At 42.6% G+C, this 72,089-nt stretch overlaps 1 long non-coding RNA gene across 1 annotated transcript; it reads left to right on the top strand.

Moving 5' to 3' along the window:
• Positions 1-13,426: 13,426 nt before the first annotated feature.
• LOC123395957 lies at positions 13,427-15,120 on the top strand. Its single transcript, XR_006609866.1, has 2 exons — positions 13,427-13,780; positions 14,425-15,120. It is a non-coding gene; the product is annotated as an uncharacterized LOC123395957 (long non-coding RNA).
• The last annotated feature ends 56,969 nt before the right edge of the window (positions 15,121-72,089 follow it).

The raw sequence follows: 72,089 nt of genomic DNA on the forward strand, positions 1-72,089 counted from the left end.
CTTTTGGTTTCAATACCAAGCCGTTCCAAACCAGATGTACAACTGTCGCAGCAGTTGGAACTGGGTCATCAACCACTGTCTTCACTATGAAACAGGTTCTATTTCTTCAACTCTTTACATTCCTCAGATTGCGTGTTGATGATTTTCACTGTCACAGTTTGAAGAATTTGCTGAATACTTTCTGTGAAATTCCTCAACCCCAAATTCTTCACGCGAGTTAATCCTCATCTGTTTTCTTCGTGCGTGCATACTGTGCAAACTATTTTCCATATTCTTCACCCTGAAAAAGTGTTGTAGTGATACTTTGCACTCGTGATCCTTTTGTTGTTTCCGCTGCAAGTTAGTCATGACTGAGGAATTTCCTCAGTGATTAAATTCTAAAAATCTCCTATTCACCCCCCTCTAGTCGATATAACGCACTTTCAGAGGTATACTTATTAATTAAGCCTGTGCTGACTAGCTAATTGATGCATTAATTGTTTTGGTATGTACATATATTATCTCTTTTTTCTTCTTTTATATCCCTTCGGATCGAGCCAAACTTCGGTAACGAGACGAGGCCCGAAGAGAAGGTTGCGCAAGGATGAAATGTTCACAATCACAACACTCGCGGATGATGGCCTACCGATTCAACTCAAGCGGACCAAGAAACGATTTTCTGCTCAATGCGGAGCTATTGTTAGGGACAACATCCCGATCAACATCAAGCAATGGAATAAGCCTAATGCGACGACGTCCCTGAAGGTGATTATGTCACCGATAGATAGAAAGATGATCTTTGGACCGCGTTGAAGGCAAATTTCACCCTACCGCCAGAGGAGGATCCAAATAAGCCAGTTATAGAGCCACTGGTCAAGGCGTGTGCTCTTAATAAGATGGCAAATCTATTTAGGAGGTGGAAGAAGGAGTTGAAATCAAAGTTTATTGACAAAGGGAAGAATCCAAAATTCATCGGCCTATTTGAGAAGATAAGAGATCACTGGCCCGCATTTTTGGCCTACAAGACATCGGACAAGAGTAAGAAAATGTAAGATACAAACAGGAACAATGCTGCAAAGAAGCAGTATCACTATCACACGGGGTCAGGTGGCTACCTCAAAGCCCGATAGTTGTGGGACAAAGCTGAGAATGACGTGATTACAAAAGGGGTCGAACCATAGACATTGAACTGGCCAGACCGTTCAAGTACTTGGTTCTTCGGGGTTGGGGGAACTTTGGACCCTGAAACAGGGAAGTGCTGTTGGACGGACGAGCAACTTGCAATACCCATCAAGAAGGTTCAGAAGTATATCACCATAGCGCAGGAAGGGATGTTCATTCCCGACAATGAGAAGGACGAGCTCACTGAGGCCCTAGGGAATGCTGAGCACCTTGGACGAACACGAGGCACACCAGTCTCCGTTTCGTGGAAGGTTGGGTTTCCTGACGCAGGCGCTTACAGAAGCCGAGAGAGAAAGAGGAAAGCGGAGCAGAGCGACATGCAGAAGATCAATGCAAGACTACAAAAGCTAGAGGAACTTGAGAGCGAACGAGCTGTCGGCCAACCATCTCAGCGGCACGAAGCTACCCCAGAACGTAACCCACCATCTCAGCGGAGAAGCAGCGTGGCTTCCACAGAGCCCGTTCAGCCTGACTTCACGGCTCCTAGCTACCCTGCGGATACTATCATGGAGGCTCAGCATTGCGAGCTTATGACGAAATGTCGGAACCTCACTTTCAAGGTGGATGTCGGCTCTATTGCACCTCCTCAACCCAACGGAAATTTTCACTGTCTTCCGATTGCACATGGCTATGCTGTTGTGATGGTGGATCAAGTAATGGAGGGATTTGAGGAGCTCGAGCTTGACCACCCTACAGGTAAAGGGGAGAATCGGCAGGTTCGTGCTTTGAGGAGTACATGTCTATGGCAGAAGGAGTACATCAAGCTTACAAATTGGACGCCTCCGCCTCCTCCTCCTCCAACAACGAGTCAGGGCGCTCCGCCTCCGCCTCCTCCTCCTCCTCCGGCAAGTGATCAGGGCACTCCGCCTCCTTCTTCAGCTCCTCCTATGCGTGAGGGCACTCTGCCTCCTCCTTCGCCTACTCCGACGCGTCAGAGCAGTCCGCCTCCTCCTTCGCCTCATCGGCAACGGCAGAAGACAGACGTCGCCGCTCTGGCTCCTCCGGCGTGTCACAGCAATCCACCTCCTCCTCCGCCTCGTCAGCAACGACGGAAGAGAGACGCTGCTGCTCCGACGGCTAGCAGTACAAGCACATGCGGGAAATACGGTCCATCTCTCAAGCCTCTGGAAAACTTACCATATGAGAGGACCGCGCAGGAAAACAAGGACATATGTCGTGCCCAATTGAGGGTACACTTTGCAAAGAAAACTCCACCTCCGAAGGTGAAGCTAGATCCGGTGAAAGTGATGCACACTATCAATGTCGTGAACCGACCACCACCGCCTGAGCTGGATTCCAACTATGACCGCATTCTTAAAAAGACATATGCAGCAGCGTGGCGGTCGGAAGTACTTCCACTGAAGCAAGGTTAGTAGAACGAAGAAGTGGGAAAACAATTCCCTAGCTCGGCGAACAGGAGAAGCAATCGTGCCCCCTGCTCAAGGTATCTAGCGATATCATCGCCAATCCTCCGGGGATGGTGCCCGGTACCAATCCTGGTGTTTACTTAGGGGATGATGTAATTTTTGAAATGATTGAGGTAATAAAAGAACAATATAAATGCGTGCACGGGAAGCCTCTCATCAAACTTGATCATCCTCCTCTAAGAATGACGATGAACAAATTGCATGAGTGGTACATGAGAACATGCAGGGAGTCTGGGAAAGACACTATGTATGTGGTAGTGAAACCAGAGCACGAATTCATTGGACTTCCCGTGATGCCTATTAAATTTGTGGAGTTATTTCAGTTATACAATCAACTGGCCCTCGATAAACAACTCATGACTTCCTACCGTCTGTAAGTATTACTTCTATAGTTAAGTCTCTAGCTCAACTCGTTCATTGGATGTATATATAATTATCCTCACTATATTATGAAGATTGAAGATCGTCGAATGCAAAAAGAAGGAATCTTCGACATTGGGTTCATTAGCCCAGATGTCGTAAATGAATGGACGGTAAGAAACTCAATCAAAGAGACCAAGGAGAACTCGCTAAAGTCGTTACTTATACATTAAAACAAAAAGGAAATATTGTTTCCTTACAACTTCAAGTGAGTGTTGTTGTCTTCTTTGTATACTTGGTTTCGCTTACTCGAGGTTAAGTAATGTAATTGATGAGTTATATATGCGTGCGCAGTTTCCACTTTATTCTGCTATCCATTAAGCTTGACAGGGCATTAGTAACTGTCTTAGACTCGAGACGTAAAGATCATGAGGGTTATGCGGACATGACTGCAATGCTCAAGAAGAAGTTCAGTCAATACCGGGACCATATCGGCATGCAACTTTCGTTAATTTCCTTATATCAAGTAATCATTTTCTTTGCCTGGCACGGTTCAGAAGAAGTTCACCAAAAAGGTTCCCGGTCTAAACAAAGAGTTGTGATTTACGCACCCCAAAGTAAGTAGTACTAGCTAGTTCCGTGCATCTCTAATTGATTCAAATTTTCATCAATATATCATTACCATGCTTGCTTATCAGTTTGATTGAACTATATTCTCGTAAAGTGCATGTACCAGGAAGAAGGGACTCTTTTATGTGCATACTATGTATGTGAGTTCATTCCCCACTCGACCTCTGAGCGGGGCTTCTCTGACAAACAATTTCAAGTACGTAAATAATATTCACAATTTTATTTTATATATTACCATCAATTGTGTTGAGTTTATTCATATATATGCATGTATTGAACCCCTTCTTTAAATTAATCTGGCATATGCGGGATGAACTCCTACCATATGATCGCATACGAGCAATTCAAGAGGAATTGGCGGGATTCTTTCTTGACCACGTCATACCTAAAGACGGAGAATACCATGTGGATTTGTGATTGGATCTTAGGTAGATGATGTTAGAGATTATAAAAGATGTTATATTGTATATATGTAGTAGCGCCGGATAGATATACGACAACTTGTTGTTCTACCAAGCACGGAGAAAGACATGTCACTTCTCTCTATATATGTTTAGCATGACAATCTTGTGTAATTAATGGTTTCCTTCATTTTCTTATTAGCTAGCGTCGAGTTCTCTCTATATGTATAGTAGCTAGCATCGACCAAGCACGGAGAAATAGAGGACATTTCTCTCTATTAGCTAGCTAACACAATATGAAACCCCTAAATTAACCCTCCAAAACCCCCCACCCCCCTTAAAAAAAACCCCAGCTCCTGCTAGATGCTAACGCGTGGATGCCCTTTGGTCTTGGTTGGTGCGGCCAACCGGGACTAAAGGTCCTCCTGCCTGGGCTCCCCGCAGCCGCCACATGGAGACCCTTCTGTCCCGGTTGGTAAGCGAACCGGGACTAAAGGTTTTGGGCTTTAGTCCCAACCTTTAGTCCCGGCTCCAGAACCGGTGCTAATGTGCCTCTGGAACTGGAACAAATGGGCCATTTTCTACTAGTGCCCTAAGGGTACCTCAAAGAAGGATAGAAGGAACATAGGCATACTCGTGAGAACCGAGTTAATCAATATTAGCCTTCCTCCGTATGACAAAAGCTTGCCCTTCCAGTAGCTTAGTTTTTTATCAAATCAATCCTCAATACACTTCCACTCTTTGTTTGACAACTTACGGTGGTGAGTGGCGATTCCCAGATAACTGAATGATAGGCTTCCCAATTCACATCCAAACAGTTGTTTATATAAATCTTGTTCATCTTTGGCTCTCCCAAAATAGAACAATCAACTCTTATGAAAATTTATTTTCAATCCTGACAACTGTTCGAATAAGCAAAGAATAAGTTCCATGTTTATGGCCTTTGCAATATCAATTTCCATAAACAAGATAGTGTCATCAGTGTATTGTAGCATGGACACACCACCATCCACTAGATGTGGTACTATTCCACCTACATGGCCTTCCTCTTTTGCCCTTCCTATTAGAATTGCCAACATGTCTGCAACTACATTGAATAGGATGGGGGATAGTGGGTCTCCCTACCTAAGACCTTTGTGCGTTTGGAAGTAATGACCTATATCATTATTAAATTTAATTCTAATGCTACCTTTTTTTACAAAAGACTCAATGTGTTTCCTCCATACTTTGTCAAATCCTTTCATACATAAGGCTTGTTGTAGGAAAGGCCATTTAACCTTATCATATGCTTTCTCAAAATCCACCTTGAAGATAACCCCATCTAGTTTTTTGAGTGAATTTCATGCAGGGTTTTATGAAGGACAACCACACCCTCTAGTATGTTTCTGCCCGACATGAAAGCCGTCTGACTAGGCTGCACCATAGCATGTGCAATCTCCGTCAATCTATTCGTTCCGACCTTTGTAAATATTTTGAAGCTCACATTGAGCAAGCAAATAGGCCGGAATTGTTCAATATGCATCGCCCCATCCTTCTTTGGCAACAACGTGATTGTCCCAAAGTTTAGGTGGAAAAGCTGCAAGTGTCCATTAAAAAAATCCTAAAACATTGGAAGTAGATCACCTTTAATAATGTGTCAACATCTCTTATAAAACTCAGCCGGAAACCCATCCGGCCCTGGAGCCTTATTGTTCTTCATATGTGATATTGCCTCAAACACATCTTTCTCCTTTAGTGGTGCGGTTAATATCTCCTTCTCTTCTGTCCCGAGCTGAGGGATATCACCGACCATCCCCTCATCCATCGACACAAAGCTGTCATCAGCAGCCCCGAATAATTTCTTATAATATTCAGAGATATACAACTTCAGATTTTTTGTTCCCTACAATTGTCCCTTCTTCTTGCTCAAGCTGAACTATTTTTTTCTTTTTGTGTTTTCCATTCACATTCAAATGGAAAAACTATGTGTTATCATCACCTTGTACTACATGTCACACTTTCTCTCTAAGTGCCCATTTCAACTCCTCTTCTCTAAGGAGTTGTTTGAGGTTATGTTGTACCGCCTCTCTAGAAGCCCTCTCATTCTCATCCAACAATGCGAATTCGTCTTTTATGTCTAGCACATTTATAAGATTAGGGAGCCTTTCTTTCTCCATCTTATATTTGGCACTCTCATATTTTGCCCAGCCCTGTAAGAACTGCCTTAGGTGCCTAATTTTATTTTGCCATTTATCGAGATTAAATCTCCCCCGTGTGTCCCTAGCCCATTCTCTCAAACCATGGTAACTCGAAAGAGAAAGTGTTTTTGTTTCCTGCATGAGTTTCTCCCCCGAGTCAATAAGAAGTGGGGTATGATCATAAATCGCTCTTGGCATTCCTCTCACTGTCACTAGAGGGAATTTCCGCTCCCAATCCACACTACTAAGAAGACGATCCAACTTCTCAAAAGTTGGATTGGGCAGAGCGTTCGCCCAAGTAAATTTTGTGCTCGACAACTCAATCTCTTGGGGATCTAGGCTTTCTATTATTGTATTAAACATGAATGACCATCTCCCATCAAAATTGTTGTTATTTTTTATCTCTCTTCACCTAATGATATTAAAGTCGCCCCAACTAAAATCAGTAGCCTCTCGTCCCCACAAATCCGGACAAGGTCAGCCAAAAATCCATCTTTAGCTACGGCCGGGTTGCACTGTACACTCCTGCAAGCGCCAATTGGAAGCCATCCTCCTTCGTATGCACTCTAAAGTTGATGGTGAAGTCTCCGAACACTACATTTTATACTTCTAGCATCTCACATCCTACCCGAAGCAGGATCCCACCAAACCTTCCTCTTGGCAGTAGACAATGTCAATCAAAATCAATACCACCGGAGAGAGTACCAAGAAATTGTGATGTGAAATTATCTCTACGGGTTATCGTAAGTGCAATAAAATCAAGTTTGTGCTCAAGTGTTGCTTCTTCTAGAAATCTTATTTTAGCCAAGTTCGCAAGACCTCTGCTATTCCAAAAGATTCCTTCCATTTTTCAACAAAAAAAAGTTTTGCAGTCTTAAGTCTTGCGCTTCTGCGAACTGCAGATTTAGGATAAACCTTCATCTTCCAGGGTCATTTTGGCTTATCATGTTCAGTCATCCGGTCCATACAACCAGTCTCAGACTATGTGCATGCATTAGGTTGCAAAGGGGGCATATACCCCTTTGAACCGATCTCATTGTCCTCTTCAGGCATCAATGATGGCGGCGAAAAATCCTCACATAGACACTCTAACGCCTCCATCCCAAGTGCACTAATATCACAGTCATTCATAGGCGTTACCGCCGCAATATTTCTAACCATCCCCAAAGCCCTCTCAGCCTCTAAGTCTAAAAGATCATTCACAGGTTTTGATACTTCCTTACCATGATTTCTCAGAAACACCCCGAGTTTGTTTGCATTTAAAATAATATCATCATCACAGAAATGCAACATAGAACAACTCATGTTAATTGCCATACCTGTAGTGGCCTCAATGTCACGAAGCTTTGTCGCCCGCATGGCACGACCCATCTATAGATCCTCGACCTCCGGTTGGGCCTGGAGACGGACACTAGTTCGCCTATCCTCCATGGTCGGGTCAGGGATCCCTCCGAAGGCAATAATATCCTCGGTGGTAGGCCTCGTCAGAATGTGGCCTCCTGCCCCCTGTCCGATAGGACTCGCCTGCGCACTACTGGAAGACGCGCAGTCTCCCAACACGTGTCCGAGAAGGTAAGCCTGCCAACCTGTGCCGCTCCGAACAGTCACGTCCATTGTTGGGCTGTGGTCACGCGCCCCACACCCAGCCGCTTGCCTCATCGTCCAAACGGTTGGGGTATGGCCACCTGCCAGCATCCCAACCGCCTTTGTAGCCCAGAGCCAGCAAGCGGTGCAGTAGTAACACTACTCACCCCTTGGTGCCTGGATGACGCGGCCATAGGCGAGACCGACCCTTGTATCTGACTCTAGTCCATGGACCGTGAAGTAGTGCCCTCGAACATCCTGAGAGAAGTCTCCTCCATCGGGGACCTCCCGATAGGCGATGACTCCGTGAGAGCCATCGATGACCCCGACTATGAGAGCGGAGGCAGCTCCTGCTCCACCGAGTGGCCCAACTCTGCCCTGACACCCCATAGTCGGCCAGGTGCCGATGCAGACCCAAAGGACCCAAACCTCAACTGATTCGTCGAGGTGGATATATGTGGCTGCTCCTTAGGACCATTCATATTTTTTGGCTGAGGGTGCCGAACCTCTATCAGTAGCATCCCTCAGACCCAAACCCTTATCCTGGTTCCCATCTCTGTTGTGACCATCCTCGGTATGCATATCAATATTCTCAGCCATTTCCTGAAAGTGAGCACTCTCCTCAATATCAATATCCAGGTCAAAGCTCCTGCCATCAAATGTCCATATAACAAAGTCGAGAATATGTTGAATGCTAATCACGCTAACAAGTAGACGAGCCACTCCATACGTACGCGTGAAAGGCATATCCGCCTTCTCTATTTTACTAATCAGAGATCCAAGGCTCTAGGTCACCGTAAAATCATCTAACGCCGCACGTGGTGCTCCTAGGAACCTGGCCCAAAGCTGAGATAAAGGAGTTCCCTTGGGCTCCTTCTGAGTCCAAGCATCAAACTCAAGAACACAATTGCTGTTTGGAACCTTGCTCATCCCAAACTTCAACAGCCTCGCAAGATCCTCCTTGGCAGGAAAGTCCACCCTGAAAACGTGCTCGTCTAGCTTGACTGGATCCCGCTGGAAGGTAGCTCACACTAAGTCGCACAAGCACTGAACAACTTGGTCTGTAGTCATCATTCCACGAGTCATCCTAACAACACCTGTCCAGGAACTCTCTCTAGTCGGTGTAGTGGAAGCATGGCGAGACTCAAAGAACATGAGCTCCGGGCAGCACGCTCAACAAATTGTAACCACCGGCTTCAGCCTGAGGAGTAGCGTACACTCTCCCATATCATGCTTTGGCTTACAGTAAATTTCACATAACTCAACCGAGCACTCAGCCACAAAATGCCCCGGTCCTCCGCACCGGAAGCAAGTCATCTTTTCTTTCTTTCGAGCTCACTTAGAAGCTCTCTCACCAGTCGCTGGATTTCTCAAACACCACATCCCCAGCTGCAGCCTCCTTGATAGAAGACACATTCACCCCGGCAAGCACATGAAAACTGCCTCCATGGTCGTCCCCGTCAAAGAAGTAGATGCCACCTCAACAACGTGTTCCGCCGGTCTCTTCCCAACCTCCGTGACCTCCACTTGCTTCAACATAGGGTCGGTCCAAAGAGGATCCCGCCTGGGGGTGGCCTCCTTCCACACCCCCACCCCCACCCTCCCCCCGCCCATCATGAATAGGTCGGTACACCGGACAGGTGCGGACCGTGGACCCGACACTCCCTCACAAATGGACTAGGAAGTCCATTGAACCCCCAAACACTACCCTCACCACGGCCAGCACCAGTAGAGGAAGATCCTCGGTGCACCCCCTTGCCATATGCGTTATAACCATCATTCCCCCAGTGACCATGCATGGAGTTCCGACCATCTGCCTTCGATTGGAAGTTAATATCACCACCATAGTCCCCACACACACAAGCCAACTGCCTGCCGGTCCGAGTCCCACGTCCTGAACCTCCAATGGCTGCAATCCCCGACGGGGCTGTCTGCTTGGGCAGCGGCTGAGGCTGGTTCCCGCGCCCAGCCATGGCCGACTTCTAACCCTAGATACTTCGGACGTACGAGTAGTTCAACTCGTATTCTTGCATCGTATCGATGGAGGCAACACAGACTCAATCACGTCGCCAGCTTGGGCTTCAGGCTGGGCCAAATACACAGTCCCCATATAGCCCACCACTTGCGCGTCCAGTTCCGGCTCATCTTGGCCTAATAGAAAATTCAAACGATACGATCGGATCTCAGTGATCGAGCTCACCGACGCTACCGACTCCGTCGCCGGTCGCCGTCTATGCTTCTTATTCCGAACAACTTTCCACGAAGAAGAGTTCATGAAATCTGACAAAGTCAATTTTGGAAGCCGTACCTATGGAAGCGGACCTTACCATGGACGGATCGCCGTCGTCGTCGTCCTCTGATGCACCATCTGTCGTGCTACCTCGATCTTGTCCGATGCCCTCACCCCAAGTCGTGCCGAATCAGACTCCGGGATAACCGCATCCACCAATCCGGCAACATCCTCCTCAGAATATCCAACCTGAAAAGTTTCACAAGTGAAGTCAGATGGGGTCGCCGAGTTTACCTCCGGCCGCGCCGCGACGGAGCCGTCAGCTATGTCTCCCTCCTCGTCGCCGGACTCTGCAAGCATCCAGAAGCGCCCTCCAGGCCTCTCGTCGGCAACATGGACTCGGGAGGCAGTGCCGGTGAACGCTGGAGTCGCCTCCCCCATCGCCCCTGTTGGAGAAGCACCGCGATGCCAGCCCAACATCACATAACTAAGTTGTTCATCCGTGAATCTGTGTCCCTAATGGAGATGAGTATATAATTTTGTCACCCCAAAAAAAAAAGAGTACATAATTTTGTGTGCACTTGAGGCGAAATGAATAAATATTTCTTTACAGCTCGTTTGAAGCATAAACAAAATCACAAGGAGAAACAAATGTTGGTATTAAAAAATCGTGGTGTTTCTCATGTTTGAAGAAAGGACACCCACCCACACAACTGGAAAAATCGTGCATGCACGGCCGGTAGATGGACGGTACATGCAGCATTGAAAGGTCAAAAACCCAGCAAGACCCATACGGGGAGTTAACTCGCCTTGATGGCTTGGCATGGGGAGTCGGGATCTTCTGCGTTCCCCGAGGAATCAGCTTTCTCCAGTGGCTCTCCTCTACTCCCTCTCTTCTCTTCTCCCTCAATCACAGCGGCATCATGAACCCATAATTGCTGCCAACCTGGGGCACAGGCGACCACCGAGCGGGATCCCGCCACGTCGACGAGTTAACGCCTGGGCGTTTCAGTCGGTCGTCGGGCTCCATCCGCCAGCAGGACGCAAATTTACACCGGCCCACGGTATTGCTGGCTGGCTATGCATGGTTTAGACTTTAACATTTGTTGTCCTTGGTATCTTTTTCTTTTCTTTCGGGGTTGTCCTTGGTATCTTTGGTTCAGCTGCATTATGGAGTATTAGGAAAAAGCTGGCCAGTCAAAAAGATATTTGGAGCAAAATGATCATGCATGCATGAGATACCATGATGGGTAAGTCACTAAAGTTTTTTACTTTTGTTTTTGAGGGATATAAGGGAATTGCTACGGGTTGGACGGATGATGTTTAGAAAAGAGCACGACTCGCTAGCCGTTGCATGGCAAGTTCGACAGCCAACCGACCTTTGCAACAAGGCTCGTATTGCGCTTGGCGCTATGCTTGTGTTGTGCTCGGCGGTTTGCAACATGAGTTTTGTTGTGCTTCCGTAAAATTGGTTTTCTTCTTCTTTAAAATAATGCTTATGTTTAAGAAACATAATGGAAACAAATGCCACTTTTGCATGAAAGAAAAACCATTCTCTATTGCAACTTTGGCAGTAAACTTAGTAATGTGCTTGTCCCTTGGTAATAAGAGGCTTGTTGCAATCATCCCAAAGCATTTTTTTCTTTATAAAGCATTGTCTTTGTTGCAGAATAAAATCAAACACAACTTCTACTATGGAAAACAAAATTCCCCTTCACTGAAGTCGAGGAGCCTCAGGTTGGAGCAACGTGGGGTATGTGCGTGGGGGGCGTGGGTGTGTAGATGTGGGTGTGGATTCATGTGGGAGGTTGTGCGATCCAGGAAAGGTTGGTGAGCTTTCCCTCCATGGCCATGGCGGCCATAAGAGATAGCTTGGACTTCGAGCGGGGCGACGTCTCTAGAGTAGGGATCAACCGGGGGAGAGGACGAAACGAAGGAGGGCCTCATTGTGATCTCGTAGTCATGGACACGGTGGTCGGAGACGGATGAAAGGCGACATATTTGACGATGGTGAACTAGGTGATCGTCTCACCTGGTCGGACCACAACAAACCCCGAGTTGGGCTTCAGGTCTTTGCAACATAGCCTGTGTTGCAAAACCTATTGAGTCAACGCGTGGAAAAGAGTTGCGATGTGTATCGTCAGATCAACCTTGGATCCGATGGCCACGAAGGCAGTCAACGCATGATCGGTTATCAGCCAGGTGAGGGAGCCTGTTTTCGGGGATATAATAAGTCACCGAAGTTCTCTGCTTGAACTCATGCTTCTTTGGAAAATGTTTGGGCAGACTAAATTAAAAAATGACTCGCACCAATATGCTATCAAGGGGAGTGCTTCCAAATACAATAGCCAGAGCTGAAAGATGATGGAGTTGCTACAGAAGTTTCATTATTTTTTATTTCTTCTACTTTGTCATCATTTTTCTACTACATGAGTAATTATTCTACATGTAAGACCAAAGAATCAATCATTGAAGGTTTATAAAGATATGCCTCTAGAACTGGTTTGATAACTATAAGTTCACTTCTCTTATACTCTCCCTCCGTTAGGAAATATAGTGCATATACTATTTTTTAAGAAGTCAAGTAGTATCATAATGTATGACCAAGTTCATAGAGAAACATATCAGCATTAATGATACTAGATAAATAAAACAGTTACCACTCCATCTAATTACAAAAATATGTTCTACTACAATGTATCTAATTAGAAAACTATGTCCCACGATGTATCTAATGATATTGTAGACCTAGATATTTATTCTATCAATTTATCAATTTTTAGGAAGCTTGGTTTTTAAAAAATAATAATCTATATGCATATATGCACTGTATTTTGGAATAGATAGAGTCCAATAGTAAGTATAAGTTGACTTCCTCTCTCTTAATTATATTAGACTAATTGTAACCATAAGTTGACTTCTCTTTTTTAAGCTGACTTCCTCTCTCTTAATTATATTAAGACTAATTGTCACCATAAGTTGACTTCTCTTATATTAAGACCAGACCAATTTCCTAGGATTTGGTTAACTTCTAGGAGTATGAGTATGTGCTTTTCCATATGTTGGCACAACTATTCAATGGTTTGACTTATTAGTTATTACCAACAATAAAGCAAAAGTCGTATCAGAACTAACCAATTACAAACGTGGAAATGCTAGTCAAGAAAACCAAAACAGTGAGCGGGTAAAAGTGAAACCTAAAAACCGGAAGCATACGAGCATAGTGGCAAAACTGTAGCAGCAGCACTCTATTTTCCTTGGGAGAAAAATCACCCCACACTCACACACACAGTACGCCTGTACCACAAGCAATGAAGTCTGTTTTCAGTGGCTATCAGTGCACAGCTCGTGTATGTCCAATGGCAGGCCCCTCAATAAATGGCAATTCAGTGGCCCATCATCCATAGCCAGTTAGCCACTGCCCATTTCCCCTCTTCAAAACCACCAGCCCTAGCTCCCCCTCTCCATCTCCTTCAGTAGCCAGTTGCCCAGTTCTTCTCTCCTCTGCCTATATCTTCTTCTAGCTTCTTGCTTCCACTATGTCCATCCATGGGGTAGTAGCTTCACCGATCTTTTGCTGCTGGGTTTGTTTGGACTGCAAGTCCAGGTTGAAGTTAGGTTAAGGGGGTTGTTGTCTGGTTCAAGGTCTCCACATACATCATATACATGGAGAGCATGGTATGGATTGTACGTTTTGGAGATCTCGGACCAGGCTTCAATCCCTTTAACCAGCATCTGCGCAATTCGTACGCCTCATGCATATGATAGTTCCAGCGGCAGTGGCTTGCTTCTTATGTCAGCATATGTGTGGTAAGTCATCTACTATTAATCAGCTCCTCCTCAAGCTGCTCATATTATCATAACCTCCTTCCTGCTCATCTTATATATAATTTCCTCCTGCTAATCTTATCATAGCAGGTGCAGATTTGTTTTGCATTTAGTTCCATTGATTAGCAGACAGTATTTGTTTCTGGGAACTGTGCAGATTTGTTCGTACAGTAGAATTTCATTCTGATATGTTGTCCAGCATGAAGCCATGACCAGGCATGCAGTAAATTTACAATCCATGTGCATAAAATGCACCAGGCTACGTAGCATGTTCATGTGATAAACGATGTAGAAGAGCTAGCAGCAAAGATGAACTGTGTGTGGACGTGTGGTGTGAAGTACTTCTCCCATTTCATCTTCCACATATGCACCCCAAGCCCCCAGTCAACTTGCATTTTTTGCATTGGCGTCAAATAATCTTAACCATGCATGTTTACATCAGCAGTACAAGAAAACGACACACCTATACAGCTAGCACATGCTCGTTTTCATGCATGCTAGCAGTGAAAATGCTAGCTCTTGGATAGAACTACTCCACAATAATGCATGCAAATTACAGCTAATCTTGGAAGAAGCTAGGCATCGACCGATTATTAGGGACAGGAACTGACCAAGCATTTAAGCAGGACTGGCTCGACACTCATGTATGACAAAGGAATGGGGAATGGCTGGCCAGGCTCATTACTTGGCTCACGTGGCTGCTGTGAGAGAGATGACATGCACAGTACTGCTCCTCTTGTTGCATCTGAGCGGCGTGCGATCGATCGATCCCATTCGCTGCCTGTTCTCTCTGGGAGTTTTGTAATTCCACCCGTCTGCAAATCGCAGGACTACATAGTTGTACACATGCTGGTGACCTTGTGCATTAACTTTCGTATGCAGGTTGAAGCGCTTCTCGTGACAGTTACTGGATTGGTCACCGAATTGTTTTTACCATTATATTATACTCCTACAGCTTATAATTCTGAAACATACAATTATGCAAATATTATATAAAATCAAACTAATGGTACAGCCGATAATGCAGTTTGTAGCTAGACCGGAATAATTTGACCTAATTATATTTCCATTTCCACATTAGTGTAACTAGCTCAACATATATACCCTCGGTATATGCATGGAGTGATTTGAATTGTTCTATAATTTTTACTAGCATATATAAATTGTTTTGTTTACATTGCGTACCGTAAATATTACTTAGAGTAGAGTGGGACTATTTTTACAATAGCACCTTTGCAACGGCTTGCTTCCACTTGCAGAGCTAGCGTCCAATGTTCATGTCACTGATCAAATTAATTGATATACATGTGATGCATACAGTATATTGCTTGGAACAAGCGATGACAGTTCATGCATGACACAGACGGGCACATGCGTTGACATTGATCTGTTGCATCGTATTATTAGTCTTTTTGCAGTAGCTAATTCATGACAGAACTTAATTGCCTAAGGCAAACTGGTGGTACATCCAATCAAGCAAAATCATCAAACCAACATGGAAATAGATACGGTATCATTGCTCAATTAATACCACTTGTATACGTACTTGTTGCAATGTAGCATCTACTAGTTTGCCCAGAAGATTACTAATACCTTACAAGATAATTCCGCACAAAACTACCCTTCTGCCCCGCCATATCATGCATACGAGCTAGTTTCAATATACCGGAAAAAAAAATCTTTCGTCCCCTTTTATGTATAAATGAACAATCAAAATACAAACCGACGACGCATCTATCTTTCGTACAGTTTCGATACAGAGCGATCACAGCGGGTTTCCTGCTAATTAAAACTCCAACTGCATCTATCTTTCCCTATCCCATCTAGCTGCTTGTAACGAACTGATTAATAGAAGAGAAAGGAATGGTAGCTCCCGGTGTCCCTACACCCTTATAAACAGTAAATTCAAGAAATACAAAAAAAATGAAATTTTGTGACATCAATTATGCTGAAACGTTTTAGGTGCTTGTAAATTTTTATTGAGAAATATCATCCATGAGCTCAGTAAGAAACAAAATTCAGTGCTCAAAACTACTCAAAACTATGAGCAGTGAAATCTCTTGCTTGTGTAGAGCTCCTCAAATGTTTTTTCTGCAAGAAATCTTGCAAACACCTATAAAGTGATCATAGTTGATGTCATGAAATTTCATATTTTTTTTATTTTTGTTTTATATTCATGAGGGTGTAGAAACCACTAAAAAAATAATGCATTATATCGTTGTTAATAGCACGCTGTAGCGTTCTGACAAATGTCTCACTAAATAAATCAATATACATTGTCTCGCTAATAACATGTTATAGCCCGATACATGCTAATAACGTATTTTAAGGGTTAAGGGTGGTACTATTTTGCTATAGCGCAATTTTTTTCACTTGGCAGAAACTTCCGGGTTGGAAAAAAATCAGCTTCAATTATTGGCGAGTAAAACTTTAACTCGATTGCAGATGAGATAGGGGAAGGAGCGCGTGAATATGTGCTTTTGGAAAGTGAAGCTGCAGAACGAAGACAAAAGCGTAGTGCGGCTATAGTCCTAAGAGCAACTCTAGCAGACCCCGCATCCCATCGATCCGCAAAACACGTTTGCAGTTCGCGCAAAACCGCTTTTGCGGGCCGGCGCGGGCTCGCACAGATGCAGACCCCGCATAATGGATCCGTAAAAAAGTATATTCGCGGTATATGATTTTTTACGAGTCGGCTTCTGCGGGTTCTGATCTCGCGCAGCTCCTCCCGGCCCGTAAAACTTAGATTTGCAACTTAAATTGATCTAGCACAATTAATGCTTTTCTTTGCTTTTGCAATAACATTATAGATACAAAAGATATCACCAATTCTTGGCTAGAATAGCAAAACCAAAGAAAATAAAAACCACAAGTATGCATTTAAGAAGATTTCCAACTTCCATAACTACTCCCACTAGTTGAAGCAATATCTTCTCCATGCACTCATTGCTGATATGCGGATTCTTGATCTTGCTTTCTTCATCTTTCATCTTTGGTTCCAAAGAAGTAGACGTTGCTTCCCCTCTAGTTGCACATGCAGCCGCATCATTGCCTTCGATTGTACTAAGGAGTGCACTAACATCTATTAAGTTTCTTTCTATCAACAAATCAATGTATTGGTCTTCCCAAAACCAAAATAAGCATCCATCGTCCTACACAAAAGAATGAGAAAGCTCGAAGTGAGCTACCGCAATTGAACTAACAAATGAGCTATGGAACGAGCTACCGCAAGTGCACGTACCCCGTCGTTTTTGCATTTGTAGAACACCCATCCGGGGTGCGTCGGCGTGCCCGAAGTGAGCCGCAACACTTGGCGCCGGCAATCGTCACACAGTATGAGCGGCATCGGCAGGCCACAAAGACGTTGCGCAAGCGCCGAGCCCGGTGGACGGCCGGACGAGTCCATGCCCGCAAACCTTCGGCGGCGACGGACGGACGAACCCGTGCCTGCATGCGGCGATGCGCCCTTGCCTGGGCTGTGGGAGAGGCTCCCCGATCACTCCATCGCCTCGGGCAGCAACCGACGGCCGGAAAAAGACAAATCCGACGGCCCATGATGAAGTGCCGCAGATCTGCAAATCCGGCGGCCCGCGACGCAGGGGGGAAGGGAGGGGAGGCCTCGTGCGCATGGCGACCTTCCGGCGTGCTCCTGCCGGCTGCTGTCGCCGGAATCTTGGGCGGCCGGCGGTGGCGCGAGGGGAGAGAGGAGAGGTGGTTGGTGGGAGAAAGCGCGGGATGAAATGTCCCCCACCAACCGCTTCTGCAAGGGGAAAACCCGCGTTTTCTCGGGTTGTGGTCGGGATTTTGCCGCGCCCCCTAAATTTTTTTTGCGGGCTGGTTTTCCAGCCCCGACCCGCATTTTGACGGTTATTTTACGGGTCGGGACGGGATGCGGGGTCTGCTAGAGTTGCTTTAAGTATGTACACATGGCGCTCCTCGTCAGCAGTAGTAGGTATAGCTAGTGTGCTGTGCACCCACTGTAGACACTGCTCGTACATAGCGTATGCAACTATGCATGCATGTGTACGTGCCACGCCATGATGGCCTGAAGATGCAGCCTACCTCGAACCACATTTGGCCATGGCACACAAAAGAGACGCAGTGCCCATCATGTGAACGGATTGTTTCAGTAGCATCATCATCGAGCGCTGGATAGCTTGCTGCTGTCGACATGGACGAGAGCCGTATATTCTGAGTTCTGACCATCGCCCCGGACGTACTGTGCGTAGTGTATATGTACTGGGCTAGCTGGCAGCGATCCATGTGCCTGGCCTGCAGCTGCATCCTCCATCGATTTGGGGAGGAAGATTCAGAATTTCAGACTATAAAATCCGGCGGGTGAGGATTGTATGGTTCTGCGTGTCTTTGATGCGGACTTGGCATCGGATCGGATCGAGGACCAGCTGCTGGCTAAAGCGACTAGCGCATGCGCATGTGCGGACCGTGCGGTTCAGTGGCCTCTACCGGGACAAATGGGGAGTGAGTTGAGAGGATAATATTGCTGTTAGAATTTCATAATACAAATGGTTATGGACCATGCAAAAATTGAGAATGGTTCCAGGGGTCTTGCCAACATCTTCACCATACTCTCCTTTTTTTCAGAGCATCTCCATTCGGACCTGAGGACGCCCCCAAGCATCTTTTTTTAGCACCAATGATAGAAAAAAAAAAAGTCCCACCCATGCTCCGAGGACGTTGTTTTGCGTTGGATTTAGGCAAGACTAGCCCCGGCGACCCCAGCCCAAACCCAGCCCCCCGGAGGGTACATTGGGCATCCAACGCTATTTTTTCATGCACAAACCCCATCGGTCAGCCTCTTTCCTCTCTCTCTTCTTCCTTTTTCTGCTAGGCCCATCCATGGCATGCAAAAAAGAAATTGCTCTCCTCTCTCTCTCTCCGCATGTGTTTGGCTGGATGGCTAGAAAAAATGATTCCCCCTAGTGTAAAAATTTCGCTGGGGCAAGCCCAGGACGCTGAAAAAACGCCTCTTCGGTGACACAATGGCTAGAGATGCCCTTAGATGCTCGAACCGAGAAATGTTCGACGTCGCGAGCGAAAACGATGGGAGAGAATATGAGGAGCCTTAGCTCCCTACGTAGGGCGCCAGATGTCGGTCTTTGAGCACAACACCGGAAGTGAAAGAGAGACACCCCCATTTTTAGTTTGGCCAGGGGCTAAACACTTAGGATCTACTCGTCCGCAGAAAAGTGGAATTGACACGTTTCTTTTACCCAGGTTCAGGCCATTCGTAGGTGTAACACCCTACATCATGCTATATGCATTATGATCGAATAAGTACAATGCGCACGCCAAAGCTGTTGGAAATATGCCCTAGAGGCAATAATAAAGTGGTTATTATTATATTTACTTATTCATGATAATCATTTATTATCCATGCTATAACTGTATTGATTGGAAACTCAAATACATGTGTGGATACATAGACAACAAGGTGTCCCTAGTAAGCCTCCACTAGACTAGCTCTTTGACCAAACATGGCTAAGGTTTTCTAGCCATAGTGATGAGTTGTCATTTGATAACGGGATCACATCATTAGAAGAATGATGTGATGGACAAGACCCAAACTGTAAGCATAGCGTTTGATCGTATCAAGTTTACTGCTTTTGATTTATGCATGTCAATGTATCTGTTCTTATGACCATGAGATCATGCAACTCCCTGACACCGGAGGAATGCCTTGTGTGTATCAAATGTCACAACATAACTGGGTGATTATAAAGATGCTCTACATGTATCTTTGAGGGTGTCTGTTGAGTTGACATGGATCAAGACTGAGATTTGTCACTCCGTATGACGGAGAAGTATCTCAGGGCCCACCCGGTGATACATCATCATAGTAAGCTTGCAAGCAATGTGATTAAGGAGTTAGTCACATGATCTTGTATCGCGGAACGAGTAAAGATACTTGCCGATAACGAGATTAAACTAGGTATGGAGATACCGACGATCGAATCTCAGGCAAGTAACCTATCGATGGACAAAGGGAACTGCATATGGGATTAGCTGAATCCTTGACATCGTGATTCGACCGATAAATATCTTCGTAGTATATTTAGGAACAAATATGGGCATCCGGGTCCCACTATTGGTTATTGACTGTAGAGGTGCCTCGGTCATGTCTACATAGTTCTCTAACATGTAGGGTCTGCACACTTAACATTCGGTGATGATATAGATGTAGTTGAGTTATTGTGTTGGTGATCGAGGGTTGTTCGGAATCCTGGATGAGATCCGAGACATGATGATGAGCTTCAGATGGTCGGAGGTAAAGATTCATATATGGGAAGTTGATATTGGAGTTCCAGAAGAGTTTCGGGGAGTTATCGGTTTTGTTACGGAGGTTCCGGAAGAGTTTCGGGGGTCCACCGAGAGGGTACACCTTCCCTGGAGGACCCCATGGGCTGTGAGAGGTGGCACACCAGCCCCTGGTGGGCTGGCCGCCCCTCCTACATAAGGCCCATGCGGCCAAGGAGGTGGGTTGGCCCAGAGGTGGCCGCCGCCCCACCTAATTGGGGGCCAAGCCACCTTGGTGGTCGCTGCCCTACACTAGGGGAAACACTAGGGCGCCACCCCTCCTCCCTCCCCCCTATATATACTAGAGGAGAGGGAGGGCAACCGCATCTGAAAAGCCATGGTGCAACCCACCTCTCTCTCTCTCGTAGTACTTCTCCCTCATTCATGTCGCGACAGCGCTTGGCGAAGCCCTGCCGGGACAGCTCCACCACCACCGCCACCACGCCGTTGTGCTGCCAGAGAGCGCGTCTACTACTTCATCCACGTTCGCTGGATTGAGGTGGTGAAGGCGTCATCAAGATATACGTGTGCTGAACACGAAGGTGCCGTCCGTCGGCACTTGATCGGGACAGATCGTGATTGGATCGAGGGACAAATCGTGATTGGATCATAGGACGGATTGTGATTGGATCGCGGAGACGTTTGACTACGTCAACCACATTTTCTAACGCGTCCGCTTAGCGATCTACAAGGGTATGTAGATGCACTCCCCCGCTCGTAGTTATTGATCTCCATAGATTGATCTTGGTTGTGCGTAGGAATTTTTTTGTTTCCCATGCGACGTTCCCCAACAAAAGCTCAGGTTCTTCTCACTGATGTGCTCGAGGAGGAATAAGCACTACTAATGTTGGAGAGGTCGACAAGAGCTTTGTAATAGGCTTGTCCTACTAGTTGTCCAAGCGCCGTTAGATATGGATTTGGTCCTCCTTTTATATGAGACGAGGGGATACTACAGTAGCCTTGTAGAGCTATCAGTCCCACATTAAATGTGAGGAAAGGTGTTAGGCCTACCCCATGGGAGGTAGATGAAACGCTATCGGTCCCGCATTAAATGTGAGGAAAGGTGTCAGCCTACCCCATGTCGGGTAGGTGAAACAGTTGTCTTGTCGAAGTAGGAATGTAGGTGCACTCCTTCTTTGTGTGTCATACCGAAGGAGATGTGTCACTCTTTTGGTAAAAGAGGGGGCGATATATCACTTTGGACTTCACCTTTTCGCCGTAGCAGCGCTTTTCACATGACTGTTAGCCCGTTTAGGGATCGCTGGGGAGATGATGTGGATGAAGTCGTTGTAAGGGCAATGCTAGCAGGGACGCAGTTGGCGAGGAAAGACCCACGATCGTGGCCCGCGCGACACTTATAGCTATGCATGCACATTGTTGGGAATGCCACTAGCAATCAACATTTAGTCATTCTCATGAAGGTATAATCCATCCTTTGTAATCTTGGTCTTGACGTTGCCAATGATGTCAGATTTCCCAACTTCAAAGAGGACTAGCAAACACGGTGATGTGGCACACAATTAAAGAAAAGAGAGATAGTTAAAGTAACATAGATAGATGTCATATCATGTTAAATGATATGCTACTATGTATCATGCATGTCAATAAATGAGATCATCAATGATACTAGTTTATGATATTATGCATTATTGTAGGATCGAAAGTATGTCTAGCGGGGGGGGGGGGGGTGATTAGACTACTTGACAATATAAAAACCTAGCCTTTTCCTAATTTTATTAGCGGGCCAGTTTTAGCAATTATGACTAGTCAAGTTCATCCTACACATGCATATCTAAGATTATAGCAGCGGAAAGTAAAGACATGTGAATGTAATGTAGAGGGCGAGGTAGGAAGATCAAACGCAAAGGTTGACACGACGATTTTTGACGTGGTTCCGATAGGTGGTGCTATCGTCGTCCGCGTTAGTGGAGACTTCAACCCACGGAGGGTAACCGGTACGAGAGTCCACGGAGGGCTCCACCCACAAGGGGTCCATGAAGAAGCGGCCTTGTCTATTCCACCATGGCTTACGTCCACACAGGACTAGCCTCACTCACAGTAGATCATCACGAAGTAGGCGATCTCCTTGCCCTTACAAACTTCTTGGTTCAACTCCACAACACGAAGTGGGAGGCTCCCAAGCAACACCTAACCAATCTAGGAGGCACCACCCTCCAAAATGTAATAGATGTGGTAGAACGAAGAACCTCTTGCTCTTGTGCTTCAAAAGATAGTCTGCTCAACACTCAATCACTCTCTCACAAATTTGGCATGGGTAGGAAAGATTGATCTTGTGGAAAGCAACTTGGGGAGGCTAAAGATCAAGTTTCAAATGGTTGGATTGGAATCTCTTGATCTCAACACATGAGTAGGTGGCTCTTTCTCAGAAATATGGATCTGGCAAGTGGGTGTGTGTTCTTAGTGCTTCCTGTGCGAATGAGAGGGGTGGAGGGGTATATATAAGCATCCCCCAAAATCCAACCGTTATAACATTAAACTCGATGACACTTTAGAAGTGAATCTCGGTGGTACCGAGTTGCACTAAATGTGGCAACTTTTAAATTCTAGGTGAGACCGATATATGAATCTCAATGGTACCGATATGATGACCTAGACCAGTTTCCAAATCTTAGTGAGACCGATTCCAATCTCAAAAATTCTGATTCTTGGAATTTTCTCAACACAAAGTTGGTCAGTGAATATCGGTGGCACCGATATGAAAGTTGGTGGTACCGAGAGATTAGGGTTTGGCAAAGGCTCTGTTTGGGGGAAAATCGGTAGGGCCAAGTGGAAAATATTAGTGTCACCGATTTTTCTGGTTTAGCTTTGTACACAAATATTTTGTGGGAGAATGGCTGAGTATTCTTGGTGGCTATCTCTAAGCACTTGAGCAACCAATTCATCATAATAACTCACCCCCTTTTAATAATATTGGCTTTCCTATGGACTCAAAGTGATTTCTCACAAATGTAAAATGTAGAGTCTTCTTGCTTGAAGCTTGAGACAATCCTATTCCTTCCTTCATCAAAGGGGTTTCTCCTCACAACCCTTTAGCCAAGTCATCTTTGAACTTTTCTGAAATATACCTGGATAAGATCATTAGTCCAATGATGCATATGTTGTGATCAATTATCAAAATCACCTTAGGGAGAAATTGTTCTTTCAATCTCCCCCTTTTTTGTAATTGATAACAACATACAGATCAAAGCTTCGACAAAAGATATAATCAATGATTAGCATCGACGGTTTGAGAAGTATGTGAAAAGCAAGAGCTCCCCCCTAAATTTGTGCATTATTTTAAATTTGTGTTTGAATGCAGATGCACAATTGATTAGGATCATGGGTCACTCTTCCATATCACATACAACTTGGTGGTGCGCATAAATGATATGAATGAATAGTAATGCACATAACGCCATACAAGCAAGTGAATGATCATCATGTATATAGCTCAAAGGTAATAACGTGTTAGCATCAAACAATCAAAGCGTATGACCAAACACTTCTCCTAAATAAATAAAGTCAACCAAATGACCAAAAGTTTTGAACAACCAAATGAGAGCAAATAAAATGCAAAGATCTCTCTCTCTCTCCCGAAGCCCTATTTGATCTATACATTTCTCCCCCTTCGGCAACAAGGTACCAAAAATTTCAAAGGTCTATAACTAATCATCTCTCCCGGCTCAATCTCCTCCGATAGCTGATGATGGAGTGGACAGGGGAGGATCAATGAAGGCTTCTGTAGATGTTGCTCGAAATGGAGGTGTAGACACTAGAGGTGCATGAGCAGGAGCTGAAGGTGCTGAAGCTTGAGATGATGAAGTTGGTCTTGCTTCTGAAACTGGCACAACTGCTCACCTAGTCTGGGTCATGAACTGAGTAGTAGTAGGAAGAGGCAACTATTCATCATCACTGCTGAAGCGTGATATATGCACAGAATCAACTTCATGTTGGAGATGCTCAATAGTGGTAGTCAACTCCGTTACCTCCACACCCAGGTCATGGAATTTTGTCTCCACGATCCTCTCGAGGCTCTTCGGGTTCAGCAAGACCTCATAAATTTTCTTATCCATCCCTTGGATGGTGCTGACTAAGAATGACATCTGCTCCTCTCTGGTCGTGAGCTGTGGGGTTGGAGTAGGAGCATTCCTAGCAGCCTCTTCCTCTGCTGCCTCTACTGCCTCCTGAGTTGTAGCTGAGTTGGGATGGCCGAGGTCCATCACAACTTCATTATCTTCAAACTCTTGCTGAAATGGCACGTGAGGACAATCAAGTAGATATGCATGCTTGCCAATCTTGGCATTGATGAGCATATGAATATATGGATTATATCCACATGACCTCTTTTGATCTCCAGCAGTCCTCCTGAGAGTCCCAACTATCAATCCATCACTCTGAACTGGGTGTGGGTATCTAGATGATGCAACATGTTCATGGAATAACCTCTGATGATCTTCTCATCTCCTGATTTGCGCATCAGGGTGTATCTCATAATGGTGTTTGTAGTAGGTATCCCTGCTTGCAAGAAATAGACAGAGCCAAACTTATTTGTCTGCACATACTTATGGATCACTGGCTTGTACATATTTCCCATAGAGTTATGATTCATCTTGGGTTATGAGTACACATTCAGATCTCTTTCTTATGCCTTTGGAGCACCAATGAAAATGGCCCACTGATACGTCTCCATCGTATCTACTTGTCCAAACTCTTTTGCCCTTGTTTTGGACTCTAATTTGCATGATTTGAATGGAACTAACCTAGACTGACGTTGTTTTCAGCTGAATTGTCTTGGTGTTGTTTTTGTGCAAAATAAAAACTTCTCAAAACGTCCTGAAAATTTACGGAGAATATTTCTGGAAAATATGAAAAATACCTACGCGAAGATCCACCGGAGGGGATGGGCCAGTGGGCCACAAGCCCTATAGCCACCACCCCCTGGTGGCGGCTAGGAAGCTTGTGGGGCCCACGTGGCTCTGCCGCCCCTAATCTCAGCTCTATAAGTTCACTTTCGTCCCAGAAAAAAATAAAGACAGAAGATTTTGTCGCGTTTGCGATACGGAGGCGCCGCCACATCCTGTTCTTCATCTGGAGGCACATCTTGAGTCCGTTTTGGGCTCCGGAGAGGGGAAATCGTCGCCATCGTCATCATCAACCTTCTTCCCTCTCCAATTCCATGAAGCTCTTCGTCATTCTTGAGTAATCTATTCGTAGGCTCGCTGGGCGGTGATGAGTAGGATGAGATCTATCATGCAATCGAGTTAGTTTTGACGGGGATTGGTCCCTAGTATCCACTATGTTCTGAGATTAATGTTGCTACTACTTTGCCATGCTTAATGCTTGTCACTAGGGCCCGAGTGCCATGATTTTAGATATGAAATTATTATGTTGTCACCAATATATGTGTGTTTTAGATCCGATTTTGCAAGTTGTAGTTACCTACTATGTGTTATGACCCGGCAACCCCGGGGTGACAATAACCGGAACCACTCCCGGTGATGACCATAGTTTGAGGAGTTCATGTGTTCACCAAGTGCTAATGCGTTGGTCCGGTTCTTTATTAAAAGGAGAACCTTAATATCCCGTAGTTTCCTTTTGGACCCCGCTGCCACGGGAGGGATGGACAATAGATGTCATGCAAGTTCTTTTACCCAAGCACGTATAACAACACACGGAATGCATGCCTACATCACATTGATGAACGGGAGCTAGCCACATATCTCTCCGTGTTATAACTGTTGCATGATGAATATCATCCAAACAACTCACCGACCCATTGCCTACGAGTTTGTCCCACTGCTGATGTTACTTGTCTTGCTCTGCTACTGTTACTACTGTTGCTGCTCCTCTTACTTGCTCTGCTGCTGTTGCTACTGTTGTTACTTGCTACTGCTGTTACTTGCTACTGTTGCTACTTGCTACTGCTGTCACTACTGTTGTTCCTTGCCACTGCTCCTACTCGTTACACCGTTGCTATCATACTACTTTGCTGTTGATACTTTGCTTGCAGATACTAATCTTTCAGGTGTGGTTGAATCTGACACATTCAGCTGCTAATACTTGAGAGTATCCTCTCACCTCCTATTGGAGAATCAACAAATTTGGGTTGAATACTCTACCCTCGAGAACTCCCTCGATCCCACGCGCTGGTGGGTTATTGCAAGATAATTTCTAATTGTTGAGCAATCGAGAATAGCTTCCGTCTGACCATTGCCGGAGAGTGCTAGTCACCCACTCATCCATGGTAGGCTCATACCGGTGACCTTCTGTCATCCATACAATATTTCCATCAGAATAGAAATGAGCGATGGAATTGAATTGCATTATCATCTCATCATTCCATGCAGTCATCTCCCTACCAACAAAATCTTCAATATCGACTAGCCTGAAGTTTTCTCTCACTTGGGGAAAATAATGTTCATTAGCCTTGATATATTCCCAATCGACATATCTCATGTTGCTGACTGCAGGACTCTTATAAGGCAACACAGTCTCATAGAAATCTTGTTGCTCCTTTGTGTGAAAGCGGCGACCGACAACAATTCTCCTTCTCACAGCATATGGATCAACTGATATCCACTTCCTCAGTCCTTGATCTCTTCTCTTTTTCATGTCCTCATCAACTGGATGAGCAACATTGTGCGTTGGCAAATGCGCTCTTAACTTTCATTAGCACAGGGGCATCCTCTTCCTCTTCTGCAACAAACTCCCTGGATGTAGAGCCTTTGTTCTTCTCTGTTGTAGGAATGTCCTTGGTAGTCCTCTTGCGAGCTACATACTTCTTAGGAGCTGAAGACTTCTTGGGAGTAGAAGGCTTCTTTGGCATAGCGTCACCATCAGGTTTTTCTTCTTAGGAGCAGGGACCTCAGCTGGAATTTCTTCCTCCTCATCATCAACAGCTTCTGTTGGGTCTTCATACATTAAGGTTGTCCCTCCAACAACATGGACAATTCTTTTTCTGGCTCTCTTCTGACTTGGCTTATTTGTAATCCTAGCTTTTGGAGCTTTCATGTCAGCATATCTGGCATATTCTTTCCTCACAGTATTCTTGACTGTGGTATTCTCTCTCTGCTTCTGGGGAATAGATTCCTGTGGGATAAAGTTGTTGGAGAATGTCGCATGGGAAACAAGAATTTACCTACGCTCACCAAGATCAATCTATGAAGACTAATATCTACGAGAGGGGGAGTGCTCTTCATACCCTTGTAGATCGCTAAGCGGAAGTGTATATAACACGTATGATGTAGTTGTACGTCTTCATGATCCAAATGTGAGCCATCCTGATCTTGCATCGAACGGACGGCACCTCTGCGTTCATCACACGTACGGCTCGATGAAGTCTTAGCCCTCTTGATCGAACAAGACGGGCAAAGTAGTAGATGAGTTTTGGCAGCACGACGGCGTGGTGTTGGTGGTGGTGAAACTATGTCTGCAGTGCTTCTTCGACCACAACGGAATTAGAGCGAAGGATGAAGTGGAGGAAGTATATTAGAACCACCCTAGGCTTCTAATTATGAGGATTATAGGTAGCTAGGGATAGCTCTAATTAGTCAACTCGGACCAACTAGAACTAGAACTACATCAACTAGAGGAGGCTCTAAAACTTGTGTTATAGGGCTAGACCTGCTCCTCTATTTTATATGTTGAGCCCTGGGGTCGTAACTTGGGTAGAGGGCCTCCCCAAAGTCGGTTTGGAACGTAAGGAAGAGTCCTTCCCGGATTCCCGATCTAGACACCACGGTCTTTCGCGTCTAGGGCCAGACGCCACGGTCCCTAGCATCTGGTCCATGACCTTCGCAAAACATCCTTTTTCATCGACCTAAAGCCCCGTGGGCCTTACCCCTTGTCCCAACCAAAGTATCCTCGCACCAAAACATTCCCGGAAACATCAAAACTCTTCCGGTTAATTCTGGAACCCTTCTGGAGACCATCCAATATATCAATCTTTACCTCCAAACCAGTACGGAGCTCCACCTGACGTCTGGGATCTCATCCGGGACTCCGAACAACTTTCGGTTACCACCATACATAACTCATTAATACTAAATCGTCACCGAACTTTAAGTGTGCAGACCGTGCGCGATCGAGAACTCTGCATGCATGACTGAGACCCTCTCCGGTCAATAACCAATAGCGGGACTTGGATGGCCATATTGGTTCCTACATATTCTATGAAGATCTTTATCAGTCGAACCACAATGTCAAGGATTCAATCAATCATGTATACTGTTCCTTTTGTCCATCGGTATGTTACTTGCCCGAGATTCAATCATCGGTATCTCTATACCTAGTTAAATCTCGTTACTGGCAAATCTTTTTCCTTGTTACGTAATACAAGATCTCGTGGCTAACTCTTTAATCACATTGCTTGCAAGCTTGTTGTGATGTTGTATTACCGAGTGGGCTCTCTGATACCTCTCTGTCACACGGAGTGACAAATTCCATTCTTGCTCCATCCCACCTCAAGGGACACCCTCGGAGATACCTGTAGAGCACCTCTATAGTCATTTAGTTACATTGTGACATTTTATACACACAAGGCACTCCTCCGGTGTGAGTGAGTTTGTAGCGACCCGACGCAAGACGAGTCAAGCCTCTGTGTTTCTGTGCCATCCCTGGATCAGTATGCTGGCACACACAGTACATCAATGTATATATCAAAGTGCAATCACATGTAAATAGCGTAAAACTGATATATACCTTAAATATCTCAGCGGAAGCAGTCAAGGGAGTGGAGTCCCAATAACACCAACGGCAAGTTGAGTGTAGACCGTAACCCTGAATCGTACTCTTACTCGTCGAAGAAAATATCTGCAACATAAGACGTTGCAGCCGTGTAGGTCAGCATATTGAATATGCCGGCAAGTCACATAAGAGAGGGGTGAAAAGTAATCATCTATACTATATGCATATATGGTAGGTGGGGCTATAAGTTTTTAGCGAAAAAGCAAGTTTTCTCCTACATCAAGAGAGGGCTAAAAGCAAAATGTTACTACATTGTTGGTTGTTAACGAGATGGTGCCGCCAACCAGTTCTCGTACCCGAGTTGTCAATAATTCCCACATCAATATTATTATTTGTGTTGAGAATTTCAGATAACTTCAGTTCCTTTGGCTCAAGTTGTCCATGACCGTGGACACGGCTAATCGATTAGGTTTGAGTACTCTGCAGAGTCTTGCACACGTTCCCCACAAGATTTGATCGCCTCCGTGTATGTCCTCGCACTTCAGGGTGTTTGAAGACCGGATGATCAAAACATGGTCTTTCAACGGGTCCCTCTGAATCCCTGTCGGTGCCCATCCATTCCTACCGTTCGTCTACATCTGCTAGCACCGCCTGTCCAGAGTCGCCGCGTTGTCCAACCAAGCCAGAGCCCATAATGACTTGTGGCTGTGTAGGTAAGCCTTGGGTCTTGAAAATATCCGTCCGTCTCTTTGAGCCTGGGTGAAGCTTTCCGCAGGATGTCATGGCCGTCCCCAGCATCCCGGGCATCCACTGGGTTTTCCAGGGAGCCGATCAACCGTCCTTCACCCAGTGTTGCATTGCGTCCGAGGTCTTGAAAATCTTGTCTTAACCGGTCTTGATTATTTAATCAACCTCGCATCACTCGTGTTATGCACTCAACCGAAATCCCGTCTACTCAAGCATAGCAATATGAAAGTTGCCGTCCCGGGGCCAAGTATCGGGGTTGTTGTGTGTCTACCACATGATACTACAATCTATACTAAAATTTCCAAGTACCTACTCAGCATGCAATTGGGCATAGGATGGTAGAACTACGATGCATAAAACATAGGTGATAGTATGATCAAAGTGACTTGCCTGGTATTACTTGATGAAGATAGTCGCTCCCAAAATCCTGATAATTCTACTCGCCACACTCCGAGCAATCTATCGTAAATGAATAGCATTCAATAAACATTCATGCCAAAAAGGAAGAACCAAGAGAACATAAGAACAAAGCATGTCTTGGTGCAAAATAACAACGTACTAAGGTTTAATAAAAAAATAGGTTCTAAGTGTGTTGTAAAGTGAAGGTGCATGAATGAGATCAAAAGAGGTAATGGACGATGAACTATTGCTATATAAGCTCGACTTGCATACACTATGGGAGATGATAAAAAATATTGGGAGAACAACATGAATGTTGTTTGACAAATAGTATAAGGCATAAGAATTTATTTGTAGAAAGAATTTCTTGAAATGGAGCACTACAACGCAAGTTATAGCGAATTGAAGTATGAATTGAATTTGCATTAAAAAGGTCAAGAGAGGTTGAACTGAAGTACGATGGTTACGTACAAAAATATATGACATGAGTGTTTAGGGGTAAAAGGAATCAATTGAAAAGGTGGTACGATTTGCAAGATAAGATCAAATGAATGTTCGAATACAAATTTGAATCGCTCAAATTTGTATGGTTCAAAGGTCGAAACTAATGATGCTACTGGATATAGGAGATCAATATGAGCGTGTAGAAAAAAAGAATTACTAGATTTGAAATAGCGGATCAAAAGATACAAATATTTGAATATAACATTGAATCGGCTTAGAACGATGTGAACACTTTTGGGCACTAATAGATAAATCTGATTTGATCAAAATTATAAGTTGAAAAGTTAAATCTAAGGATACAAACAGAAATATTACTTTGATACGGATCCGAGGCAACTGAATTCATCTAAAACGGAGCTACGGATAAAAAGATATGATCAAAAGAAGTTTGAATATGAATATGAACAAATTTCGAAATTTGAAAATTTCAAAAAAAATTGATATGATAGGTTCATCGGATAGGTGGGATCAAGACGAAACTCTAGGCGTTGGTTTCATCTAATTCGGATATACGAGTAAAAAGTTATGGCTATTTGAAAAATCAGGGACAAGCTGTTTTACGGAAGAAAAGTGCTATGTCTAAAAGAATTCTAGTACTAATGTGTAAATACGAAGACTAAATAATATATCTAATTACTCTACCGTATACTAGTGTAGGAATACTAGTCTAGAAATAATAAACTACGGGAGTAAAAAAAAATACGAAGAAAAATACCTTTAGAATGCAGAGTAAGAATTAATTCCAATGAGGAGACGACTTAGAGAAATCCCGCCGAAGAGAAAATAATATTTTTATTTAATACATCTAGTTAAACCAAAAGATTGATTTAACCCGAAATAGATGATTTTTGGATGCTTCTATGGGTCTATATTTATAAGTGGAAGGGAGGTCTAATGGTCCATAGATAGGCAATGTGGAACTAAACATATACGTAACGTGGAGAGAAAATAAAAAGAAAGGAAGAAGTGCCGCATGGGATGGGCTGAAAGACTTGCCAGCCGCATGAGCAGGTTAGGCCGGCCGTTGCCTCTTTTTTTTTCTCTTTTTCTTTTTTTGCGAACGAACAATTTTTTTAAAACAAAGAAAAAAAATGTATAAATAAAAAGAAAGAACATTTTATATAGACATATTATATATCAAAATTTTCAGAATAAAATTTTGTAAAACTTGAACATATTTTCAAAACCAAAAAAATACTTTTTTAAAAAAAATTATTTTTTTGCAATAACTTTAAAATGAAAAGGAATTTGAATTTCAAATAAAATGCAAATACATAAAATTTGAATCAAGACATTGTCTCTAATTTTGGAGGGTCATTTTCCTCCTCTCCTTTGATTTTTTTAATCAAAGGGTTTTGAAAATATTCAAACTCAAAATTGAAAAGGGATTCAACATAGAAAATTTTGGGAAAGTCATTTTATTCCCTCTCATTTTTTTGAGAAGTTTCAAATTCCACTCAAGTTTCAATCACTCAAACAAACAAACAATCAATCTAATAATTATATTAACATTCCAAAATTTATAATTTTGGGATGTTACAGAGTTGCATGATCTCATGGCCATAGGAACAAATACTTGACATCCAGAAAACAGTAGCAATAAACTGACACGATCATATGCTACGTCCATAGTTTGGGTCTTGTCCATCACATCATTCTCCTAAGGACGTGATTCTGTTATCAAATTATAACTCATGTCTATGGTGAGGAAACCTTGACGATCTTTGATCAACAAGCTAGTCCTTTAGAGGCTCACTAGGGACAATGTGTTGTCTATGTATCCACACATGTATTTGAGTTTCCAATCAATACGATTCTAGCATGGATAATAAATGATTATCATGAACAAGGAAATATAATACTAACCAATTTATTATTGCCTCCAGGGCATATTTCCAGCAGTGTCTCACTTGCACTAGAGTCAATAATCTAGTTCACATCACCATGTGAAACACACCGAATAAGTTGTGGGGTTTGATCGTGTTTTGCTTGTGAGAGAGGTTTTTAGTCAACGATTCTGAAACATTCATATCCGTGTGTACTTTACAAATCCCTATGTCATATTGTAGATACTTCTACCACACTCCACTTGGAGCCACTCCAAATGGGTGATGCACTATACGAATCTGGTTTGCTACTCAGAGTCATCCAATTGGTGTCAAAGCTTGCACCGACGTAACCTTTTACGACAAACTGTTTTATCACCTCCATAATCGAGAAACATTTCCTTAGTCCTCAAGTCACTAAGGATAATTTTGACTGTTGTACAGTGATGCACTCCTGGATAACTCTTGTACCCCTTGACAGACTCATGGCAAGGCACACATCAGGTCTGTTACACAGCATGGCATACTATAGAGCCTACGGCTAATGCGTAGGAGATGACCTTCGTCCTTTCTCTTTCTTCTACCGTGATCGAGCTTTGAGTCTTACTCAAATTCACACCTTACAACACAGCCAAGAACTCCTTCTTTGAACGATCTATTTTGAGCTCCTTCAAAATCTTGTCAAGGTATGTATTCATTGAAAGTTTTATCAAGCGTCTTGATCTATTTCTATAGATCTTGATGCCAAATGTTCAATTAGCTTAATACATGTTTCCCTTGAAAAACTCCTTTCAAACAACCCTATATGTTTTCCAGAAATTCTACATCATTTCCGATCAACAATATGTCAACCACATATACTTAACAGAAATTCTATAGTGCTCCGAGTCACTTTCTTGTATATACAAGTTTCTCATAAACTTTGTATAAACCCAAAAGCTTTGATCATCTCATCAAAGTATATATTCCAACTCTGATATGCTTGATCGAGTCCATAAATGGATCGTTGGAGCTCGCATGCCTTTTAGCATCCATAGGATCGACAAAACTTTCTAGTTGTATCACATACAATCTTTCCTCAAGGAAACCGTTAAGGAAACAATGTTTATACATCCATGTGCCAGATTTCATAATTGAAAAATGTAGCAACTGCTAACATAATTCCAATATACTTAAGCATCTCTATGAGTGAGTAAGTGTCATCATAGTCAACTCCTTGAACTTGTCAAAAACCTCTTTGCGACAAGTCGATCTTTCTGAATAGTGACACTTACCATCATCGTATGACTTCCTTTTAAAGATCCATTTGTACTTAATAGCCTTACGACCATCAAATAGTTCTTCCAAAGTCCACACTTTGGTTCCATACATGGATCCTATCTCGGCTTTCATGGCCTCTAGCCATTTGTCAGAATCCGGGCCCACCATCGCTTCTCCATACCTCGTAGGTTCATTGTTGTCCAACAACATGACCTCCAAGAGAGGATTACCATACCACTCTAGAGCAGTACGTGTCCTTGTCGACCTACGAGGTTTGGTAATAACTTGATCTGAAGCTTCATGATCACTATCATCAGCTTCCACTTCAACTGGTGTAGGTGCCATAGGAACAACTTCTTGCGCCCTTCTACTCTCTAGTTGAAGTGACGATTCAAAAACCTCATCAAGTTTCACCATCCTCCCACTCAATTCTTTCGAGAGAAACTCTTTCTCGAGAAAGGACCCGTTTTCGACAACAAACACTTTGCTTTCGGATCTGAGATAGGAGGTATACCCAACTGTTTTGGGTATCCTATGAAGATGCATTTATCCGCTTTAGGTTCGATCTTATTAGGCTGAAGCCTTTTGACATAAGCATCGTAGCCCCAAATTTTAAGAGACGACAGCTTAGGTTTCTTGCCAAACATGATTACATCCAAACCATTCTGGAGCGTGCAATGGTTTAGGGAGGGTGCGATGCTGATCACATTGTAGCTTTTATGGAACCCTTCTAGAAACCATTCGATATATCAATTTATACCTCCAAACCATTCTAGAGCTCCTCATGACATCTGGGATCTCATCCGGGACTCCGAACAACTTTCGGTTACCACCATACATAACTCATTAATACTAAATCGTCACCGAATCTTAAGCGTGCAGACCTTATGCGATCGAGAACTATGCAGGCGTGACTGAGACACTCTCCGGTCAATAACCAATAGCAGAACCTGGATGCCCATATTGGTTCCTACATATTCTATGAAGATCTTTATCAGTCGAACCATGATGTCAAGGATTCATTCAATCCCGTATACTGTTCCTTTTGTCCATCAGTATGTTACTTGCCCGAGATTCAATCGTCGATATCTCTATACCAAGTTCAATCTCGTTACGGGCAAATCTCTTTACTCGTTACGTAATACAAGATCTCGTGGCTAACTCTTTAATCACATTGCTTGCAAGCTTGTTGTAATGTTGTATTACCGTGTGGGCCCTCAGATACCTCTGTGTCACACAGAGTGACAAATCTGAGTCTTGATCCATGCCAACTCAACAGACACCCTCAAACATACCTGTAGAGCACCTTTATAGTCACCCAGTTACGTTGCGACGTTTGATACACACAAGGCACTCCTCCGGTGTGAGTGAGTTGCATGATCTCATGGTCATAGGAATAGATACTTGATATGCAGAAAAAAGTAGCAATAAACTGACACGATCATATGCTACGTTCATAGATTGGATCTTGTCCATCACATAATTCTCCTAATGATGTGATCCCGTTATCAAATGACAACTCATGTCTGTGGCCAAGAAACCTTGACCAACTTTGATCAACGAGCTTGTCCTTTAGAGTCTCACTAGGGACATTGTGTTGTCTATGTATCCACACATGTATTTGAGTTTCCAATCAATACAATTCTAGCATGGATAATAAATTATTATCATGAACAAGGAAATATAATAATAACCAATTTATTATTGCCTCTAGGGCATATTTCCAACAAAAGTCAACATGTTCTTCATCTAAATTGATCTTCCTTCTAGACCTGGTAGCTGCCTTGGGCAAGCTATGGGAGCTAGTTGTTCCTGGGTTAGAAGGTGTCCTCTCAGGACAAGTGCCTGAGTCCATCTCAGAAGTGGGCTCACTGAAGTTGTTCTGACTATCCTCTGATCCTGACATACTATCAAACAGCCACGCAGACAAGCAGACCCTTTGAAGAGATATAGAAGAGCTCGAAGGGATGAGCATCACAAAAATCAGAAGTTTTGAAAATTTTGAACTCCGAAAAGTTAGGTTTAACATTCAGCAAAAAAGGATTTTGGTTCCATCGAGACAAAAATTTTGGAACCACCGAGACTGACGTTCTCGTTAACACAAACTTGGCACCCTTTTCGGTTTTGCAGAAACCGTTCTTAGTAGCCCTAAAACAAAATCGGTAAGACCGACTTTTCTGAATCGGTGACACCGAGATTCAGTCTTGCGGATGGCTAACCCTAAGAATTCCCTTTTTCTCTAATCTACAGAGTTTTTCTTCAAGATAGGACAAGTGGAGAAGTGGACGGGATTCATCAAAGCCTTAATGCGCAAGAATTAGAATTTGGAGCGCATAAAGGGGTCAGATCCATACCCTAGCGTGGTGAAGATCCGCTACGGCAGCGACGGCGGTGAAGATTCCCGTGGACGGCGAAGACTCCTGTGGCGAGGGCGCATGGGAGAATCAAGGTGATGTCAAGGGGACAAGGGCGCGACAGCTAGGAGCTGCGACAGGCGATGTTTGAATTGATTTTTCAACGTCGGTCCGCGAGATATATATATGTCCTAGGTGTCGGTGACACCAAGATGGAATTTTCAGTCCCACCGAGCGCCACAACTTCCAACTGACAGTGAAACCCGGTGAGGCCGAAAAGAACAACTCGGTTGTACCGAGATAAGAAAACCTGATCAACCCTAGGCTTCGGTGGGACCGAAATTTTGAGGTTGGTCACACCAAGATGCACTTTGGGAGGTTTTGGAATTCAGCCCTTGTCGAGGAGGATCTATGAGTGCTCCTCACATAGAGTGTCCCTCAAGTGCTTGCTCAATTTTTTTGATGTTGCATGAATAGAATTTGAGGCAAGAAAGCATAGATAGCTAGAGGGAGGTACTTAGGCATTCTTGTATATCCAATTGTCCTAATGAAATAGAAAGTCAAATAACAACAATTGGATATCCTCGAATGAGCAAAATATGCATACCAACATGCTGACACAACAAGATGTCAAAAAAACATACTGAACATGCACAAACATTCTAGCATCTATCAAGCACTTTCGCGATGACGAAGTCATCTATATATGAGTATATTGACATAGGAGCCAAGTAAGAGTACTTGATCATAGGTCATACTCATCGTTTAAGCACAAGTGGGGTTGCCACTTTTACATAAAGCATTAGTGCACTCACGTCATTTAGGATACGTTTATACTCAAGTCTTAGAGTAAAGCTCCCCCTAGATGTGACATCCCCCCTAAGAGGGATAAAGTAACCTTGGGTTTTGTTGTAGAAGACTTAAAGTAGGTGTAGTAGTGGTGGATGCTCATTGTTGATGAAGATCGTCTTGGAGTTGGGAGCAATCTTAGTTGTTTCCTACCCTTCTCACCTACACGGGTTAGTCCCGAAGCAAAAGGAACATACGCAAGAATATCTATGGACATAGAATGAAGTGGATGAGAGATGATGTCCAAAGATGCATTAATTACATTGTCAGTTGCTCACCTTTGAGGTAATGTGTGACTCCTTGAACTAATGCATATGGTTGGAGTTGATTGCATATAGTTCTTGCTAAAATGAATAAGAGTGAGTTTCATTGGTGAAGTCACCCCTCAAGAACTTTCTAGTTCTTCCTCTTGGGGACCCACAAAAACATGATGGGGATCCTTGGAGTTGTGGTAGCACTAAATGAGGTAGTGCTAGTGGTGTCCTTGGGAATCCACTCGACCTTGGCTTGGGGTTCTTCCTCAAATGAGTCAATATCCTCTTGAAGCTTGCCCTTGCCCTTGTGATCTTGTAGTTGAAGGTCATCTTGAGAGCTTGTTTCCTTGGGAAGAGTAAGATCATACTTTTCCTCTTGAGGAACGAACTTCGGTATGGGATATGGACCTTCTACCCATTCATCTCCGTTGGCATTCAAGTAGCCAACACCTTGCTTCTTCTGATATCCTCCTTGCTTGCGCGCAATTTCCTCGAATTGCTTACTTCCGGCAAGACTCTTGAAGACACCTCTATCTATAATTCCTTTCAATAAATCGTTTTCTTACTCAAGTGTAACTTGGCTAAGAGAATCGTTAGTGGAATCAAGAGAGCTACAAGCAACAACATCATTTGATCCAACTTTAGCATTGTTGTTAATAGATGAAGAAACTTTTTTGCCTTTGTTACTAGTGTTCTTAGGTTTAACTTGTGGAACAAAATTAGACAAGAGTAATAGTTTGGTGATGATGAGATGATGTATATACTTCTCGCTCCTTGTTGGTTACCCCAAGTGGAACGTTGAGATGTAGTCAGCAGCAAGTTTTCCCTTACACGGAGACTGTAAAGTTTATCGAACCAGGAGGACTCCGACGATCAACAAGTAGGTGTCCCCTTCCCTGGTGCAAGCAGAAGATGTGGACCTGCACACACAGAAATAACTTTGCTCCCAACGAGTACAAAGAGGTTGTCAATCTCTCCGGCCTTGTAGTTTTCAAAGGATCAAAACACAAGTGGGAATAGTGATAGTGATTGCAACGGGAAAGTAAATGAAAGCAGTAAACGATGGAGGTGTAAGCAATGGTGGTGATATGGACCCGAGTCACATGATGTTCACTAGTGATGTCTCTCTCCCAAAAGACAAATAAACAACTATGCTTGGGTGAACAAGTTACAACTCAGCGATTGACAGAATTATGAACGCACCGCAATGCTAATTATGCTACTTGAAAGTTAGAGGCCCAATACTAATGGGCAGTACGCCAAGACAAGTAGACCGTTTATTCATCAGCATCTACTTACTAATCATACACCTTGAGATATCTATCCGGAACATCTCGCTGGTATAAAGTTGCGAGCCCCACCCAAAGTGTAAACTCAAAGCAACGGACAACTGCATTAACGAACTATGCGTAAGGTAAACAATCCTTGGAACCGTGGTCACAAGCACCGTTGTTCTATCCCTGGTGGCAACAGCACATCCCCTAGTCTCATGTTTCTGTCACTCAAGCTAGACATCAGGGGGCATGAACCCACAATCATGCATAACACTCCCTCTTGGACTTGCAATCTACTACTCGACCAAAGCAATACAAAGCAACGAGGAACATGCATGAATCACTAAAGAACATAATATAAAAGGATAATCAAATATATAACTCATAATAATATGAACATAATCTCATAATCCGTCGGATCCCAACAAACCGAGCATAGCAATAGCATGAAAATTACATGGGTGCCTTGATCATCTAGGGCAGCTCACAAGGACTAATCATGGAAGCACAAGATTGGAGAGAAGAAATCACATAGCTACTGGTCATGGACTCATGGTACAAGGAGGACTACTCACGACACGTCCGGGAAGCGTCCATGGCGGTGGAGAAGCTCCCGGAGGTCAATCCTCCCTCCGGTAGGGTGCTGGGAAGAGGTCTCCTGACGCTCCCGATCTTGGAAGCGCTGCGGCGGTGGAACGATGGAGAAATTTGTGATTCCAGAAGGTCTACGAGAGTTTCCTCTCGGGACTCTAAATATAGACCAAAGAAGAGCACTGGAGGAGATGGGACCCACCGAGGCGACCTCCAGGCGCGCCCTAGGGCCTGGTCGCACCAACAGGCTGCCTGGGAGGCCCGTGGCCCCCCCTGTGGCCCTCCTTCGGTGATCCAGAAGCTTCTGTTTCGCTGATTTTTTTTATATTTTTTCTGGATTGTTCTGGCTTCGGAAAATTGGGTAAAAGCCCCTGCAAATAGACATCAGCAGACAAAAACTGGCACTAGGTGCACTGAGTTAGTAGGTTAGTCCAAATATGTGTAAAAAGATATAAAAGTGTAGCAAAACATATAACAATGTCACCCAAAAGATTATGGAACAAGCACAAATTATAGATACGTTTGGGACGTATCAACATCCCCAAGCTTAATTCCTGCTCGTCCTTGAGTAGGTAAATGATAACACAATAATTTCTGTGGTGATATGCTAACACACATATAAGAACTTCAAAGTAAAGCAAGTGAGATATGCAACTCAAGTCAAGACAATAACAAGCAAGAGTCTATATTTAGTATTGAAATTAGCAAAGTAAGAACATAAAGGTGCAAGAGCTCTCGTTGTCCGTGACTCAAATGTCTCCAAATGGTGTTTGCGTGCAAGAAGTGGGAGATGGTTTTAGAGCATAAAATATACATTTTTAATTGACAACTCAATCTACTAAATCTCACACTCGGTCTCCTTCGGAATCTTATTTCGACTCATCCCCAGACCACTAGTCAAGCGCAACTCAATCTACTAAACCTCACACTCGATCTCCTTTCTACTTTGAGCACTCATGCAATGGATGACCATAAGCAAGATATGTTGGCACTTAGGATGGCAAATAGAATAATGATGAGGAAGGAAGACAAAAAGGTGTGAAAGGCTCACATCAATGAGGACAACCATATGCGAGAGAAAGCCAAATGATAGATATGGTGTGAGGAGTAGGGATTGCCATGCAACGAATGCGCATATGAGCTAAGGTAAGTTCTCCAATGGAACTAGTGGGGTTGCATCCAACTTGCTTGCTCATGAAGACCTAGAGCTCATTTGAGGAGGCTCATCATTGGAATATGCAAGACAAGTTCTATATTGTAAGGGTCCCCATATAGTTATGCATGAATGATAATCTCTATGTAGTACAAATATAGCAATGGAGTATGAGTGTGGATCTTTCAAAAGGAATAGTAGTGTTGCCCCCTTCTCTCTTTTTATTCCTTTTTTTCTAGAATCTTTGGCTCTTTCTTTTCATCTCTCATTTGTCCTCTTGGGATCTTTTCATTTGTCCTCTTTGGGATCTTTTCCTCACTTAAAAGAAAAGACTCTATGTTTTACAAGAATGAAAAGAAGATCATCACACTTTATAAGAAGTACTCAACATAAAGACAAGTGAAAACTATCATGATGTATGCAAATGTATGCCTCTGCCGGTGTAGCAGGATATGCAATGAAACTAGCGCGTCATGTAGCAATAATAAAGGAAAGGCCCAACTATCATGCGGCTCCTCGATCAAGCAAAAGCATGTATCACATGAAGATCAAGTCATGAGATGGTGGATGTTGCACGGCAATGTATCTCGGAAAGGCTATGGAAATGCCTTAATAGGTAGGTATGGTGGCTATTTTGAGGAAAGATATAATGAGGCTTATGATGACATAGTGTATCATGTCAAGGGTTTGGATGCACCAGCGAAGTTTGTACCAACTCTCAATATGAGAAAGGGAAATGCACGGTACCGAAGAGGCTAGCAAAATATGGATGGTGGAAGTGCCAACAATCGAATAGTCACACTAGTCCGAAGAACTCATACACCTATTATCGACAACTCTCTATATAGTTAGGAAATTCACGAAGAGACAAGTATCCCGAGGAGGAGTGTTTGGGCGTTTGGTTATCCCTGTGCATCCTCGACCCATGGTAATGTGAGGGTACTCTATATATTCCAACCCCTCCAGAGGTCAGCGATCAATTTAGTAGCTAGAGTTATCAACTATTTTTTAGTTTTTGAAAAACACACGGATTTCCCAAAATACGACACCTATCACTAATAGGCTCAAGCTCTCGACACCAATAGTCCAAACATTACTCAAATCAATACCTCAAAACTATTACAAGTTACTACTATACTTAAATAGCAACCTCAAGTACCTACTCATGCAAGACACATAACTCAGTGCAACGAGCCAACTCTCTAAAAAAGATAAGCATGATAACTCAAGAGAGTTCCAAAAGCAACCTAAATAAAAGCTCTTAAAAGATATAGCATGAAAACTAAGAGCTAGGCATGACATTAGCTAGGAAAAGATAAAGAACACACAAAAAAGATAAACATGAAAACCTATGTTGTGTTCTAGAGTGGAATGGAGCATGTTTCCCTGCCAAACAAGGTAGGCTAGGTTCGGACTTGTTATGACTATCAAGAAAAACTAAAGTAAACTAAAAAGTAAAGAGCGGGACGCTCCAAGTATAGCACATAACATATGAAGTGATAAAAATATAACATGGAGATCGACGAACTGATGATTGTTGATAGAGAAGGGGATGCACGGGGGCATCCCCAAGCTTAGACACTTGAGTCTCCTTGAATATTTCTTGGGGGTGCATGGGGGCATCCCCAAGCTTGAGCGCTTGACACTCCTGGATCTTCTTTCATTATCTTCCATCGCATACTTGCAAACTCCCTTCATACGAAACTCATCATAAGCTGATAAGAGTGTTTAGTACCCATGATAAAATAATTCATTACCTACTGGAAATAATGATTTTCATGAAAAGATACTGTTTCTCATGATTGACAAAAGGTTTTTGCAAAGGACAAGCAAGCTTAAGATTTGCAAAATGACGAGACACAAAACATGGCAGAATCTATGAAAAAACAAAACATCACATAGTAAATAATTCTTTCGGGGCACTTCTGCAACTCCAATATAAAAACTCAGAACAGATGCCAGAAACACAATTATATAGAGATGCTGTCAAAACAATTCAGATCAAAAAGATGATCTGATGATCTGATGATTTTTGGCTAAATTTTCCGTCAGGTAGACAAAATCTGTTTCTAGACAGCATGTCACAACTTTTGAACTTTCTTGCAATCGGAGGCTAAAACTTGGCACGAAGCTTGAAAATAAAGATACAATGATGTTGATATAGTAGTAACAAGCATCAATACCACTAAAACTAAAAGTAAAAACAAATTGGGTTGCCTCCCAACAAGCGCTTTCTTTTATGCCATTGAGATAGGCATGATGCAAAAACATCAAGTATTATCAACTCCATAAGAATAACTTGCCCGAATAACGGATTCATAAGGTAACTTAATCTTTTTTCGAGGGAAGTGTTCCATTCCCCTTTTAAGGGGAAATTGGAATGTAATGATCCCTTCTTTCAAGTCAATGACAGCACCAACGGTGCGGAGAAAAGGACGTCCCAAAATAATTGGACATGAGGGAACACACTCAATGTCCATAATAAGAAAATCAACGGGCACATAATTATCATTGACAACAATAAGAACATCATAAATTGTCCCTACATATTTCTTTATGGAAGAATTAAAAAGACGAACACCAAAATAACATTGATCAAAAGGTTTCATATCAAGCATATCATACATTCTTTTTGGCATAACAGAGGCACTAGCTCCAACATCGCATAAGGCAAAGCAAGAGATATTATTCAATTTAATCTTGACCATAGGATCCGAACCATTTTCTAGTTTTCTAGGAATAGAAGTCTCTAGCTTGAGCTTCTCCTCCCTAGCTTGTATAAGAGCATTGGTAATATGCTCGGTGAAGGCAATATTGAGTGTACTAGTGTGGGGGTCTTTAGCCATTCTTTGCAAAAAGGTGATAACTTCGGAAAGACTACAATTGTCAAAATCAAGGTTACTACCATTAATAAAAGTGGTAGTAATGTCATCTAAGATCATTCTTTTGGTAGTCTCTAAATTCAAAGGACCTTCTTTTCCTATAGTTGAGGTATTAACATCACCATTAATAGGTCCATTGGTACTAGGGGTGTGATGGGTGCTAAAAGTTTTGAGATCCTCAACAACTTGTATAGTAGCAATGGTAGTATGTGTAGGAAGGCTCTTAATCCTATCTACCTCTTCTTTTTCTCTATCCCATCTATCTTCAAGTTTGGCTAGCATTCTTATGTTATCATTAATTTGGACTTGGATAGCATTCATGGGTGTGGTGTTCCTTTCCTCAAGGGGGGGGAGTTCTAATTTTAAGCATATCTACATCATGAGCTATGTTGTCCACATTCAAAGAGAGACTATCTAATTTTTCTAATTTCTCTTCTAAACTCTTGTTGAAGGATTTTTAAGAAGTGAAAAAGTCTTTAAGCATGCTCTCTAATTTGGAAGTGGAGTTTTTGGTTCTAGGATAATTGTTGTTGTTCCCATAGTTATTGGATGGGAACGGTCTAGGATTGCTACCAAAGTTATCCTATAAGCATTATTATTAAAGTTGTTCCTAGAGATAAAATTAACATCAACTTGCTCTCTTTCTTGAGCAACCAAAGAATTTAAAGGAACATCATGAGGATCAATAGGAGCTTGCTTAGTAAGTAAAGTCATGATCATGTCAACCTTATCATTAAGGGAGGAGATCTCCTCAACGGAGTTTACCTTCCTACCTGTTGGAGTTCTCTCGGTGTGCCATTGAGAATAATTTGTCATCATCTCATCCAATAGCTTTGTGGCAGCACCAAGTGTAGTTGACATAAAGGTTCCTCCCGCGGCCGAGTCTAAGAGATTCCGCGAGGTAAAGTTCAATCCTGCATAGAAAGTTTGGATAACCATCTAAGTAGTCAAACCATGTGTAGGGCAATTCTTAACAAAAGATTTCATTCGTTCCCAAGCTTGAGCAACGTGTTCATTATCCAGTTGCCTAAAATTCATAATTCTACTTCTTAACTGGATAATCTTAGCAGGCGGGTAATACTTCCCAATAAAAGCATATTTTCACTTTTCCCAAGAATATATGCTATTCCTAGGCAAAGATTGAAGCCACACTTTAGCTCCTCCTCTCAAGGAGAAAGGGAAAAGCTTAAGTTTAACAATATCACCATCTACTTCTTTATATTTTTGCATATCACAGAGCTCAACAAAAAATTTCAAGTGCAAAGCAACATCATCTCCAGCACCCTAGAATTGATCTTTCATAAAAAATTTCAGTAAAGCAGGTTTAATCTCATAGGACGTAGCCCGAGTGGCGGGAGCAGCAATAGGAGTGCAGATAAAGTCATTGTTGTTGTGACTAGTGAAGTCACACAACTTGGTGTTCTCAGTGGAACCCATAGCAGCAGCAGCAAGCAAGAACAAAGCAACTAATTGTTTTGTGATTTTTGGTATAAGACTCTAAAGAAAAAACTAGAAAGCAAACTAACAAGAATAAAAAGCAAAAGTAATAGATAGCGGACAACTCCCCTATCTTGAAGACTGGAGTCCCCGGCAACGGCGCCAGAAAACTTGCTTGATGACGAGATGATGTATATACTTCTCGCTCCTCGTTGGTTACCCCAAGTAGAAGGTTGAGATGTAGTCAGCAACAAGTTTTCCCTTACACAAAGACTATAAGGTTTATCGAACCAGGAGGACTCCGAGGATCAACAAGTAGGTGTCCCCTGCCCTAGCGCAAGCAGAAGACATGGACTTGCACACACACAAATAACTTTGCTCCCAACGAGTACAGAGAGATTGTCAATCTCTCCAGCCTTGTAGTTTGCAAAGGATCAAAACAAAAGCGGGAATAGTGATAGTGATTGCAACGGGAAAGTAATTGAAAGCAGTAAATGATGGAGCTGTCACAATGGTGGTGATATGGACCGGAGTCACATGATGTTCACTAGTGATATCTCTCTCCCAAAAGACGATAAACTAGTATGCTTGGGTGAACAAATTACAGCTCGCAATTGACAGAATTATGAACGCACCGCAATTCTAATTATGCTACTTCAAAGTTAGAAGCTCAATAGTAATGGGCAGTATGCCAAGACAAGTAGACTGTTTATTCATCAACATCTACTTACTAATCCCCCACCTTGAGATATCTATCTAGAACATCTCGCTGATATTCAGTTGCGAGCCCCACCCAAAGTGAAAACTCAAAGCAACGGAATCTGCATTAACGAACTATGCGTAAGGTAAACAATCCTTGCAACCATGGTCACAAGCAACGTTGTTTTATCCCAGGTGGCAACAACACATCCCCTAGTCTCATGTTTCTGTCACTCAAGGTAGACATCAGGGGGCATGAACCCACAATCATGCATAACGCTCCCTCTTGGAGTTACAATCTACTACTCACCCAAAGCAATACAAAGCAACGAAGAACATGCATGAATCACTAAAGAACATAATATAAAAGGATAATCAAATATATAACTCATAACAATCTGAACATAATCTCATAATCCATCGGATCCCAACAAACCGAGCATAGCAATAGCATGAAAATTACATAGGTGCCTTGATCATGTAGGGCAGCTCACAAGACTAATCATGGAAGCACAAGATTGGAGAGAAGACATCACATAGCTATTGGTCATGGACTCATGGTCAAAGGAGGACTACTCATGACACGTCCGGGAAACGTCCATGGCGGTGGAGAAGCTCCCGGAGGTTAATCCTCCCTCCGGCAGGGTACCGGGAAGAGGTCTTCTCACGCTCCCAATCTCGGAAGCGCTGCGGCGGCGGGATGGTGGAGAAATTCGTGATGCTGGATCTCCTCCAGGGTTTTCCTCGTCGAGGGGTAAATATAGGCGAAAGAGGGCACCGGAGGGCGTGGGACCCACCCAGGCGGCCTCCCTGCACGACCTGGGGGTGGGTCGTGCCCACAGGTCGCCTGGGCGGCCCCTCGCCCCCTCTGGCCTCCTTTGGTGCTTCGTGAAGCTTCTGGTGCGCTGATTTTTATATATTTTTCTCGGGATTTTTGGGGCTTTGGAAAATTGGGTAAAAGCCCTTGCAAAAAAGACATCAGCAGACAAAAACTGGCACTGGATGCACTGAGTTAGTAGGTTAGTCCAAATATGTGTAAAAGTTATAAAAGTGTAGGAAAACATATAACAATGTCACCCAAAAGATCATGGAACAAGCAAAAATTATAGATACGTTTGGGACGTATCATTTGGCTATAACAATTTGAACTCTTCTTTCGAAGATCATCATTGATTGCTTTTAGAAACTCATGCTCTTGCTCTAAATATGGCTTCTCAAAGCGTAGCTTCTCATGAGTTCTTGCAAGCTCTCTATGATCTTCTAGATTATTTTCATGAGCTAACTTATGAGTGTTTAATTCTTTAGTTAGTCATTCAATCTCTTTATCATCATCATACTAATTCTCTTGACTAGCATGATTATTTTCAGGTTCATTTTCAATGTTATCACTAGTCTTATCAAAGAGCAAGTCATCTTCTCCTAACAAGTCATCCCCATCACTATCAATGTCAAAGTACTCAGGGTGTCATACCATGGGGCCTTTTCCCATGAAGCAGTTTCCAATCCCTTCATTTGGTGAATCAAATAAGTCATATGAGTTGGACGAAATGAGTGCAAGACCTATAATATCTTCATCTTGACTATAGTCGGAGCTGGAGTGGTAACTTCTCTCAGATTGGTTGTGAGACTCGAAGCCATAAACCCATTCACCAACGTGAGCTTGATGTCTTCTTCTTGAGCTACTCTTGGTGCACTTGTCCTTCCTCTCCGATTCCTTTCCTCTCCGGTGTTCAAGCATTAATGCTTAGCATGAACAATTACCAGTATTTTATATAGTACCAACAAAAATTATTGGGTTAATACTGATGGTGCACAGGAGTAACAAATTAGTAAATAGGAACACCTCATATATTGAATCTGATTGGTTGCATTACATAGAACAAAATCCAAAGAGTAATCACATGATTTTCTGTATGTTGACCTTGAAAATGACATCACATCATTTTATATACACTGACCAGGAAAATGGTATTCTAAAAAAATAACATAAAACTATCTTGATAGTAATCCCATCCTCCGCCTTGCCAAAAACAACTTGGACATGCATCCTCTATTTATCTTGGAATGTACATCAAAAATAAAACTGACATGAGTAACGTACCATTAGAGAAAAAAAATGTGTCCAATAGAGCAATACAATTGAATAGAGGGGAAACATATAAAGACTGAAAGCCTTTCAGTAAATAATCTAGTTGCATGACAATTACTTTTGACATTTTTGGGTGGTCGTATCAACAAATCATATTTTTCTAATGTAGCGTTAGAATGGTTACTGATCTAGGTTGGTTACACTACATAGAAGTAGATGAGCATGTTGTTCGCCTCACATCCAGTCTTGCAAATTGCATATTCTGGTAAGTTTGATTTGCTAAATCAAAATAACTTCATGTTTTTATGTGTGTGACACGCTAAATACTTTCACAGTCGTTGTTATTTAAAGATTTAGACCATTTCTATAACAGTAAGTGCAAATCAGTGCAAACTTTCCTTTGTGGATCCACGTATTAGGAACTATTTCTGTCATATTATTTGAAAATTTTATGTTATGTATTATTAAAAAAACATGTGTATAGTTTTTTTATATGCTAAAATCTAAATGAACTTTGGAGTAAGCTTATTACAACATTTGAAAGGACGTGGATGTCGCCTAGAGGGGGGGTGAATAGGCGCTTTAAAATAATTACGGTTTAGGCTTGAACAAACGCGGAATAAAACTAACGTTTAATTTGTCAAGCACAAAACCTAAAACAACTAGGCTCACTAATGTGCACCAACAAACTTATGCTAAGCAATATAAACAACTAAATGATAGCAAGATATATGACAGGAAACAATATGGCTATCACAAAGTAAAGTGCATAAGTAAAGGGTTCGGGTAAGACATAACCGAGGCACGCGGAGACGACGATGTATCCCGAAGTTCACACCCTTGCGGATGCTAATCTCGGTTTGGAGCGGTGTGGATGCAGAATGAGCCCCAAGATGCCACTAAGGCCACCGTAATCTCCTCAAGCCCTCGCACAATGCAAGATGCCGTGATTCCAGTAAGGGACCCTTGAGGGCGGTCACCGAACCCGTACGAATGGCAACCCTTGGGGGCGGTCACCCGTACCCGTACAAATTGCTCGGGGCAATATTCACAACCTAATTGGAGACCCCCACGCTTTCCCGGAGCTTTACACCACAATGATTGAGCTCTGAGATACCACCAAGCTTCTAGGACGCCAAAGCATCCACGAAGAACAATCTCTAGGTTTCTAAGTACCAAAAGGTAATAAGCTTCTCAAACTTCACTTCCACGTATCACCGTGGAGAACTCAAACCTATGCACCAAATGGAATGGCAAGAGCACACGAAGTGGACAAGTCCCTCACACTCAAATCCCCCCACAACAATAAAAGCTATGGAGAAATATGAGAGCAAGAACAAGGAGCTCACAAAGAACTCCAAGATCAAGATCCAAGGGGTTCCCCTCACATAGAGGAGAAAGTGATTGGTGGAGATGTGAATCTAGATATCCTCTCTCTTTTCCATCGAGAACTAGCAAGAATCATTGGAGGGATTGAGAGTTAGCAAGCTCGAAGATGGTCAACAATGGGGGAAGAACACGAGCTGAAGAGATAAGGATCAATGGGGAAGAAGACCCCCTTTTATAGGTGAGGAAAAATCCAACCGTTATGCTTCACACCCCACACAGAGCGGTACTACTGCTCATGGGAGCGGTACTACCACTCGGTAGGTTCACCAAACATGCTGACGCAAAAAGGATGCGCAAATAAGTTCCGACGGAGTGGTACTACCGCTCGCCACAGAAACTGCCATAACTTTCACATACGTACTCCTAATTCAACGAAACCAAGTTTGTTGGAAAGCTAACGACATGGGCTAACACAATCTTGATAGAAATATCAATACGAAGCAGAGAAAAGTACCATAAGAAAATGGTGAGAACCCTTCCTCGAATAAGACCGGTAGAAGCTCCTAACACCGAAAACATCATAGAAGATCCATATGGACTCCGTTTGTGATGCACTCGAGCTTGTCATGAAGATGACCATAAGATCTATGACTCACAAAGAGAAACACCAAACAAGAACCAAGAAGTATGATGCAAGGATTCATATGGTTTGATCTCTCAACGAACGATACAATCAAGCTACTCACTTGAGAGCACCCCTCGACAGTACGACAAACTAACATATCAAGGGCAAACCTGTGCCTTGCACCTCGTCCTCTTGAGCTAGATGACGATGATATTGGCTTCCTCAAGATGGACCACCTTTCTTGATTGCGTTGGCTTGATGAAGACTAGTTGATTTCTCCCACATACTCACTATGGGTGAGCCACTCTTCAGCATATCTTCACAAGTCCATTTCCACCACAATGGATAGCAAGCTTCAAGCATGATATATTCGTGATGATCCACTTGAACTTGCACACCACAATCTTGATGACGATCACCACTTGACGTCATTCTTCATGGGTTGTATGAGATAGTCCTCTTGACGCAAGCCCATGGAAACACAACTAACATGACATAGAACTCTCACGAAGACCATGGGTTAGTACACAAACACATAATGGACAATGCTTACCATACCACGGGATCACTTCATCCCTCTCGATACATCTTGTACGCTTCGTGTGTTGATCATCTTGATTTGTTATTTGTTTGACGATCTTGATCAACCTTATGTCTTTATAACCATTTTTTGGATAGTACCTAGAATACCACCTTGGTCATTATATAAACTCCTTGAAACCAATAGATGGACTTCAAGAAGTGTCTATGGACAAAGCCTATCAATATAACTTAAAGGCAACCATTAGTCCATAGGTATTGTCATCAATTACCAAAACCACATATGGAGAAATATGCTCTAACAATGTCCCCATTTTGGTAATTGATGACAACCACCTAAAGAGAGTTTATATAAGGAAATAGGCATAACCAAGCACATAACCTAGCACACACATACAAAGCAATAATGCATGCGTAGAAGATGTAAATGCTTATGCAATAAAAGAAAAACCCTCTAAACATATCCAAACTAAACTCTCTAAACTTCTCCCCGATTGGCATCGATTGCCAAAATGGACAAAAAATTTAGAAAGCCAATATAGTACGTGGTCCTCCAAAAAGTGTGTACTTCTCAACGAATGAGTGCGGAGAAATACACATATACAATGATAAGAAGTTGGAGGAAAACGAACTATATCGAGGACCCAAAGATTGCAAATAAAAGGATCGTATGCCACAAATACATACGAAGGAGAAGAAGGCAATCAAAAGATACCAGATGGAACAAACAATCACATGGTCCTTCAAACCACATGAATAAGAGATATTTTGATAAGGAAAAACGAGTGGTTTATCAGAACTAGAGAAGCTCCCCATGATTTGTGCACTAATAAGAAATTTTTGTATTTGATACTAGTGCACAAAATAGGATCGTTGCTCCCCCAAAATTAATAAAAACACACAACTAGTGCAAGCAAGTAGATAAGGCACTAAGAATATCACTTGCACAAGACAAATGGTTGAGCAATCATTAAAAAGAGACAACTTGAGAAAAGGATCAACCAAAATGATGTGTGAGTCATGGCAAAGCACTTGAGAATACTATGATAAGGATGAGCATTACTCATCACCATAGTCTTGATGAAAAGAGAAACAAGGTGCAAGACATATCCTCCCCCCCCCCCACACACACAACAAAATGGGTTCACAAGCTTACTAATAAAAAAATAAGAACCAACACTTGTGACAACCCATGGTGAAGATAGGAAGTAATAACCTTGTCAAAAGGAGGGATACCAATCGAAATGGCTAAACCCTCATCAAGACAAGCATGAGGAAAAAAATCTTCACCACCAAAGAGTGCATCAAGATGCAAGGATATAAGATCCGCACTCAAGACAAATCCTTTCATGAAGCCACCAAAAACTGAAAAAGGAAATGCAACGCTGGACGTGAAAAGAAAGAGGTATAAATTAGAGATGTAACTTCTCTCATGTGTAAAAGATTCTATGTAGAAGACAATCATGATGATATATATCCACAAAGAAGGGTGTACACACAAAATAGTTACAAGAAGGAACGAACAAGATATCCAAAAGGAAGTCATAAATATACCAATAAGATCTTTGCTTGTGATCATAGCACACAGACTAATATTTTCTTAGCTTACAATATGAACTTCCAACTTACGAACATCAAAGACATCCCAACTAGCAATAAGACATCACCGTTCGGATGCTTTGAGAAAGGAAACAAGTACCACAAGAACGAATCAAGAGATTCATGCCATGATGCAACCTAGAGAGAGAGAGAGAGACGACGGGAGGGTATAACCCCTCGCGGCCCCGACGGCGTGGTAGTATCGCACGTCATTACGGTAGTACCGCTTGGCGAGCGGTAGTAAGAATTTACTACCGCTCACTGGGTGGTAGTACCGTTCGTCCAGCGACAGAAGAAAAATAATGTCGTGCTAGATGCGGTAGTACCATGTCGGTGCTGCTACTGCATGAGTGCAACAGTAACACATCTCCAGCGGTAGTACCGTAGCCACCCACGGCAGCACCGCTCAGCCAAGAGAAGACATGTTCGGGCCTTGCAAGGAATGCATGCATGAAGTAGATACTTGTTACAGACATCATTGGACTGATGTAGTAGATGGTTGTTCTTTGATCATCCTAAATTGGCTCCATTAAGCACACGGTGTCAACACCTTACTTGTAGATGAGCCGAGCATCCAATGCATCTCCAATTGTTCCTAGAACAACAAACAAACAAAATGGTTCCCAAACTCATTGGGACCAAAGAGTTATAAAACCAACAATACATAGGACAAACTCCACATAAATATGAGCATATAGATATGAAATTGAATTTCATGCACACTTTAGCCAATTTATGACAAGGTGGAGTTTCCCCTATATATCGGGTCAAGGAAAGAAAGCATGCAAAACAAGCTATATATAGTAAATATGCATGCTCAAGGTTTTCAAGAATCAACTCAACACAAAGTTCATAAGTCACCAAAAGACAAGGTATCAAGTGATAATAAGATCCCAAACGAAAAACTATCACTTGAAGGATATCAATTAAAAGATACCTCAAGGAATGAGATATCCATTAAACATGCCAAATAAAAGGAAACAAGATACCAATTGAAGGAAAACAAACATGAGGTATCTAGTTTACAAAAGAGAGCTAGGTTCCAAACAAACCAAACCCTCGACAAATTTTCATGATGGCACAAAGCATCATAAAGATCAAGACTTGCCTCCCATCAACACACTTGATAGGGATCAAAAGATTTTATGATGGACGAATAAAGAGAGTGTTCTAAAGAAAATAGTATAGCTCCCCCAAGGGATGTGCATTATATAGAATTTGCATTTAAATAAAAAATGCACAAGATGGGATCATCACTTTCTCTATATCTAGAAAAACACTAGACATGTTAAAATAGAGCCACAAGAGGCAAGGAAGACAAACGAAACACAAAATCCAATGTAAAGACGATTAGCAATTTCTACCACATGATGGGAATACCAATTTTCAAAGGACAAGAAGTATTTTGGAAATACTACTCATTGGTAGATCGCAAATATATCCAACATCATCTTTTACCCCTAAAACGCAAGCAAATGACACTTGAAGGGATAACATGCCACCTAGGAACAAGATAATTTACAATATCAACACTAAGTGGTAATACCTCAATGTACACATTTTCTAGGCTTTTAATATGCATATAGCATATTACTCCCCCATAATGTGATAACCCAGCAATATTAACAAGAGGCAAATTAAAACCAACAAGAGATAATTAATGGACCATATAGAATTTGAATTTCTCATGAGTAAGAAATACCACATAGAAACTAGGTAATCTTGAAATATCAATACTAAGTGGTATCCCCCATGTATACACATTTATAGGATTGTGAGGTGTGCAAAGCACATCACTCCCCCACAATGGGATAGTCCATTAATATCTCACAAGAGCCACCAAAGATACAAACACGATGCAAAAAAGGCTCAATACAAGACTCATATGTACATGATGTGCAAAACAATATACAGATACTCGATTACTCAAGATAAGCAAGTTGGAAGCACAACATATATAAACACATGCAAGTTACAAAACCACAACATGAAAAGGGGCAAGTAACTAACAAAGTAAAAAATTTAAGTACAAATTACCGTAAGGAGGCACATTGGATATAAGATAGAAACTCGATAATCCAAATAACTTGGCTTGAGAGAATATGAATGATGAAGACCCCTTAATTCTTCATTATGCATCCAAGTCTTCAATGTCCTACATTATCACCTATTGATCAAGTGTGAGCTTGTTGTTCCCGAACCAAGTTGGGTCCTAAGAGGTTAGTCACAATAGGCTTGGCTACCCAAATGGTTCTTTTCTTGACACCACTTTGCGTACCAACAAACTTTGCAAACACATTGTCAATCTTATCATTCCCAAGAGAATAGATATCATCAATAATGATTGGGTTGGATACATTACCTCTTGTGCAAGAAGAAGCGAAGTGACCCTTCTCACGACATGAGTAGCAACATCTACCCTTTCCTTTCTTCCCAATTGATTTCTCAACTTGAGGAGTGTTGGCTTGGGTCTTCTTGGGAAGAGGACTTTCTTCAAGTTCTAGTTGAGTATGTGATTGAACTTGTGGCCGCTTCCCTTGTTGCTTGTGACTTTGGGGCTTCTTCTTTAATAGGCAAGATCTAACATGGTTCCCTTCAATTTTGCACTTGAAGCAAATAATCTTGGCCGAATTATTGACTTGTTCTTGGCCCTTCTTTTTGAAGCTTTTGGACTTCTTCTTCTTGTTGGAGTTGAATCCAAGTCCATCTTTGTCATTTGGGGATTTTTGGCCACACAAGACATTGTTGAGTGTGGACATTCCCTCATGACTCTTTTACAAGTGTTTCTCCAAGGAAGTGACTTGGGCCTTGAGCTCTTTGATTTCCTCTACATGGTTAGTATCAACACAAGTACTAGAGAAAGTATAAGCTTCATTGTTAGAGCAACCAGGCAAGGACAGTAATTCATCACAAGAAGTAGCAACATTATGAGTACATGAACTACGAGGACTAGCACATGGCAATATAGCATTTTGACTAGAAGTAGTGCTAATGTCCACATGAGGCTCACTTGATGTTACCTTGGTAGTAATAGCCTCGTGAACTAATTTTAGCACATTATGGGATACTATAAGATCATCATGAGAGCTTGTGAGTATTGCATGACTTTCTTCCAATTTCCCATAATTGCTAGATAGCATCTCAAGTTGAGACCTTAGCTCAACATTCTTCTTTAAAATGGATGCTTCACAAGAAGTAGAGTTGGTAGCACAAGCATCGGTATTAACAATAGGAGGAGAAGGCAACATGGGAAGCTCTTTAGCATACGAAGCTTCAAGTTTAGCATGAGACTCGGTGAGTTCGATGAGCGAACTCTTAATAGCCCTTGAGCCTTTTTCGAGGTGCTCATAGTCGTCAAGGAGTTTAGCATGTGCAACTTCAAGCTTATCATTTTTAGTTCTGAAATCATTAGCCACATCAAGAGCTCTATCATGGGATTCCTTTAATCTAGATAATTCTAGAGCAAAGGTCTCCTCAAGAGATTCCTTGGTGGTTTGTTCATTTTCAAGAGCTTGAGATAGCTCTGTGATCTCATTAGCGTAATCACGCTCATGACCTTACATTTTCTCAATGGTGGCCTCATGCTCCTCGAGATGAGCTTCCAACTCCTCAATGTATTTCTTGCCCTTAGTCGAAAAACACATGATTTCCATGAAGTTGGTACAAGCAAGTTTATTCTTATGAAGAGCTTTAAAAATCATTTCACCCTTAAGTTTTAAGGATGCAATATTGTCACTCTCTTCATCATTATCCTCATCCTCATTAACATCAACATCATCATCATGAGATATAATGGGAGTCAAAGTAGGAGATACCTTTGAAACCTTAGCCATAAGGCAAAAGTGAGTAGCAATAGATGATGATGTAGGATCCCTTGAAGCATTATTCAAGTCCACATCTTGTTCCATGGAGTGACGAATTTCCTCTTCATTGTTAGCACAACAACTCGAGGAAATAGATACATCTTTATCATGGCAAGAAGATATAGAAAGCATATCATCGTGAGATTTAGTCAAGCAGATTTTACATGATATGCAAGGACTATCAACACAAGCACGTAAACCATTTAGAGTGCTCAAAGTGTTAACGCACAAAGATGAAGCATTGTAATAATATAGTGATGAAGGATCATCAACAATAAGCCCACTATCATCATAGCAATGATCACCACTACTCACCATATTATTACCTTGTGGAAAACCACATGTAGGTGAAGTAGATGAAGTTGAGAAGACCACATGACTGGATGTTGAGGGAGAACAATCATTCCTACAAATCTTGGACACACCATATTTATCTTGAAGCATTGTCCACACCCCATGAGCATCCCGGAATGGCATGAGTTGAAATATAATTACATTTCTCAAAGCATCAAAAATCACATTAGAAGCTTGAGCATTGAGATAAGAGTTTTTCTCATCCTCTAAAGATATGTTTTGAGAATCCTTTGGAGGAGAAAAACCCATATCTACAATTCGCTCTAAATTTGGGTCCATGAACCTAAAGTGATTAAGCATGCGAATTACCCAAACATCAAAATGTGTGCCATCAAAACTAAGAGTGTCAGAGAATCCTAATCCCCTAGCCGACATCCTTACTCTCTAGGTGGTTAAACCTGATAAAGCGAGACCTAGCTCTGATACCAATTGAAAGGACGTGGATGTTGCCTAGGGGGTGTATAGGCGCTTTAAAATAATTTCAGTTTAGGCTTGAACAAATGCGGAATAAAACTAATGTTTATTTTGTCAAGCACAAAACCTTAAAAAACTAGGCTCACCTATGTGCACCAACAAACTTATGCTAAGCAAGATAAACAACTAAGTGATAGCAAGATATATGACAGGAAACAATATGGCTATCACAAAGTAAAGTGCATAAGTAAAGGGTTCGGGTAAGAGATAACCGAGGCACGCAGAGACGACAATGTATCCCGAAGTTCACACCCTTGCGGATGATAATCTCCGTTTGGAGCGGTGTGGAGGCACAATGCTTCCCAAGATGCCATTAAGGCCACCATAATCTCCTCACGCCCTCGCACAATGCAAGATGCCGTGATTCCACTAAGGGACACTTAAGGGTGGTCACCGAACCCGTACAAATGGCAACCCTTGGGGGCGGTCACCGGTACCCATACAAATTGCTCGGGGCAATCACCACAACCTAATTGGAGACCCCGACACTTGACCGGATCTTTACACCACAATGATTGAGCTCTAAGACACCACCAAGCTTCTAGGACGCCAAAGCATCCACGAAGAACAATCTCTAGGGTACTAAGTACAAAAAGGTAATTAGCTTCTCAAACTTCACTTCCACGTATCACCATGGAGAACTCAAACCTATGCACCAAATGCAATGGCAAGAACACACGAAGTGGACAAGTACCTCACACTCAAATCCCCCCACAACAACAAAAGCTATGGAGAAATATGAGAGGAAGAAGAAGGAGCTCACAAAGAACTCCAAGATCAAGATCCAAGGGGTTCCCCTCACATAGAGGAGAAAGTGATTGGTGGAGATGTGAATCTAGATCTCCTATATCTTTTCCATGAAGAACTAGCAAGAATTATTAGAGGGATTGAGAGTTAGCAAGCTCGAAGAAGTTCAACAATGGGGGGAGAACATGAGCTGAAGTGATAAGGTTCAATGGGGAAGAAGACCCCCTTTTATAGGTGAGGAAAAATCCAATTGTTATGCTTCACAACCCGCACAAAGCGGTACTACCACTGATGGGAGCGGTACTACCACTCGGTAGATTCACCAAACATGCTGAGGCAAAAAGGATGCGCAAATAAATTCCGACGGAGCGGTACTACTGCTCAGGAAGCGGTACTACCGCTCGCCACAGAAAGTGCCATAACTTTCGCATACGGACTCCGAATTCAACGAAACCAAGTTTGTTGGAAAGCTAACGACATGGGCTAACACAATATTGATAGAAATATCAATAAGAAGCAAATGAGAAAAGGCCCATAAGAAAATGGTGAGAACCCTTCCTCGAATAAGATCGGTAAAAGCTCCAAACATCAAAAACATCATAGAAGATGCATATGGACTCCGTTTTTGATGAACTCGAGCTTGTCATGAAGATGACCATAAGCTCTAAAACTTAAAAATAGAAATACCAAACAAGAACCAAGAATTATTATGCAATAATGCAAATTGTTTACGCACTCAACAAATGATACGATCAAGCTACTCACTTGAGAGCACCCCTTGACAGTACGGCAAACTATCCTAAAATAAAAAACCTATCAAGGGCAAATCTATGCCTTGAACCTCGTCCTCTTGAGCTACATGACGATGATCTTGGCTTCCTCAAGATGGACCACCTTTCTTGATTGCGTTGGCTTGGTGAAGACTAGTTGATTGCTCCCTGATACGTCTCCAACGTATCTATAATTTTTGATGTTTTCATGCTATTATCTTGTCAAACTTTGGAAGTTTTGCATCCCTTTTATATATTTTTTGGGACTAACTTATTAACTCAGTGCCAAGTGCGAGTTCCTGTTTTTTCCATGTTTTTGACCCCTTTCAGAGGAGATTTTGAAACAAAGTCCAAATGGAATAAAATCCCCGAAAATATTTTTTCCGTAACGGAAGAAGATCACAAGACTTGAGAGCAAAGGCAGGGGGCCCCCAGGGGCCCCACAAGCCCTCACCCCGGGCCAGGGGGAGGCCGCGGCCCACATGCTTGTGGGCCCCCTGGACCTCCTTTGCCCTAGGTTTTGCGCCTATATATCCCCAAAAATTCCACAAAAAATCAGGAGATCATTGAAAGTACTTTTCCGCGACCGCAAGCTTCTGTCTCCGCAAGATCCCATCTGGGGCACGTTCTGGTGCCCTGCCGGAGGGGGGATTCGGATATGGAGGGCTTCTTCATCAACACCATGACCTCTCCGATGATGCGTGAGTAGTTCACCATAGACCTATGGGTCCATAGCTAGTAACTAGATGGCTTCTTCTCTCTCTTGGATCTTCAATACAAAGTTCTCCATGATCTTCATGGAGATCTATCCGATGTAATCTTCTTTTGCGGTGTGTTTGTCGAGATCCGATGAATTGTGGATTTATGATCAGATTATCTATGAATCTTATTTGAGTTTCTTCTGATCTCTCTTATGCATGATTTCGTATCCTTGTAATTCTCTTCGAGTTGTGGGTTTTGTCTGGCCAACTAGATCTATGATTCTTGCAATGGGAGAAGTGCTTGGTTTTGGGTTCATATCGTGCAGTGACCTCACCCAGTGACAGAAGGGGTAGCGAGGCACGTATCGTGTTGTTGCCATCAAGGGTAAAAATATGGGGTTTTCGTCATTCGTTTGAGATTATCCCTCTACATCATGTCATCTTGCTTAAGGCGTTACTCTGTTCGTCATGAACTCAATACACTAGATGCATGCTGGATAGCGGTCGATGTGTGGAGTAGTAGTAGTAGATGTAGAAAGTATCAGTCTACTTGTCTCGGACATGATGCCTATATGTATGATCATTGCCTTAGATATCGTCATGACTTTGCGCGGGTATATTAATTGATCGACAGTAATTTGTTCACTCACTGTAATACTTGCTATTGTGAGAGAAGCCTCTAGTGAACACTATGCCCCCCAGGGTCTACTCGACACCAAATTTTCAGCCTTACACTTTTTACTTCGTTGCACTTTCCGCCTTCAGATCTCACTTTGCAAACAATCTTGAAGGGATTGACAACCCCTTTATAGCGTTGGGCGCAAGCTCTTTGTGTTTGAGCAGGTACTTTGGACTTGACGAGATTCTCCTATTGGATTGATACCTTGGTTCTCAAACTGAGGGAAATACTTACTGCTCCTGTGTTGCATCACCCTTTCCTCTTCAAGGGAAAAACCAACGCAAGCAAGTCTCCGTCAACGTGTCAGTTTCTGGCGCTGTTGTTAGACAAGTAGCAGAAGGATTTCTGGCGCCGTTGCCGGGGTGGAGGATCAAGTCAAAAACTCATCCAAGTAAGTGTCGCAAACTCATCTCTTGCATTTACTTTGTTTGCCAGTTGCCTCTCGTTTTCCTCTCCCCCACTTCACCAATTTGCCCTTTTCTTCGTTTTCCTTTTTCGTTCGCCCTTTTCTCTCGCTTGCTTTCTATTCGCTTGTGTGCTATGTGCCTTCAATATGCTTGCATCTTCGCTTGCTGAAAATCTAGTGATATGGATCCTCATCCACTTGCTAATATCTTTAAGAGATCCAATCACGTTGATCCAATTGCTAGTGAGTTGAGTGCACTTGATTATCTTTATGGAGTTTTCCTTGAGATGCGTGAATCTAAAAATTGTGAGGAAGATATTTATGAAGTGATTCACGAGGGCTCCTTGGATGAAAAGCATGATTGCAATGGTTTCACTATAAATTCTATTAGTGACAATCATGCTAAAAATATGCAAAACCCTAAGCTTAGGGATGCTAGTTTTGCTATGTCCACTACTGATTGCAATGATCATGAATGGGGTGATGATTTTTCTTATGATCTTGAAAATTTGTTTAAGCCTCATGATGAATATGATGTTTGCAATAATATTGAAAGTGGGTTTGGAGAAGTCATGACTTTAGTTGATGATAATCCCACTATTTTTGAAGAGCGTCAACTTTGCATGCATGTGGATCATGAAAAGAATATCCTTTGTGATAGCTATATTGTTGAATTTGATTATGATCCCACATGTAATTGCTATGAGAGAGGAAAATATTGTGGTAGAAACTTTCATGTTACCAAATTAGCTCTCGTTATGTGGAGATTGCTATTGTCTCTTTCTTCTTCCTTGCATATGGCAGCTATTGGTTGTCTTGACAATTTGTTTTCCCATAAAATGCCTATGCATAGGCAGTATTTTAGACTTAGATGTGATTTTCACATGTTTCATGATTCTCTCTTCATGTCCGATTGCTATCTTTTATGTGAGCATCATCGAATTATCAATGCCTAGCTAAGGGCGTTAAACAATAACGCTTGTTGGGAGGTGACCCAATGAATTTATTTCTTTTTCTTTCTGTTTTGTTGCGTCCACACTGTCATAATTCTGTTGTGATTGTGTTTTTTGTGTTTCTTTTTGTGTTTGAGCCAAGAAAAACCTGTATGACTAGTCTTGGTAATGGTTGTTTGATCCTGCTGGAAAAAGACAGAAACTTTTCGCTCACGAGATGATTTTTCATTTTTATTCAGAAAGAGCTTTTGAGTTGATTCTTTTTTATGCTGGTTGATATGCCTTTTACCCAGGCAGTAGTAATGTTTCAGATTTTTTGAGGTACCAGAAGTATACGAAGTATACAGATTGCTACAGACTGGTCTGTTTTTGACAGATTCTGTTTTTGTTGAGTTGGTTGCTTGTTTTGATGAAACTATGGTTAGTATCGGGGGGGTACTAGCCATGGAAAAATGAGAATACAGTAGCCCAACACCAATATAGATAGAATTCAGGTTTTCTACAGTACCAAAAGAAGTGATAGTTTGTTTTCTTGTGCTAATGTTATCACGAGTTTCTGTTTAAAGTTTTGTGTTGTGAAGTTTTCAAGTTTTGGGTGATGTTCTCATGGACAAAGAGATAAGGAGTGGAAAGAGCTCAAGCTTGGGGATTCCCAAGGCATCCCAAGCCAAATTCAAGGAACCAAAAAGCCTAAGCTTGGGGATGCCCCTGGAGGGCATCCCCTCTTTCGTCTTCAATCCATCGGTAACATTACTTGGAGCTATATTTTTATTCACCACATGATATGTGTTTTGCTTGGAGAGTCTTGTATCTTAGGAGTCTTTTACTTTTGTTGTGTCACAATCATCATTGATGCACACCTTTTTGAGAGAGAGAGAGACATGCACTCATCGTGATTTTTGCTAGAATGCTCATAGTGCTTCACTTATATCTTTTGAGCTAGATACTTTTGCTCTATGTGCTTCACTTATATCTTTTAGAGCACGGTGGTGCGTGACTTGGTAGTTGGCTTATGCTATGAAAGTAGTCCCAAATGTGATAGGTACCCAAAGAGGATGCAAAAACCTCCATCTTCATGTGCATTGAGTAGAAAGAGAAGTCTTGATTCCTCTCAATTAGTTTTGAGACGTGGGTTCGGTAATATTAAGAGTTATGTTAGTAAGGTGTTGCGAATCTAGAAATACTTTTGTTGAAGTTAGTGATTCCCGTAGCATGCACCTATGGTGAACCACTATGTTAGGAATTCGGAGCATAATTGATCTATTGATTGTCATCCTTTGTGTTGAGGTCGGGATCGCGCGATAGTTAACGCCTACCAACCCTTCCCTCGGAGTATGCGTTTAGCACTTTGTTTCGATCACTAATAAAAACTTTCGCAACAAGTATGTGAGTTCTTCATGACTAATGTGAGTCCATGGTATAGATGCACTTTCACCTTCCACCATTGCTAGCCTCTCTAGTGCCGCGCAATTCTCGCCGGTGCACAAACCCACCATATGCCTTCCTCAAAACAGCCACCATACCTACCTACTATGGCATTTTCATAGTCATTCCGAGATATATTGCCATGACACTCCCACTGTTCCGTCTCATGACTTATGCCTTCACTCTCATATTGCCATTGCATGATCGTAAGATAGCTAGCGAGGTGTTTCAACGTCATACGCCATGCTACATCGTTGCACATCCCGGTACACTGCTGGAGGCATTTCCTATAGAGTCATCATCATTTTTGAGCTTTGAGCTGTGAGTAAATAAAAGTGTGATGATCCTCATTATTAGAGAATTGTCCCATGTGAGTAAATAAATAAAAAAGAGGCCAAAGTGCCCAAATAAAAAAAAGAAAAAATAAAAGAAAAAAGAGAGGCCTAAGAGCCCAAATGAAAAAAGAGAAAAAGAGAGAAGGGACAATGCTACTATCTTTTTCCACACTTGTGCTTCATAATAGCACCATGTTCTTCATGATTGAGAGCTTCTTGCTTTGTCAGTACCATATGCTAGTGGGAATTTTCATTATATAACTTGGCTTGTATATTCCAATGATGGGCTTCCTCAAAATTGCCCTAGGTCTTCGTGAGCAAGCAAGTTGGATGCACACCCACTAGTTTTCCTTTTGAGCTTTCACATACTTATAGCTCTAGTGCATCCATTGTATGGCAATCCCTACTCATTCACATTGATATCTATTAATGGGCATCTCCATAGCCTTTTGATACACCGAGTCAATGTGACCATGTCCTCCTTTTTGTCTCACAACCACCACCACAATCTATTCCACCTATAGTGCTATATCCATGGCTCGCACTCATGTATTACGTGATAGTTATAAAAGGTTTGAGAAAGTAAGAGTGCGAAAACAATTACTTGGCCAATACCGGGGTTGTGCATGATTTACATTAGTTGTGTGAGGATGATGGAGCATAGCTAGACTATATGATTTTGTAGGGATAACTTGAGGTCAGGAGATTTTTTTCCGTGACGGAAGAAGGTCAGGAGAAGGTCAGGAGACTTTTTCCGTAACGGATAGATTTTCATAGGTAATCTCATCAGAAATCCAGAATTCATCGGATCTCGACAAACACACCGCAAAGAAGATTACATCGGATAGATCTCCATGAAGATCATGGAGAACTTTTTATTGAAGATCCAAGAGAGAGAAGAAGCCATCTAGCTACTAGCTATGGACCCGTAGGTCTATGGTGAACTACTCACGCATCATCGGAGAGGTCATGGTGTTGATGAAGAAGCCCTCTGTATCCGAATCTCCCCTCCGGCAGGGAACCAGAACGTGCCCCAGATGGGATCTTGCGGAGACAGAAGCTTGCGGCGGCGGAAAAGTATTTTCGTGGATCTCCTGATTTTTTTAGGGATTTTAGGGAATTTATAGGCGAAGGAGCTAGGGCAGGGGAGGCCCAGGGAGCCCACAAGCCTGGGAGGCGCGGCCCCCCTGGCCGCGCCAAGAGGGCTTGTGGCTTCCTCCGGGACTCCCTGCCTTGGTTCCCAAGTTTTCTGCGTATCTTCTGTTCCGGAAATAATCTTTTCGGAAGTTTTATTCCGTTTGGACTCCATTTAAAATCCTCCTCTGAAAAGGGTCGAAAACACGGAAAAAAACAGGAACTGGCACTTGACACTCAGTTAGTAAGTTAGTCCTAAAAAATACATAAAAGGCATACAAAACATCCAAAGTTTGACAAGATAATAGCATGAAACCATCAAAAATTATAGATACGTTGGAGACGTATCAAGCATCCCCAAGCTTAACTCATGTTCGTCCTCGAGTAGGGAAGTGATAAAGACTGAATTTTAATGTGGAATGCTACCTAGCATAGTTGTCCTTTGTAACTTATTTCATGTGACATGAATGTTCAGATCCGTAAGATTCAAAACAATAGTTTGCTATTGACATGAAAACAATAATACTTCAAGCAAACTAGCAAGGTAATCATGAACTTTCGAAATAACAAGGCCAAAGAAAGTTATCCCTACAAAATCATATAGTCTGGCTATGCTCCATCATCCCCACACAACTAATTTAAATCATGCACAACTCCGGTATTGGCCAAGTAATTGTTTTCGCACTCTTACTCTCTCAAACCTTTTTCAACTATCACGCAATACATGAGCGTGAGCCATGGATATAGCACTATAGGTGGAATAGAGTGTGGTGGTGGTTGTGAGACAAAAAAGGAGGAGATGGTCACATTGACTCGGTGTATCAAAGGGTTATGGAGATGCCCATTAATAGATATCAATGTGAATGAATATGTATTGCCATACAAAGGATGCACGAGAGCTATAAGTATGTGAAATCTCAAAAGGAGAACTAGTGGGTGTGCATCCAACTTGCTTGCTCACGAAGACCTAGGGAAATTTGAGGAAGCCCATCCTTGGAATATACAAGCTAAGTTATATAATAAAGATTCCCACTAGTATATGGTGGTGACAAAGCAAGAAGCTCTCAATCATGAAGAACATGGTGCTATTATGAAGCACAAGTGTGGAAAAAGATAGTAGCATTGTCCCTTCTCTCTTTTTCTCTCTTTTTATTTATTTATTTTGGGCTCTTTGGCCTCTCTTTTTTTATGTGGGCAACTTTGGCCTCTTTTTTCCTCACATGGGACAATGCTCTAATAATGATGATCATCACACTTTTATTTACTCACAGCTCAAAGCTCAGAATGATGATGACTATAGGAAATGCCTCCTGCAGTGTACCGGGATGTGCAACGATCTAGCTTGGCGTATGACGTTGAAACATCTCGCTAGCTATCTTACGATCATGCAATGGAAATATGACAGTGACGGCACAAGTAATGAGACGAAATGGTGGGATTTGCATGGCAATATATCTCGGAATGGCTATGAAGATGCCATGGTAGGTAGGTACGGTGGCTGTTTTGAGGAAGGCATATGGTGGGTTTGTGCACCGGCGAAAGTTGCGCAACACTAGAGAGGCTAGAGATGGTGGAAGGTGAAAGTGCATCTATACCATGGACTCACATTAGTCATGAATAACTCACATACTTGTTGCGAAAGTTTTTATTAGTAATCGAAACAAAGTGCTAAACGCATACTCCCAGGGGAAGGGTTGGTAGGTGTTAACCATCACGCGATCCCGACCGCAACACAAAGGATGACAATCAATAGATCAATTATGCTCCGACTTCCTAACATAGCGGTTCACCATACGTGCATGTTACGGGAATCACTAACTTCAACACAAGTATTTCTAGATTCACAACACCCTACCAACATAACTCTTTGAAAAGACCTCGATGACGCCTAGAGGGGGGGGGGTGAATAGGCTATTTAAAAACTTCTTCAGATTTGGCTTGAACCTAATGCGGAAATAAACTAAGAGGGTACTTGTCAAGCACAAATCCTAAATGCACTAGGCACTGCAACGTGTATCAACAACACGATCTACCAAGATGGACACAATACAGTTACTAACAAGCACAAGTAAGTTACACAAACTTACTTGAGCTATATCACACGATAAGTAGGTGAACAACACAAGATACTAGATCACACTATATCAACACGATATATCAAGGGCTGCAAGTATGAACGTGTGGATATAGAGGGCATGCTTGAATGATTAATCCTGTACAAGAAATGGCCAACACAATATAATGAGCAGAAGCAATATGCAATGTGTGTATGCTCAGATAACACAAGTAAACCACAAGTAAGGAGTTAGGGTTAAGGATAACCAAGGTCTCTGAGACGAAGATGTATCCCGATGTTCACTTCCTTGGAGGGAACCTAGTCACCGTTAGAGAGGTGGATGTTCCCACGAAGGCACACCAACGCCACGAAGGCTCACCCTATTCTCCCTTTGAGATAACACCACGAAGGCGTTTCTCAACCACTAGTGGTAAGCCTTTGAGGTGGCTTCCAAACCCTCACAAACTTTTCCGAGGGAAATCACACGGATTGATTCCTCTCCGAAGAACTCCTACCGCCTAGGAGTCTCCAACCTCCAAGAGTAACAAGATCACGGGGAATGCTCAAAACTTTCTCAAATCACAAATAGCTTGGGTTGAGAGAAGGAGAGGGATAAGATCTATCTTTTGATTGGAACAACTCTCAAAGGGGCTCACAAATGCTCTTGGGATCTAAGATTTGGAGTGAGCAAATGTGTGTGAGGTGGAAATGTGTTCTTGTGAGGATAAGGCTGTGTTAGGCCACCCTCTCACGAAGTGGGAGGGGGGGGGGTATTTATAGTGTGGAGAGAAAAAGAGCCATTGGGGACACTTTAAGTCAGACAGGGTCCGGACGTCCGACAGTTGTCGGAAGTCCGGGCGTCCGTGAGGGGTCGGACGTCCGAGACTTTTAGGCATGACTGGAACTCTTCTGAGTTCATCAGCAGCCGGACGTCCGACATGGGTCGGTCATCCGAGGCCTGTAGATGTGCCTGAACATATTTGAATTCATCAGCATACGGACGTCCGGAGTGGCCCGGAAGTCCGTGTTATACAGCTCAACTTCTACTGGTGGTAGGTTCCAGATTTCCGACGGGTGTCAGACGTCCGGCGCTCGGTCGTCCGGAGGGAGCCAGATTTCCGAGATATAGAACTCAACTTCTACTGGTGGTAGGTTCCGGATTTCCGACGGGTGTCGGACGTCCGGCGCTCGGTCGTCCGGAGGGAGCCGGATTTCCAAGATATAGAACTCAACTTCTACTGGTGCAGGCTTCCGGATTTCCGGGACTTGGCCGGACATCCGGGCCTCGGACGTCCGGAGGTAGCCGGAAGTCCGAGTTATATGGCTCTGATTTCTCTGGTATAGGATTCCGGATTTCCGAACTAGTCAGTCGTCCGGTCCTCGGACGTCCGGAGAAAGCCGGATGTCCGAGGCACTGGTTCTGTTTTCAGATAACAACAAAACAGTGGAGATGTGGTCTGAGCAGAAAGTGATGATGTAGTTTGAGCAAGTTCATCGCAAAACCTGTGATCCCCTCTTAATAGTGCGGGATCCCTAAGGACTCAAGAATCATAAAAGAGTACTGATGATCCATACTTGAGTGTATACTTTTATTCGCTGATCATCACTCCGCACAACTAACGTCAAAGGAACTGATACCTTTGAGTTAGCCCTTTCACCTCAGCTTGATGTTGTTGTTCCTTCTTGGCTCAAGTTGAAAGCAAGACATGATGAAGTCTTCAAGTAGCTTTCCCATACACAATGCGGAAAGCCTAGCTTATGTATTCATCTTCATTTGTCCACCATGTGAACATCCACAAGAATCAAGCATGAAGTTCTCAAGAATGCTTATCTTGATCTTGTCCTGTCCACCATGTGAACATCCACAAGAATCAAGCATGTGGTGCTCAGGAATGCTTATCTTGATCTTGTCCTTGTTAGCACATGAGGTTGTCCTTGTCAGCACATGATCATTGACAATAGTTTCAATGATATATTTGTGCTGATCCGCTTGAACTTGCACACCACAATCTTGATGACGATCGCCACTTGGCGTCATCCTTCATGGGTTGTATGAGATCTTCCTTTTGACGCAAGCCCAATAGAAGCACACCTAACCCCCACATAGGAGTCTCACAAAGACCATGGGTTAGTACACAAATACGTAATGGACAATGCTTACCATACCATGGGATCACTTGGTCCCTCTCGGTACATCTTGTATGCTTTGTGTGTTGATCATCTTGATTTACTCTTTGTCTGAGATCTTGATCAACCTAGTGTTTCTATGACCATTCTTTGGATAATACTTTGAATAACATCTTGGTCATCATATAAACTCCTTGAACCCAACAAATGGACTTCAAGAAGTGCCTATGGACAAATCCTATAAATATAACTTAAAGCAACCATTAGTCCATAGGAGTTGTCATCAATTACCAAAACCACATATGGAGATATATGCTCTAACACTCTTTAATATTACCAAATCCATGTCTCAAAACTAATTGAGAGGAATCAAACTTCTCTTTCTACTCAATGCACATGAAGATGGAAGTTTTTGTATCCTCTTTGGGTACCTATCACCTTTGGGACTACTTTCATAGCACAAACCAACTACCAAGTCACGCACCGCCGTGCTCTCAAATATGTAAGTGAAGCACATCGAGCAAAATTATCTAGGCTCAAAATATATAAGTGAAGCACAATGAACATTCTAGCAAATTCACGATGAGTGCATGTCTCTCTCAAAAGGTGTGCAGCAAGGATGATTGTGACACAACAAAAAGAAAATACTCCTACGATACAAGACGCTCCAAGCAATACACATATCATGTGGTGAATAAAAATATAGCTCCAAGTAATGTTACCGATGGATTGAAGACAAAAGAGGGGATGCATTACCGGGGCATCCCCAAGCTTAGGCTTTTTGGTGTCCTTGAATTTGGCTTGGGGTGCCTTGGGCATCCCTAGGCTTGAGCTCTTTCCACTCTCTATCCCTTTGTCCATGAGAACATCACCCAAAACTTGAAAACTTCACAACACAAAACTAAAACAGAAACTCGTGATATCATCAGCACAAGAAAACAAACTACCACCTCTTTAGGTACTGTAGCAATCTTGATTTCTATTCATATTGGTGTTAGATTAGTGTATTCTCACTTTTCCATGGCTAGTACCCCGCGATACTATCCATTGTTTCATCAAAACAAGCAACCAACTCAACAAAAACAGAATCTGTAAAAAACAGACCAGTCCGTAGCAATCTGTATGCTTCGTATACTTTTGGTAGCTCCAAAATTCTGAAAAATTACGACTGCCTAGGCAAAAGGCATATCAACCAGAAGAAAAAAGAATCAACTCAAAAGCTCTTTCTGAATAAACATGAAAAATTATCTCATGAGCAAAAAAATTCTGTCTTTTTCCAGCAAGATCAAACAACCATCACCAAGACTAGTCATAAAGGTTTTGCTTGGCTCAAACACAAAAAGAAACACAAAAGACACAATCATAACATAATTATGATAGTGTGGACGCAACAAAACAGAAAGAAAAAGATAAATTCATTGGGTTGCCTCCCAACAAGCGCTATTGTTTAACGCCCTTAGCTAGGCATAAGGCGAAAGAATCTAAGTCTAACATACTTCCTATGCATAGGCATTTTATAGGAAAACAGATTGTCAAGACAACCAACAGTTACCATATGCAAGGAAGAAGAAAGAGACAATATCAATCTCAACATAACGAGAGGTGGTTTGGTAACATGAAAGTTTCTACCACAATATTTTCCTCTCTCATAGCAATTACATGTGGGATCATAATCAAATTCAACAATATAGCTATCACAAAGGATATTCTTTTCATGATCCACATGCATGCAAAGTTGACGCTCTTCAAAAATCGTGGGATTATCATCAACTAAAGTCATGACTTCTCCAAACCCACTTTCAATATTATTGCAAACATCATATTCATCATGAGGCTTAAACAAATTTTCAAGATCAGAAAAATCATTACCCCAATCATGATCATTGCAACAAGTAGTGGTGATAGCAAAACTAGCATCCCCAAGCTTAGGGTTTTGCATATTTTTAGCATGATTGACACTAATAGGATTCATAGTGAAACCATTGCAATCATGCTTTTCATTCAAGGAGCCCTCATGAATCACTTCATAAATTTCTTCATCACGATTTTCAGATTCACGCATCTCAAGAAAAACTCCATAAAGATAATCAAGTGCACTCAACTCACTAGCAATTGGATCAACATTATTAGATCTCCTAAAGAGATTAGCAAGTGGATGAGGATCCATATCAATATATTTTTAGCAAGCGAAGATGCAAGCATATTGAAGGCACAAAGCACACAAGCAAAGGAAAGGCAAACGAAAAAGGAAAATATTTTTGTAAATTTTTGTTTTTCAGAAGTGGGGGAGAGGAAAACGAGAGGCAAAAAAAGTAAATGCAAGAGATGAGTTTGCGACACTTACTTGGATGAGTTCTTGACTTGATCCTCCCCGGCAACGGTGCCAGAAATCCTTCTACTACTTCTCAAACAACAGCGCCAGAAATTGGCACGTTGACGGAGACTTGGCTTGCGTTGGTTTTTCCCTTGAAGAGGAAAGGGTGATGCAGCACAGGAGCAGTAAGTATTTCCCTCAGTTTGAGAACCAAGGTATCAATCCAGTAGGAGAATCGCGTCAAGTCCACAGTACCTGCGCAAACACAAAAGAGTTTGCACCCAACGCTATAAAGGGGTTGTCAATCCCTTCAAGATTGATTGCAAAGTGAGATCTAAAGGCAGAAAGTGCAACGAAGTAAAAGAGTAAGGCTGAAAATATGGTGTGAAGTAGACCCGGGGGCCATAGTGTTCACTAGAGGCTTCTCTCAAAATAGCAAATATTACGGTGGGTGGACAAATTACTGTTGAGCAATTGATAGAACCGCGCAAAGTCATGACGATATCTAAGGCAATGATCATACATATAGGCATCACGTCTGAGACAAGTAGACCGATACTTTCTGCATCTACTACTATTACTCTACACATCGACCGCTATCCAGCATGCATCTAGTGTATTGAGTTCATAATGAACAAAGTAACGCCTTAAGCAAGATGACATGATGTCGAGGGATAAACTCAAACCAATGATGAAAACCCCATCTTTTTACCCTTGATGGCAACAACATGATGCGTGCCTCGCTACCCCTTCTGTCACTGGGTGAGGTCACCGCACGGTATGAACCCAAAACCAAGCACTTCTCCCATTGCAAGAATCATAGATCAAGCTGGCCAAACAAAACCCACAACTCGAAGAGAATTACAAGGATATGAAATCATGCATAAAAGAGATCAGAAGAAACTCAAATAAGATCTCGACAAACACACCGCAAAGAATATTACATCGGATAGATCTCCATGAAGATCATGGAGAAATTTGTATTGATGATCCAAGAGAGAGAAGAATCCATCTAGCTACTAGCTATGGACCCATAGGTCTATGGTGAACTACTCACGCATCATCGGAGAGGTCATGGTGTTGATGAAGAAGCCCTCCGTATCCGAATCTCCCCTCCGGCAGGGCACCAGAACGTGCCCCAGATGGGATCTTGCAGAGACAGAAGCTTGCGGTGGCGGAAATGTATTTTCGTGGATCTCTTGATTTGTTTAGGGATTTTAGGAAATTTATAGGCGAAGGAGCTAGGGCAGGGGAGGCCAAGGGAGCCCACAAGCCTGGGAGGCGCGGGCCCCCCTAGCCACGCCATGAGGACTTGTGGCCTCCCCCGGGACTCCCTGCCTTGGTTCCCAAGCTTTATGCGTATCTTCTGTTCCGGAAAAAATCTATTCGGAAGTTTTATTCCTTTTGGACTCCGTTTAAAATCCTCCTTTGAAAAGGGTCAAAAACACAGAAAAAAATAGGAACTGGCACTTGGCACTGAGTTAATAAGTTAGTCCCAAAAAAGATATAAAAGGCATACAAAACATCCAAAGTTTGACAAGATAATAGCGTGAAACCATCAAAAATTATAGATACGTTGGAGACGTATCAATCATCACCATCACCGGCGCACCGTCACGCTGCCGGAGAACTCATCTACTTCCCCGTCTCTCTTGTTGGATCAAGAAGGCGGAGATCGTCACCGAGCTGTACGTGTGCTGAATGCGGAGGTGCCGTCCGTTCGGTGCTAGATCGGGACGGATCGTGGGACGACGGTGATTTGAATCACGAAGTTGTTCCACTACATCAACCGTGTTTCTGAACGCTTCCCGCTTAGCAATCTACAAGGGTACGTGGATTCGATCTCCCTCTTGTAGATGAACATCACCATGATAGGTCTTCGTGTGCGTAGGATTTTTTTTCAAATGCAACGTTCCCCAACAGTGGCATCATGAGTTAGGTTCATGGGTAGATGTAATCTCGAGTAGAAACAAAAAAATTACTGGGTGTTGATGTTCGATTTGCTGCCCTCCTTAGTCTTTTCTCGATTCGACGATATTGTTGGATTGAAGCAGCCCGGACCAACATTACTCGTACGCTTCCGAGAGACCGGTTTCATCGACTAACATGCAACTTGTTGCATAAAGATGACTGGCGGGTGCCTGTTTCTTCAACTTTAGTTGAATTGGATTTGACCGAGGCGGTCCTTGGAGAAAGGTTAAATAGAAATTTTCATATCTCTGTTGTGGTTTTTGCGTAAGTAAGATGCGATCATACTAGATACCCATAGCAGCCACGTAAAACATGCAACAACAAATTAGAGGACGTCTTACTTGTTTTTGCAGGGTATGCTTGTGATGTGAAATGGCCAAAGACATGATGTGATATATTGGATGTATGAGATGATCATGTTGTAATAGTTAATATCGACTTACACGCCGATGCTACGGCAACCCGCAGGAGCCATAGGGTTGTCTTTAAACTAATGTTTGTGTTTGCAGATGCGTTTACTATATTGCTAGGTTGTAGCTTTAGTAGTAATAGGATAGATAGCACGACAACC

This window comes from Hordeum vulgare, chromosome 5H, assembly GCF_904849725.1.
Source record: "Hordeum vulgare subsp. vulgare chromosome 5H, MorexV3_pseudomolecules_assembly, whole genome shotgun sequence".
In the NCBI taxonomy this organism is placed as follows: domain Eukaryota; kingdom Viridiplantae; phylum Streptophyta; class Magnoliopsida; order Poales; family Poaceae; genus Hordeum; species Hordeum vulgare.